Below are 60,199 nucleotides of genomic sequence, written 5' to 3'. Positions count from 1 at the left end.
TACAAAAAAAAGAAAAAAAAAACAGCAACAAAAAGCAAATTAACAACATGGAAAACAAAAGTACAAAAACATAGTGAACAACTCATTTATAGCAGCAAACCAGAGCAGGAATCCGTAGATAACATGATGAACAAACTTAAACTGATCAACAACATCAAAGGCATAGTAACAGAACCAATTAAAACTAACCATCTCTCAGACACATACTATTTTAAGAACGAATGCGTATCTTTGTTTGGCGTTTTGAAGATAAAACTTAATAAGAAGATGACTGTAAAAGAGTATAGAGGAAAGTTGGTATGTTTCACTTAGGGAGAAAATTTACACTCAAACGGTTGTTTTAGTCGCGGTAACATGGCAAACACTTAGCAGACGAAACAGGATTGATTTTCTTTCACGCTACTCTCAATCGATCAAAAGACCTCAGAACGCAACCGAGAACTTATGAAAACAGAAAATAGCAAGAAGCATAATAATAGGAGTGAGACGAAGCATCTAAAAGGAAGCGAAAGACGACCCACGGGGGCAACCACTATCAAATCCAGCAACACTCGAAAACTTTACAAAATGAACATTCAAGTACAACTTCTACGGATATATCATAGCGAAGGTGGAGAGGCGCGAACAATGATGTAAAGTCGTTTTAACTGTTAGAAATCGTTTCAACTTGGTACCCTTGAAGAACGGTAAAGAAAAGTTAAGGCTAAATGAATAGCGAAGGTAAGGTGAAATCGGTGGAAAAGACACAGGGTGAAGGGTGTTGAAGAGAGCAGCAAGCAAATAGTAGCGTAATAAGAAGTAGAGTAGAGCAACATTAGAAGCTATCTACAGTAGAATAGCAGAGTAAAACGGTGATTTCTGTACAATCACCAGTCACCAGTACTACTCAAACCGTAGTAATCATCACCACACTCATTGTTAGTGACTGGTGGAGGTTTCTTACGGCCACCGGAAATTTGGCTGGACGAATCGTGTCTGTTCTGCCTGTCATTCATTTCTACTGTTCAAGGCATGATGAAGCAATAAGGTGTACCGTACGACGTAGAACTTTAGGTTCCCTTCCCCGCCACAACTAGAAGAAGTGGAAACGGTAAGAATTAAAAAAAGCAAAAGAATAAATACAAGCGTATTTACGTTGCAAACTAAAAACCGACACTACAACTACCTCCACTAATCATTACTACCCTTCTCAGTGAAGTGAACGGCAGTGAACGGAAGAAATGATAGTTAGTAGCGGCAAAAACTACAGATTCTATTGACCTAATTATCTACACATGTGTATTAATATATTTCTCTACTGAAGTAAATATATTAATACATTAACATATTGACACAAAAAGGTAGGATTCAAGATATATAAGAAAACAGAGGATACAGCAAGCCATGCCAGCACAACTTCGATACACTCCGCCCGCTAGAGGATGCGAAACTGTTTATCTTTCTGGCGAAAATTGCAATTTTCGATTGCCCATGTATTGCTGGAAAAGCCGATTGAAACCTCCAAGGATGCAACCAGTCATCATTAAACAACAACAGGATTAGCATGTTAGCGGTCGTTGACATATAATTTCCTACATCCATTCTATTTGAAGAACGGCTTTTGAATCAAGTTGATTAATTTCACTGTCATTTATAAAATGTTGTTCTATTCGATGGCATTTTCAGGACTATTCTTTTGATGTTCCATTTCATTTCGAATGTAGGATACTGCGTTTGTCAAGTTTTCGTAATGCTTTTGACACGATCAATCGTAAGTTTGGCTTTTAGAAATATTAACGAATCGTTATGCATTTTTGCAGCTCTAAATTTTGTTTCAAAACGAATTCTGATTATACTTCTTGTAATTTGAACCTGTGTACGAACTATCATCAATGTAATAAAAATGATATTTCTTATGTTTTGATATTTCTTAGTCGTGAATTTCATTCAAAATGTCAACTATTTACAACACTGAGTAGAAGTAAGGTAGTTGGAAAAGCGAAAGAGGTGGTTAAACAAAAAAAAAAAAAAGAGATAAAGTTCAAACGATAAGAGTGTGGTTAGTATTGAAAATAGATATAAAAATGTATCATGAAATAATATAGGAATCTATAAATAGTATATCTCAAACAGACGTGTGCCTTTTTCTACAGACAAACTAAAAACGAAACCACTTGTAATGATAACAGTTACACAAACCAGAACAGGAGGGAAAGGGAAAACCAAAAGAGAAACAGAACAACAATCAAGAGAACACAGCAAACCAAACAAATAGCCAACTTTATGGAATACACAAGAACAAAGCTGTATGTCATCTGAATTAACTGGTAACATCAAAAAAGGATAATTTGTTAGTAAAAAGTGATAGCAATTTTGTGTCGATGTACTTTTGGTCCGTCTAGTTGCCATCTTAATTTTGTTTTGCTTTTATTTTGCAGCCCTGATAGGTTTAGCTCTGACATTGCATATTCTTTGTGTCCATCTATTTATGATGGCGAAGAGCGATGGAAGGTCGGGTTTCGGATGAGACTGGTACCAGTTGACGTTGTTTAGACTATTTCCATGTAGAAACGCTGATCAACGGTTGATAAAACATGAGAAAGGAAAAGGATTACATACAGCCGAAGAACGTTCCGTGCGAAACGTGTTAGTTTGTCCACGATTTATTGCCCATCAAACTTTGTTTCTACAGCCATTTTTGCTGGCAATGGGTCATTTGTACCGAACACCTAATATCCCGACAGTTCCCACCAACCAAGCTGTTTGTTTTCGACGGTCCTTCTCGGTTCTCGGTATATTTAAATTAGGTTCTGATACTAAAGGTCAGCAGGGCTTCGTTTATGCTTTCCCACGAACTAAACTATTAGCTAATTATTTTGCTACTTTTCGCTTCTACTTGTAGGCTGCGTCAGCTTAATTTCCTTAGTTATGATGCTCTGAAAAAATCTATTCCACTAACTGTTTGAAACAGATCACCGAAATCTGGCAGCTTAGAACAAATCTTACAACACATGAAACACACGAGCTTGACGTCGAGAGTAATCGGCAGCGAATAAAGGGAAAATAGAACAAAGTTAATAGGAAAGAAAGATGAGAGGTGAGAGGTGGATGGATGGGCTCTTAGACGGCGCAGAAAAAGTACGAGAGTCTTTAAGGGGTAAAGAAGTGCGGAAGAAAACATATATTTTTTAATTAAAATGTAATTTGAAAGAGCAAGGGAAAGATGGTAATAGAATAAAGCAGATAGAACGAGGAAGAGATAAAGAGATAAAGTAAGAGAAAAGAAAGGAGAATAGAAGAGAGAGAGAGAGAGAGAGAGAGAGAGAGAGAGAGAGAGAGAGAGAAACGGTGGGGGAGCAAAATAAGTAATTGTAACAGATTTGTGTTTGCTAGCTAAAACAAATGAAGTGTTACAAGAAATTTAACCTAAAGCAATCAATTTATGAGTTACGAATGCTAACCATGGACGTTAATTCAGTTCGCGTAAACAAGCTAGAACAAGCGTCTGAGGGAACGGGACTACGGCGCGATAGGGAAAAAGTCTATGTAAAAAGGATGACCCTGGCATAGTGTTCAGCAAAAATGACCGCACCGAACACATTTAAACATAAAAACAAACAAACAAAGAAAAAGCGAACACACAACAACTTTAAAGCAACCACTTCACATCAGTGGAAGCCGGTTTTTATTTGTGGTTGAAATCAGAAATGTGCAGAACATAGAGATCCAGTAGTAGAGAAATATCTAACAAAAATTTTATACTAGCTCGTAAGTAAGACAAAACACAACAAACATACAAAACAAATTATTTAAACCCGATTTCAATGGAGCCATAACAAAACCGCGCTGACAAACTAACTGTTAATTGGAATCTGGGAATGATAACGATTGCGCAAGATAGTATCAGATAAAATATACAGCCAACATGGAAACGAGAAACCGGGAGTGCTTGGCGGTACAGGGAAGATGAAGCCCTAAAATCATAGATTAAAGAATGTATTTTGAAGAAAAACTATAGGTTGCATTATGCAAATGTGACTGGTACAAACCTGCAGTGACAACATAGCGAAGAACCATAGAAACAATAGAGAACAGATTGAAAAATCAAAGAAGTCCGATTTCTAGTGATTTCGTATAAAAAAGTTCTCACTTACAGCAGGTAAATAAAAACAGTGAGCACGATGGAAATAGTCATCCAAAGTAAAGAATAAGTGCGAACAAGTAAAAAATTAAACAGGAGCTATGCGGGACGGAGTGAGTCAGAAGCAGTGAGAGAAAAAAGAGACGGCGCAGTAAACCAACCGATACAAAAATGAAAAACACAATTTTGAATGTTTTTGATACAATGTAATTTATATTTAAAGTTAATTTAATGTGAAAAGTATACCACGTATAAATATATATGTATATATATATATACACAAATATATATATATTTATATATCCGGTCCGGTATGAGAAATGGGAAAACTAAGCTAATGAGATAATAAAATGGAGCGAAATGTACAAATAACAGTGTTGTTTCAGTTGTGAGAGCCGGATGCGCGCTGATTTGAGAAAGAAGAATAGAATATTTCGATTGTTTCATACGCACCGCTCCATCGTTCCTATCAGTATGATGCAGTGGATCCGGGATCACAAAATTTTTTGCAGCATACCTCAGGATCCATTGGCATATTTATTTCCAGGTTATATTCCGCTTCAGTTTCTTACAATGCGTAGGTACTCGGGTCACCCAAGACGGATTAATTCCATTTTTACTCTTCTTCCCAGAGTAGCGATTCCATTTTCGAGTCTCACGCAGTGAGCCCTTCAGTAATCCGCTTACGAACAATGTTTTTGCGCTGTTTCAAGATCATAAAGCAAAGGGAATGCCATTGAGTGTTTAGTGGCATCGAGCCGCTATGGGAAATCATGCAAGCTGCCACCAAGAGCAAAATGTTGTGCAAAAGAATAAACCCTAAAAAGGAATGGCAAATGAATTTCTTAGATCCTTCAACGAGGCAACCAAAAGCACAGGAAGTAGTTGTCAATAAAACAAAAATTTGAAACGAAAAAGCATTAACGATATTTTTTAAAGATTTTATCAAGGTGTCTTCGAAAGCTTTTTGACAAAAAACACAGACACAAAAAAATGCGAAAATCGATAACATAGTTTCGATTCGAAATATTCAAGGAACTAAAAACGGAGTTTAATATAATTTGTTCACCATTTCAAATGGAACCCTCAGTAATTTCCGAAAAATATTAGCTTGAAATTTTCGACATTGTAAATGCGATACGAATTTAAAATAAAAATTTATATTGGTAGATGTGGACAAATAATTTAACTATAACTTATTTGATACTTTTAACTTATTTGATACTTTTTTTTCTAAATTTAACTGAACCTGCTGGTCGAACTTGTTCGGTGTTTGGTACAACGTATGTTTTGCAAACAACTTTGCTCTGAAATGAATGTAAATAAAACCAAAAGTGTGGTTAAAGTTATCGCAAATCCATCTTCATAGTGCGGTAAATGTAGCTTGCGCCCAATCAATTGAAGCCAACATTGAAAAACTAGTCAAATCAGAAGCGAAATCAGGTCTCAACTTACTCGGGATATTGAAAGTTTTTGTGTTATAAGCACGCGGTTTTTTCAGTTTTGCTAAAATGTTATCAAAAAAAATGTATGACCCGCGGGCCAAAATTAGTTTGACATCACTGCTGTACGTTATCGGATTGAATAGTACGCAAGCAGCCTGTCAACAATAAACGGAAGGATTTTTGCGTATGTCGAAAAATATCGTTTGAAGAAAAAGCCCTGCAATCTGAGCCACCCACGGAGAGAAACATCTTCCTCCAGTTCCATAATCACGCTCTTTGAAGGCGGGGCGCGTTGATCGTCTTTAGTCAAAACACCTGCAGCTTCGAGCTAGCGGCGCGCGACGGTGCTGCTAGGCAACGGCTCAGAGTGGCTGTTGTCCCAGGTAAGATGATTAGCGCCGGGCGAATACCCCTCCCGGTGCCGGGGCCATTTGAACGGCTGGCTGGGAAAGGTCCCCGCCACCGGAAGGGCGTTGCCAGGGCCGACCGAAGCGACAAAAGAGGCCAATAAAGATGCAATTGGAACAATACCATTATTATCGTACCGGTCGGCATTCGGAACACCCCCTCGGTGTAGCGGTATCGGCTGGCACCCCCCGGTGGGCTGGCTCGGCCGGGTGGGAAGGGCCACTTTATACTCCCACTTTTCGCCCCCTTTTCCGGTCGGGCTCGGATTTCGTCGAGGGACGGCGAACCGGCAACCCCCGGGGGCAGGCGTGTTGTGGTTAATGCAATTGCAATTAACGGTCCACAACAAGTGGCCAGCTTTACGCGCGTACACACACTTGTACCGATTTCCTTTTATCGTTCCCATTTCCCGACACGCTGGTTCTTTTTTCTTCCAACCCTCCCAGGAGATCCGCTTAATCCTAATGGCATCTCGAACGGCGCAGCGACTGTGAGTATGTACTCTATATCCAATATTAATTAGTGTGATAATCCCAAATGTTCCTTCTCCCGCACGAAAAAGCTTCAAAAAAGGATAATTTGTACATAGAATTGGACAACAATTTAAAGCAAGCATACGAAAGCAACAAGAATAAGAGAATAAAATACAAACATAGAGAATAAAAGAAATGACAACTTCATCTTAATGCTGTTACTTTAAAGTGTATTCATAACCTATGTAAGTGGAGGTCTCATCATCATGGTCATTGCAGGTGGCGTCTTGAGCTGCTTGTCGATCCAAGAGTTGTCAGTTGCAGTGTTCCGTCGGGTCGACGGCGCTATTGCGCACCCAGCCGAACACGTAGTAGCCACACATAGCGCCCAGCACGACCGCCAAGCAGAGGTAGTAGTTGTATGTCATCACGATCAGCATCAGGATGTAGGAGACGGTTACCTGCAGCAGGTGCAAGACAGTTTGCACGACGTGCGCCCGGCTGAGTAGGGCCTCCCTAGGCAAAGCAGGAAGAAAAACAGAAAATAGTATAGTAAAGAAAAGCAAAGCGTGTACCAGATCCCGAAAGCGTCATCGTCTGGTCGGTTGGCACCCTTTGGTTCATAACAACGAGCAACGCAAAAACCGCGATCGAAACGAAAGATGCTTTCCACTGACATTCCCTCCACTAGAAACATTTTCTTAGACGCCCCAAGGACAAGTGAAGGGACTAAAGAAACTTGCATACAAACGAATTTCCATCAGCACTATAACACTTTTCTCATTCGGAAACCGCATCGCATGGCAAATGAGAGGAATGAAAGCTAAACATCCCTCAACAAAGTTGGTTAAAAATCAAAGCATTTTATACTTCAAATAAACAACGACCACATTTTATACTCTTAGCAGTCGAAGAGAACATATCACCACTGAGCAATTTTTCATGCTAAAATTTTGGTTTTTGTTGAAGTGGTTAGATATTGTACGAGTTCAGTTCAGTTCAGTGCACATGGAGCTTAAACAATTTACTTTAAAAAATTACGTTGTATATTACACATGTACGTAATAAATAAAGAAAGTAGGCTAAACTACACAGGATGTGCAGCAGGTTTACCGAAAACGAGGGTTTGCTATACATATGCGAAATGAATCACGTAGCGCACCCCTCGGTTGATTTTGAATCCAAATTCATATAAACACAACCATAAAGTAAAACAGAACTTGTTAACACGTTCAGTTATTATCTATATAGATTAACGCTGTAGTAGAATGGATGTAGCAAAAACTTGTATTCTACAAACATTTCAGATTTTTCTAATCTTCCAGCTCCGAGAACCAAATTTACCATACCTATATTGCTTTCGAGCGGTAATTTTGACCGCTTTACTTAAGACGCTATAACTTTGTATGTTGGACGATTTTTTCTTATTCGTGAACGGCTACATTTTAGTATCTTTTGGAGTTTTTTTTTCTAATTTTGTTGGCTATCTTTTGGAGTTTTATCTAATTTTTTTGTTTCTTTTGGTTGTTCTAAAGCTTTTGGGTCAAAATGACCACTAAAAAGCATTATTACAGGATTACAAAGCAATGAACACTAGTGTTAGCAAATGCTTGGATCTTGTTTGAAAAATGTTTATCCATTTTAGAGATATTCGAAATGGAACATAGAAAAGTCGTCAACCACTTTTGGATTCTAGTATTAAAAAATTGGGGAGTTTGTCTTTATAGCCGCTTCATAGCAACAACTGTGGCGTGGAATTGCTTAAGTGTGTGCTCTCACTGAAAAGTCGTTTCGAAACGTTTTTTTTTTTTTTAGTTTTCCTTACACCAATTGGTAGCAAGGCCACAAAATGTCTCCATTGCAAAAGTCTTAGGGCTAACCACTTCAAAATGCGCGATGGTGGCCGCGTTGATAAGCAGGAACAAACGATCTTGAAACGAACGTGTACGTGGCATAAGGCAAGAGGAACCGTGGCAGCGCTAAAAAGGTCGATTCCGTCAAAAGGAAATTAATAATCGCTTTATTTGATAAATTATCGATTTTGGGCGTCCCAGTGGTACGCAAAATACGAGACTGTAGACATGCAAAAGGGAGTAGGTAAACCGTTTTGCACCCAACCGTTTCGGCACAGCTTGCAAAAGATGAAAGGTACTCCGGGAAGCGAGCCGAAGGGGGTGAACGGATTTTCACAATTTCACATTCAGCCGGGTGTGTGTGTGTGTGTGTGAGGATGGGGCAACGGTACACGTGCGCACTTTATTGTGCCGAGCGCCGAACGCTCCGGAATCCTGCTCCGGTCTTCCCATTCCGTTGCGTGATCCGTTAAAGGCTGTTCGCCCTTTTCCATTTAATTTCATGCCACGTGTCCCAAGACCGCTTCACGCAAGCCGCCCTTATGGTGAATAATGTCGGTAACGCTGTGTTCACCGTACGTCGTACTTTGATTCGGGCGATCAAAGCCTTGGGCAACGCCGACACCCGACACCTCCGCCGGACCTCAATATAAGCCTCGTTGCGGTGAACAATTTTGCCGCTTGCAATAATTCTGATTGCGAAAATATTACTAAAAAGTTGTCCAATCGATGTCATCAAACGAATAACTTCATTTCTCGTGTTGCATGATGGCAATAGAGTGAGTGTATCAACCATTTGGAACACACTGATACATTTAAAGCACATATTTATATTATAAATTGAGTTTCAACTACAACAGAATAGCTAACTGTAGCTTAAAATCGGCTCCACATAAAATTAAAACACATAGAATGGGTCTTTAACACGTTCCGTACCGCATCGCCCAAATATGGGTGACAGCAGCTCTAGTTCTAAAAAGTTTTTGACCCATCAATAATTGAAAATGCAACATAAAAATTATTGTAATATTTTATATAAATTTTTGGGAAGCTAAATTTTTGCTTGCTTCTTCGAAAACAATCGGTTTAACAAATATTATGAACAAATTGTTATTTGAAAAATTGTACTAAAAATTGTGCTAAAACGCTTGGTACGCAACGTGTTAATCCAATGCATTTCAGAAAACATCAAAGCCGAATTCTGCATGATAGAGACATTGCACAAAAGTTCACCTTTCCATCTTTTATGCATCTTATAGAAGCAGGAATGTAAATCCTTTCAAATTGATTCGTGTTCGTAGATAAATTCTTATTCCATGCCTTCAAGTTGGTTCCGATGATGTCCCATTTCTGCGCTTGATAACACCGATCGCCACACTATCAGACAATCAACCGGGCTATTGAATACCACTCACCTAAGAGTCCGCTTAGCCGGGTTGGGTGCGCCCGGTTTGACCACGCCGGTCGCATGAAGTAGCTCACGCCCGTACTTGAGACCCTCGTAGGCGAACGCCAGCAGGAAAAAGCCGATGGTGGCGCCGACGAATGCTGCAACCTCCGTCGTTGCCCAGCTGGGGAACAGGATGATCTCACAGCTGCCTCCGTGGAACTGGACGAAGAATGAATGTTAATCGGACCAGAGACGTTGTCACGCGACGATCAGCACGAGGCGCTTTCCTTACCGACATCTGCATCGGGCACAACATCTCCATATCGTCCGGTCCGCCATGATTGTGATCCATTTCGAGGCAGTGGCGTCCGACTGACTACGCATGCGCACTAGCGAACCAACTGGCCAGCTTTCGTCTGAAGCAGAAACAACCACAACGCTCGCGTGCAACAACCGTGTTACTGGTGCATGCCGTACTCGATGGGACGTTGTCTTATAAAGCTCAACTCTTTGCCGATCTTGATTGCTTGTGGCGGGGATCTCCTTCTCTCCCCTGTTTGATTCGGTTATCACCGTAACGCCAGAATGAATGGAGGTATTGATAAATGCGCCCGTGAGTGCGCCCTACAATACATCCGAATCAAAATCTTCATTTTATATTTGATGTTGTCGCTAGCTCTTACGGCTGCCTGCTTACCTGTTTCGCACCGTCTACCTTCACTCTGTCCCTCTCTCTCTCTCCTTTGTTTGCCAAGAGGCTCAAGACGCGGTGGTTGTGGACGATATCGTAGATAAGAAAATTGATGCGGCTATGAGCCAACTGATAAGACGCCTGTACCAGCCTGTGGGATTGTGACGGATAATACTTACTTTTTCCGTCCCTTACTTATCAGGGAACAGTCTGCTTACAGACCGTGATGGCTGATAGATTTCAGCGTCTTTCTCGACGCGGGGAGTATTGTCAAATGTACGAAATACACGGTGCCATATGTTTCTATGTTTCCGTAGCATTTTCCTCTTCAAGAGACGAGCAAGCGGAAGGCTTCGGGGAGGGGACAAATGGGTGAATCGCTGCTTGGGAACAACGACTGCCGACCATCGAGCATGCTCGACCCAGTGCGCTCGGAGTCCAATGTAAGACAATCGGGTACAAACGCCGTGCCACGATAAGGAAGGTTTTTCGAGCTGCGGATAAGGGCCGTGTGCAAAACGAACCCCCCCTTTCTAAACTGAGGTGTCAAATCTTGGCGGGCCGTGCGCAAAAAGGGTTTCTTATTTTACCGATAAAGGTACCGTACCAACGAGCAGCAATCGGGCGCAGTCTGCCACCATCCATTGGCTCCTACAGGCTACCAAAGGGAAATTCCAGAAGCGATTTATCATCAATCAAGTTATCTTCAAGCAACTGACCGGTTCCCACCGGACCCGTTATTACAGATTTTTTATCTTTAACAAAAGTGTTAAATTTGGACATAAAATGACAATAATTATGTTATTTGATTAGGAATTGTTTTACGAAAAGAAGATGTGGAATAGAGGCTGCATCTGTGAACATGGAAGTGATACTTGCCCAAGGATTAAGGGTTTTTTTTCAGGCTCAATTATTATAATAATTGTAATCAGACAGATTGGAATAGTTCCCGAGTATATCTTCAAGCATGTCCGAAAACTCCCCAAAGGTATGCAATTGTTCAACACTATTTTCTTTTAGAGCCTTTCCTCAGTACACACGACAGCTTTGTGCAACCAATTGCATACTTTTCGGGATATTCCGATAGTCCTGCCAAATGTCTGAAGATTCCAGCTCAAAATTGTCCGTCAGTTCCAGAAGCGGATCAATCCGTTCGGGGGCCCCAAGCGGTTGGATAAACGGGGCCCTCCAGACATTTCCTTTGCTCTAAATGTTTTCATACTTATGGCCAAAATTAATTAGACTTACTTTTTACAACAGTAAGCAATCCTTTATATATATTTTCAGAATATAATCTCCAATGATTTTTGATAGATTTTTCTTTCGTGCTGTTAATTATGACCTCCACATCCTAAACCAACCAGACCTATTGGAAACTAATCATTCTGATATTTTTCTGCGATAAATTCCATGTTTTTCTCTGTTAAGTAAATGCAAATTTAGGTTACTGTTCACTGATGGTTTTTATGTGTGCTAAATCGCAATGGGGGTTTCTAAATTTCTCTTAAATTATCAAATCTTTTTATCAATTTTAACAGCGATGATGAAAACAATTTAAAAGGGTAACAATGGAGACTTTTGCCGGTGGGCCGTAAATTGAGAGCATTTTAAGTCAAATGGACAGTATAAGATGAGAAAGAAGATTCATGAAAACATATAAGGGCAAGGTTTTAGGTGAAAATTAACTATGGTTAAGCATTATCAAAAAAACATCTGTACTAACTTTGGTCAAAGTACACTTTATGTACAAAGTATACATATATGTATACCACTGCGAGAATAAATAAAATCGGTAGTTACTTTTGCGATCTGGAGGTTTCATCACGGGGCCCCCTTAAGCTCGGGGCCCCCCGCGGCCGTTCAGTCCGCTCATAGGTAGATCCGCCTCTGAATATAAATACAATCAGTTTAAATGTAAAAAAAACTTATTAATCGATTATAGAAAGATTCTTTAACGGCAATCTGTGCCATAACCTGTAATATTTTTATCCAAATTTGACCCATAGTACACGTGGTTCGTATTCAGCTTATAGAAGAGTTTTATTTGATAAGATGAAATTCTTAACAAACTAAAGAAAAGATCTATATGTGTACATATAATATACCTCCATTCCTTGATTTTATTAAACTGTTTTATATTGGTGACCAAAACGATTTCGGAAAATAAAATCATTAGCAGTTAAGCCGCGAATGACTTTTCATAAATCCCCTCAACAGCTCTATCAATCGTTGGAATGTGGAACTCTCAGTCAATGTAAATTAAAAACAATTCGAAAAGTAAAGCGTCCGTCAAATATGGCTTACTAACAGGAAGCCCCGGCGAAGCTCGGAGAAAAGAATTATGGTTTCAACTCTTTACTTGAGAGTTTTATGTTTTAATTGAATAGTTACAATAACGGCATATTAAAATGGTTGATCGATCGAATTTCCCGAGTAGTATACACCTTGTTGTTGCTTGGTGGATTCATCTTGATATATGTGTACATGCTTGTTTTGATTGTGTTATTGAAACAGAGCTTCAACAGTAAAATTTAGACGATTTTACAAAAGAAATAGTGATCAAATAAATCTTCAACAACATCTGCAGTGCCTAAACTTAATGTGTGGGTAGTTTCAGAATCGACGGTTCAGTATTGTATTGGTCAAGCTTTTAGTGTACACAAAACTCCATACATAAAAAAGCTAAAATATTTAATAGATGATATGTAATTGATCTATCGTTGAAATCGCTTTTGCTACAGCATATTTTGCATAGTTAGTTGATACATACTTAAGAGTTGTAATAACACGATTGCATCTTAACTATTCGTAAAATTGATAAAAACAGAACAAATGCAAAATGTGTGGATGGCACGATGTGCCAATCGAGGGATAAGGTGTAATGTTTCCTTATCTTAATGGAATTTGTAAACCGCTTTTATCACGACCTGGCGGAAAATAGACTTGGTGATTAAAGTGTTCATGAATCGTGTAACGGACAAGCTTATAGCTTCAAAGGCAATAGTTAATAACCGCGATCATTGAATAATAATTGGCAAAATGTATCGCGATCTTTCGTTTTCCTTATCCTAATATAAACAAATGTGCTTTAAAAACTCCCGCGCGTCTCTCACTCTCTGGTTCAACATAAAAAAAGTACAGAGAGCACATTCCTTCTGGCTTCACTTCCATTGACATTGAGTACGAGATACCCTATCTATCTTCTGTTCTTAATAATAATTAACGGCACGTTTGGAAGACAAGCTGATGAGTGCGATTCTCAGAAAAAGAGGTCTCCGCTCGGCAGAATGTCATCTTTATAATGACTGTAGAGGATGCTCGAATACCAAAGGATTTGACTGGCAAAGTCAAGCCCCCCAAATATATGGCCGATGTACGGCGAGTCACGCGTTCTAGAAAGATAAGAAAAGCAATTAAAATAGCACAGCATCGTTTGAATCTTGATCGCATTGATCTACTACCGTTTTTTGAAGTCGTTGTCGACCAGAGTAATGGCCCAGCGCAGGCTCGAACGATCGCGTTTCGGCTCACACCCGATGTACGCCGTCATGCGGGAAAGGTCGATCTTTAGCAGCTCCTCGAAACCTTTATCCTTCTTCTCAATCTTCTTGAGCACTACCAAGCCACGTCCAATCAGCTGCAGCTGGAAGCTGCGCAGGGGCTTGGTCTTCCGGTCGGCAAACTTCAGCTCCATAGTGGGAGTCAATACCGGAGCCTTCTGGATTGTGCGGTACACGTCGTTGAGCGTTGTCGTTGGTTTCAGCGTCAGATAGTTATTCTTCCGGTCTACCTCATCCCAGTAAGTCCAGCTTCAAATTAGAAAATAGGGAATGGGTAAGCAAGGGCATACAGCTACCGATCCATGCGGCAGGGTTACTACCAGTAAACAGAACGATTACTTACCGGACGACGATCTCCAAAACCTTTTCGCTATAATGTATCGGCCGAATCAGAGCACCGTTTGCGATCACCTCATAGAGGGTGAGCTTGTACCAGGGGTACTTGGTTTTGTTAGCTAGCTCCTTGCATACATCTGAAGCTGTCTTTACCGGTGTAATGTCCACATTTACCTGCGGTTTCTCCTGTAAGAAAACGAGTATAATAAAAAAATATTTTTACTTGACTCTTTTTTTTAGAGAAAGAAAGAGTGGCGTGGGTAAATTAACAGAATTCAATTGATAAACTAGGATTACGAAGTGATTACATTACATAACTGTTGATGATTGGAATTAAGAACCGACAGCAATTTCTCAAAGCTTGTTCCTCAAATAAATGGTACATGACTAATCTTAATTAATCAAAGTAGGCCTTTTACCTATTTTCCCCGGGAGAAAATAGTTAGTAGATAAGTAAATATTACATAGTTCATAACAAACTTTTCATCATACAAAGTGTGCTCAATCATTTTGAAGTCACATTTTTCCAAATCAGATAAGCAGTGAAAGTGATATGTGCTAAATACCTCTGGGGCTCCACTGTTCACCACCGCTTGCACATCGTGTTCGGGCGGAATGTCGCAATCGATGGTGATCCACACCTTCAAGTCACCGGAATGTTTGACGGCGTCGGAGAGGTTCTCGGCCGCAGCGTGATACTTCTGCAGCACTGCCAGCATCAGCTGGTCCTTGCGCAGTTCGTCCTCGTTAACCGGAAAAAGCCGTCGGTAGAGTCGGATAAGATCAGCGACAACGTCGGCATCCTGCTGGTGGTAGCTGCCCGGCTCCTGCACCGTATTTTGGCTCGCATTAGCTAGCAGCGTCGAGCCCCAGATCATTGCCAGATTCGGCACGCCCATTCTGTTGTGCTTCTCAAGTGACGCGATAAACGCCAGGTGGCCGATCAGCTTCTTGAGCGTACAGTACTCAATGCGGGGCAGTCGCTCGAGAAGCTGCCGATACGAGTCCACTTTCAGCTGAAGGTCACCGCAGCTCAGCGAGCCGATGGCGACGAACGATGCGGCGTAGCTACCGAAGAATGAGCCCGGCAGCTCGCGCACGAACTTTTTGAGCGCCCCCGCTATTTCATACTCGTTGTACTCGTTTCGCGTCAGCTGCACATCGAATGCGTCCTCACCGAACAGTTGGAGAACGCGACTGACCGCCGACAGCGAACCCGACTTCCGGTAGATGCCCTCGGACATCGAGCCATGCGCATAAATAAAGTTGACGCACTTGTCGATCAGTACAGGCACGTCGCCACGTGTCAGCTGCTGGCTGTGCAGTGTCAGCCCGTTCTTGTGGGCCGCCTGCCGAATCACCTTGTGCCAGATTTGGGTTTCACGAGGCGAACCCATGATGAAGTAGAGCGTCGCGTACGGTGGACAATCTATGAACAGGCTCGGGCCGATCTCGACGTGCAGATTACCAATGGTGGCTGGCTCATTCTCGATCATGCCGATGCAACGCGCCTTGCGGAGATCCAACTCCTCCAGCCGGCCCTCTGCAAAACTATACAGATAGAGGCGTCGTTTCGCCAGTAGCAGCCAAGCGCCGGCCCAACCGGCTGATACCGACTTCTTCACGTAGCACCAACCGGCGCGTAGAAACTCGCGCAACAGGTCGCCCTCGCCGCCAAACACATCCGTTACGGACTGGAGCACTTTGGCCATCCAGAGATTCCGGTCCGAACGCTTGTGCGTGCCAAACATGTACGACTGGCGCGTCAGCTTCACGTTGCCGCTCGTGCCGCTAGTGATCAACAGGTCCGGATTAGTGCTGGACATGAGCGCCCCTGATGCTCCGGCCGCCCCACCGGACCCTCCCCCACCACCATCACCACCTCCGCCACCTTTAGGCACACCAAGCACTATCTCGAAGCAGTGCAAATCAAGCCGGCCGTCGCCTGCAAACTTATGCTGAAGAATGCACTGCAACGACATGATGAAGCGCAGCTGGATCGCCTCCTTTGGCAGCGTCTGCTGCGGGTCGAGGTACGTCTGGAAGATACGCTCACGTAGAACAACAGACCTGGGCGACAGCTCATTTAGCACGTCGCCAATTTTGCCCGACGGAAACTTCAGCACGTGGCCTTGGTGCGAAATGAGCCGCTCGGTCAACCGAGGCTTCGGCACCATCTCAAGCGCGGTCCGTACGCCCGCCGACCCGGACGGCTCAGAGCTGCCCCGGTTTAGGCTCGGTTTCCGCTTCAGCGCATTTAACAGCTTCGTGGCCACGCTAGTCGACTTGGCCGGAGCGAGTGTCGCTGCAAGCCCACGCTCGAACAGCGGATCGGTTCCGCCGATGGCCTCAAAGTACGTTGGTGGTACCGGCACGTCCTCTGTCGTATCAACGGACGTCGCACATGGTCTGGCTAGCTCCGGCGGTAGAGATGTTTTGGCTGCTTTCTCGCTCCTACCCGACACACTCGCTTGTTCATTCACAGGGTTCACGTTAAGCTGCTTGTCGAATCGCGTACTCACCGCTTCTCCGGAACTGCCCGCACATGCACCTCCATCGGCAACACCACCGTCCTCTTCCAGATACCAGCTGGTCTGTGGCGGCATTGGGCGGATCAAATTATCGGCCGCCTCGACAGTGCCCGCCGGCGGTCCGTCATCGAACGTAGCTAGGTGCGGTTCGATCACGCGCTCGTCTACCTCGACCAGATTCTCCACGCTGCCCGGTAGGTTCAGATTCTGGTGAACGATGATGCTGCCGGACGGCCGATCCGGTTGGCTCTTTTTGCGCTTCGGTTTGGCCGGCGCTGAGCGGACTCGTGCATTAGTTGGGTTCGGGGTCGTCGTGCTGTTTAGCAGCGAATCGGAGCGTTTTGGCGGCTTTGGAATGGCCCGGGGTGTATCTCCAGCATCTGTTACCATCGTTGTCTGCCTCGCGGGGCGTATCGGGATTCTCTGCCGGCTGTACGATTCTGCACCTAACAAACTCTCTATAAGTGCCAAATTTCCACCCGCCCCTGATGCTCCGGCATTTTTGGAGCCATCCCCGAAGGCATTGTTCTCGATAATTGCCTCTAGGGTGACCGTGCCCCGACCGAGTGGGTCAAACTCATCGATAATGTCGGTAATTGACACCTCATCGTAGTCATGCCGTAAGGCACCCATCGCCGCTGGAAGCGGCTTCAGCACACAAAGTGATTCCATCTGTGACAACTGATCGTAGATCGAGGAAGTAGCCTCATGCCGTTCATTGGCGTATACTGGCTCGGGTGAGCTTTGGTATGACAGTCCGTCTTCGTCCTCATCCTCATCGTGGACTGGTATCGGTTGCTCCCCGTCTGTAGGCTTTGCTCCGGCAATGTCGTAGAAGTTCCACGAATTCGACCGATTCTGAACCTCATCCGCACCGTACGTTGCAGGCAGACGGGACGGATGCACTTTCGGTGACGAGTGATAGGTCGCTCGGGTGGACGACGGGTGGGACTGACTTTCGCGATCGTGTGAGTCATGTCGCTCGCGAAGCTGCACCCCGGCACGTAGCAGCTCCGGTAGGTTGTTGTCTTCATCTGAACCGGCACCATCAGCCAAGTCTTGCGTGCTACTGTTACTGCTGCTCGTGCTGGAGATTGACGGCCTAGCAATAATATTGAGCTTGCCATATAGGTGTGTTACACTATCGCTCGCCGGAACTGGGCGCTCGACGTAAAACGTCGACTCATACAGGTTCGATTCGCTCTTGTTTTTGCTCGAGCGAACTAACGCACCGGAACCGGATGGCTGGTTTGCGCTGGACACGCCGGGTGACCCGAGTCGACGGGCGTGCTTCGGCAACACTCGGCCATATAGGCTTTGGCTGGCGGGTGCGTTGCGCTGGAAACGCCCTATGGTGCCAACACCGGACGATGCCATACTGCTGCTGCTTGCACGCGCACTTGACGAAGCGGTCGACGGTGCCGTTGAGGGTGTGTCGGGCACGAGTCGCAAGTTTGATAGTTTATTGCCACGCCGCGGTGTGTCATAGGTCAGCTGTGAACCGTCCCCAATCGCATCCAGCCCACTACCGACGCTACCCGGTGATGGCGCATTATTCAATGGTACCGGACTACCGAATTTGATGTTTTGCATCAGATCGGGCGATGGTAGCGTCTGTGGTCGCTTCAACTCCGGCGACGCTTCAGTGGTGCTTCCTGCTCCCTTGGGACTACCTCGGCTCTTCGTACCCCAACTCACCAGACTACTGCCGGTAGTGCGTACATTCTGGGCCGCCTTTTTTGTCTTGTGCGCCACTCGCTCACCGATCGCTTCCGTTAGCAGGCGCGTGGTGGTACCGATTGTTTTGAACAGATCCGCCGGCGAGCTAGTTTTGTATTTGTTTTCACCACGACATGCTCCTGGTTCTCCACCGTCCTTCCCCGCGTTGTCAAAACTATCCGCCTCAATAGTGTCCATTTCCTCACCAGTCACGATAGTATCCGCCGAATCGGTGTGAAGGTTATTATTTACCTTCCCTGGCAGTGGAGGTACGGCTGGGGCATCCTTCGCCGCCGTCGATGTTGGTGAGCCTGGTACGTGCCGATTGGTTTTAGCCAATTGTTTCTCTGGCGTTGCAGTAGGTGCCGGCCGTACAATGACAACATTTTGGTATGGTTCAGCGTTCGTCAAAGGCCTGTCAGTATCCACCAGTAATACCCTGGAACGCAACCTAGGTGCCGGAATGGGCCGATTCGACCCACCGGACGCTGACTGAGCCGATGTTGGTGTGACATTTTTATCGACATACTTTGGAAAGCTAACTGGCTCGTATGGACTTTCTGTGCTCGCCTCAACCACGCTCGGTGTCAGTGGCGTTATTTGCTGCCTCGGTCTCGGCGCTGGGACTGGGTTATCGGATTTCATGTTATCATCTTGTATCCCACCGTGCTGCATCATGCTTCGTTTACCACAGCAGCACCTTCAGCCTAAAATGGGAAGCGATATTTAGATCGGTCGATTGCGTTGCATAACATATTGTAGCGCTGCAAGTGAGATGAACAATTTTAGCCTAAAACTTAAGCTCGCGCTTTCCGAAGATGTTTGGAGTTTCCGTGCGTTTATCGTAAACTTTACGCCTTCTACTTTCTTTTTCAACATTTTAAGCGAATCACGAAGCGCATCAAGAAATACTTTCAAAATAGGACACCTCTTATTTGTAACACATACGCATAGTTTTCTAAACAATTTTTACGGCTACATATTGAAGACGGCGGAAAAAACGGGATTTATTTTTCGACTTTTTTTCACACAACCACACTGTTGATAAAACTGAACCTGTTAAATGGTGCTTTGCGGTATACTGTGCGATGTGTTATCAATCGAAATGTGTATCGCTCATTCTCACTCTACATGACGTTTTTGCTTGGTACCCTAGCACTTTCCTTTATCGTAGACCTTTTTTTTTCGTTTCTCCGCGAGTGAAATTACGCTCAATATACATTCTTGGAACGCGGCAAAAGCACACGCATATGGTAGCACAGCTACGCAGCCATTGCTTTAAAAGGGGGGTGCCTTAAGCTGAGGCGTTTGAGACGTCATTGCTTTGTGTTAGGCCCGAGAAAAATAAAAAGCCGTTGGTGATTCATCACCTACTCAGACATTTGTGCTTCCATTTAGCATTACGTATATCACGGGAGAGATGAAGCAAAAACAAGTGGTGCGATAGTCGCTGCCGTTTCACTGACAAATTTCACGAATGTCTATTCTTGGTCCAATAATTAATTCGATAATATTCACCTCGATTTTCTGTGAGCAAAGCTTACGTAAAACGATGCTAGATTTGTAATAACTTGTTTGCCTTATCCTTTCAGCCAACGAAGCCGAATTTGCAAATTAAGTTCGAATGCAGCTAGAAAGACCGGTTCGAGGGCTTGAGCCGAAAACATTACTATTTAAAAAATATTCAAAGCGCCAACTGGTTTGGTACATCGATTCCTCACACTGATTCGAATATGGCCTCGATCGCAAGATGTTCAAAATCGCGCGTACTATCGACCAGAACTTATCATGTTCGCCACTAAGTGATAAGACAATGATTTTTACGTTTGTCGGTTATACCACAGAACACTTGGTGTTTAATAACCATTCGGCAGCAATAGCTGCTGATAGGTAACTAGGAAAAAAAATCATATATATGCGATCTTATTACCAATTTTAGGAAAAACCAGAACAGTTTTAGGCAAACCCGTTTTGAATGGTGGCTGCTCGTAGTGAATGCATAATGAATCATTCTATATTTGATCACACGCTTCGCGAACCATCCACCTGAGCGTGTATATCAACAAATCCGAGTTTTTTTTCTTATCTGCATAAACAGAAGTAGTTTATATAAGCGGTATACCTCGCAGGACACTCTTCTAACAAACCTTTTTATTGATATCTATCTGATAAAGGCCAGGTTTACGCCGTTCTGTGCCAAGTCGCAGGTGGCTCTATTGATTGTATTTTTTTCTCGATTTACGTCGCAGGCTGGTTACATTTGTTTTTTTTTTTAAGTTTGATCGGTTGTCGTGCACGGAACTTGACAGCCGTGCACTCTGTTTGATAGGAGTGTTTGACTTAAGTGCTGGAAGCGATAAACGAACGTTGCCCGTATTCGTTCTTTATCCAATTCTGCCCAAAGACCTGCTGTGTGCAGTTTGAAGGAAGATACAAAACTGTATAAGTTTCACCATGGAATGTGCCGACGCAGTGTTTACCCCACAGTGTTTAACGTCGGCCATTCAAAGTGGGAACGATCAAGGCGCACAATCAAGGTGGGAGGGAATGGACGCGTCTGACTCATTCGTCAGTTCTTGTTAACTCTGTGGTCTCAGTATTTCAGCTTATAATTACTCACTAGCACGTTGATGATATAGGTTTGTGTCATTCTTCACCGTTAGATTTGTTTCTGTAACTTTATTATCTTTTTTATTGATTGTTTGTGTTCAATATTGGCATATTGCTTGAGCACTTCCAATAACTACACTTTGAAAACCATATGACCCAATGCGATAGGTTATACTTGCTCTTCCTTCAACTGACCAACTTGTAACCGCTCACTGTCAACAAATCAAGTTAATTACACTATCGTTGACTATTGCTACCATACACTGCGCTAAGATCGGACGCGATCCGCGATCTGGACACGAAAATCAGCTAACTAACAAACATGTTTCACACACCGTAGGAAATCCAAAGCGCGGACATAAATGCAGTCGAGTTGCAAAAACCCAAAACCTGTTTTTCACCTGCAATGCGACACGCCCTCGTACTATCGTACTGAACATGCACTGAACGGTTGAATCTGAATGTAATGACCGACTCATTCACGACTGTAGCGATCACAAAGTTTGGTTGAACATAGGGGTGGGCGGATCGAAATGCACCATACGGGGAACGGAACGATCAAAAGAATAATTGAGATTATTATGATTGGAAGGACCGACACGACACAACCTGTCAATTTCCTCGTCGCTGTCCCATACAAAGGGTAAACAACACTTTGAAAAATCGAAAAAATGGCTGGCCGTCACGGCGATCCAAAACGACGCGACCTACGTGTCGAGACGATGCGCGGAAACGAAATGACGCGGCTACCCATTTTTAAACTTTTTTCCAAAGTGTTGTTTACCTTTTGTATGGCACCACGACGAGAAAACTGACAGTTTGTGTCGTTTCAGTCCTTCCAGTCATAAAAGCCTCAAATAGTATTAAATTATTCACCACGGTTCGGCGTTGTTTGCGCGAAGCACTGTCAATCCATCTCTTTCACTCCAATTCAATAATCTGATCAAGGTTACTATAACGGAGCAATACTTGCTTCAAGCAAGGTGGGTCCTAAGGGAGGTGAGCTCGAAGGCCTGGTCGTGGCAGCCATATTGAAGTTGATTTTTGACAATCGCTCTGAGTTTTGTTTACCAACAAAAGGACAACCATGTGTTAGCAAGCTGATAGTTCCAGTTTATACTAGTGATGTGCACTCTGAGTGAGAATGAGTGAGTGATTCGAATCTTAATATTGAATGAACGATCTAAATCCTAACAGATAGTTTTTGTGACTCCATTTGATTTTAATCCTTAACTGGGATTCGAATCCCAAAAGAATGAACGAGTTGGTAAAAGAGTCGCTAGTCGCCATAGAGATTTGAATCCCAAATTGTCATTCGAATCCCATGTTGTGATTGTGTGGTTTCGAATCCCTATAGCGCACCGATGGTTGACAACGAGGTTGTCGCTTGTGAGGATACTTCATATATTCTTGAAGATGATGACGACTATTCCGACGATATGCTTAATGATAATGTACCGACCGAAGAGCCTGAAGCTATTACATTCCTCGAGGGCCTGCAGCGTTGGGCGCTGGCATCAAAAATTGCATTGGTGCATGTAAGCGATTTATTGTTGCAAGTTCGCAACACAACGGATTATTACGTGCCCAAAGATTCCAGGACATTTTTGAAAACGCCCACACGTGTTGGATGCCAAATAGCGACTGTTGCAAGTGGTCAGCTTTAGTACCAGGGGATTGAAACCGCGCTGCAAAACTATTTCTGGTAAGTGTAAACTATTTGTTTATTCGCTTCCTCAATGAAGTAATTTATACCAATTATTCCATGTCATTTATTTATGGACATAACACTACTGGGCTATTCTTGGGGGTTTTGAGTTGGGTGTCGGAGAATGATTGGGCTTTTAACATAACACTACTCAAATATGGCACCCTTGCCAAAGCGACACAAAGTCAAGGTGCACCTTCTATATGAATACACCTTGGCAAAAATTTACTCGATTTTCAATGAAGCGGCTAGTGGTGGGAAAATCAAATCCCGCAGGGGTTCGAATCTTTCAATTGAAATACATTCTGAGATTCGGATCTTCGAGTCCAAATCCCAATCCGTCATATCCCGCTTGCTTGCCTAACTTGCCGATTTTTCATTTCATTTGTTGAAATTCGACAATCAATCAATTTGTTGTTGAATTCGACAATCAATTGTTGAACCGAATCAAATCGAGTCCCAAACCAATCACAGTTTGACAGCGGACCAATGAGGTTAGCGGTGCACGGTTGTCCTGAAATAAGTTAGCGTGAAGTAGGGTTAACCGGATGGACGCAGAAAACTGTGACTCAAAACCGTAGGGCAAAACTCTCTACCAAAACCCACAAACCGACACCCACGAACGAAAACCCACAAACCCAAGACCAAGTGTGATAAAATCCAGCCGTCACACAAATCGTAGTGTTTGAGCCAATCAAGCTGACCACGAGGTTTAGTGATCTGACAAACGGAAGAAAACACCCCTCTCGTAGATGGCTGGTGAACATATGACTATTATAGTCGGTCCTAAAGGTCGAACCCCTTCATAGGAGTTCGGACAGAGCCAGTATGCCTCTGATTACCTGTAAAGGAACGAATTGTTCGACTTAGCATAGGAGGATATACTCCGGCTCACATGTTAAAAGAAGAAGAAAAAGAAAACAAATAAAATCTGATTCGAATCACAATAGAATTAAATATTTAGACTCCGTCAAAGGGGATTCGAATCTTTAGAATCCGTATAGGGATCGAATCTTCGTATCTTCCGAATCTCGGTTCTGCCAACACTAGTAGCGACGTTTGTTGGGTATGTTGAATTCATTTGAGGTTTCCATGCTTGTGCTGTATTAATTTTGGATTTGAGCTCGAATTGCTCTACAATTTTATCAAGAGAGGCCGATGCATTTTGCCCCAAACTGAGGACCGTTCGTTTTTTGTCATTTATTTAAAATTTTGAGGATATTGAAACAGTTTCTCTTCGGTATTCGTTTAATGTCATTATTACGTAGCATATGAAGGCCTGAATGATTTAAAAATATAATATCAAAACATGCCATACCTTACCTTATATTAACAAAATATTAGATCATTTGGAGTCAATTTGGTATTTCCTCGTTTTCGTTATGAGATGGTTATACCGCACAGTGAAATCTACAAAGGCTGTTTTAGATACGTTGATGAACATATTCTATTACTTAAATTGTTTTTAAATGGCTTAATTCAGCTAAAACCAGGCCGGTGCATCTTCCCGCTCTTTTTCCTACCAGTCGTTTTGTCGGTTTGCTGAGATGCTGCTTCTGTTGCGTTGTTTTGCATGAGCCTTTTTAAGTACATTTTTTCCTCTTTTACTCTTCGCCTCCAACGCCATTGGTACTTCCGCCCCGTGAGAAGATACCAACGATCTGGATGTCGAATAGTTGTAAAAGAATTTAAATATATAGTTACGTTGGGCACACATGCCATACGACACCGCCAAATGCCACGTGCATCACCGGCAAGCACCACGCGCTACACCAGTTCCCACGAGCAAGCAGAAGACGCCGACTCAGCAGTTCGCGCACACTCACAGCTAGGGGCAGTTAGGCAAAGCCAAGTTAGGAATAATCAGTTTTTAAGTTAGAACTCAAGAGAAGAGGACATGCCTCATTAGCAATAAAGAAAATTGTTTTTTTTAAACTTAATTTTTCGCCCTCGACTCATAATTATATACTGAAACTAAAACAACAATTGATTTGATTTTGAACCGGCTTATCGATCTTGTCTTATGTTCAATGACGAGCCATTTCTCTCAACGCACGGCGCCACCAATTCAGACAAATCTGGTAAATTACTATGTACAGACACGGGAACCTACGTTTATATAATCTGGGTTTAATCAGAGAAGACATCGATTATACAGAAGAGTGGAACAGACGACCGACCTCACCACCTCGACGGCGTGGGTTCGAATCCCAATCGAGACCGGACCCTCCCCTGTACGAGAGGACAGACTATCCACGTACAACAGGGAAAAAAGTCTCGTAAGCCCTTAACGGGCAGGCATGACCAACAAGGTCGTTACGCCAAGAAGAAGAAGTATACCCAGCACATGCTTCCTAAAACACGATTGTTTCTGAAACAGCTAGGAACCGTCTCATCTGCAGTTAGAATGTAAAGGAGCACATAAATAATATTGTTTTATCCACTCTGGAGTTTACGTCTCGAGATTGCAGCCATCCGACAGTATGCCTGATCGTTTAGCGAGTTCTGTGATTTGACTTCATCGCGTATTGCACGACGCGATTGTGCACTATGAATTGCAATGCATATTGTACATCGACAGTTAGGGTGACTCCAAACGTCTACGATGAATAGAGCGCGATTTTACGGGCAGCATTGCGTTCGTAGAAGCGATGAGAAATTGGCAAAACCGTTCGCAAAACATGGCCCACATTCCTACGATGTTGGGTTTTGCGTAAAGGCGAGTTTAACTGGCTGACTGCGAAACCGGAAAGCTCTGCGGGAACATAGGTGTTGAGGGGGAAACATAGGCAATTGAGCGTGGAAAGTGACTCAAATGTGATACTTTTCATACATTTCCTACCCTACTAGACCCATGAGAAATGCCTACCATGCACCGCAATGACTACCGAACAAACGGCATATCTGAAGTAATTCAACAGTTAATTGTTGTGCCAGTTCTCAAGTGTTCTGCAGTAATTGATACAACACTTTGGCAGCTCCCATATCAGATTCGTATCAGAGAGACATTGTGAAAGTGCAGATTGACCTAGTTGGATTAATTTATGAGTGTAAGATGAAACAAATGGTAATAATATTTGAAACTGCGTCGCAACCGTTGGAACCGATCGCGTCCATGACCAACAAGATCGAACTCTTTCCTGTGAGAGCTAACTTTCTACGATCGCAATGCGAAAGGTATAATAAACCTTAAGCTTCCACACGGAGAAGAGGATTTTTGGGTTAATCACATCAAACTAAATTAAGGTGTCCCTGCTGCTTTGCCCTCCTGGGGGTCACGCCTCAGTGCTGCCTCCTTCTGTTTTGATCTTGTATTAACCGTTCTTTGTTGTTACCTCTGGCAGCATTTCTTGTTAAGTGGTTCCGGTTCTGAAATGCTTACATCGATATGTTGACGATGTGTAAAATGCAATCCAATCCTTTGTGACAATTCGCGTGCGATTCACAGACTTTCTTTACCGCTTCTGTCGGTGGTTGATTTTTTTAATGTTGTAATGCGTATAAGATTTGATTTACGATTACGCAACTGGCATGCCGCGTCTACGCTGGTCAATTTCCAAAATCTTACCATCCTCATCGCCATGTTTTAGCAATGCAGTGTTGGCACACACAGACACACGCGCGACCACATGTCCTCGGAGCAACAGCGCCTCGAGGCACTAACTGCTCCACAAGTGTGAGGTTGTTTTATTTTTCTGTCATTTCCTGGCAGTACAAGCTCGTTTAATCAAGCCAATCCGGCCGAAAACCTGATCCAATCCCGGAAGTACGACCCGGAGCAGATGAGCAGACTCGGTTGGATGTTCGTTCGACACCGTATGGCTGTTGCATAAGGCCGGCGGTGCCGGCTTGAGCTCGTCCGATTTCACTACTTTTCCTCCGAATGCAATCATTAGCGTCTTGCATGAGCAATATTTGTTCGAAAAAAACTAAAAATTACAAAACGAAACTTATGAAGCCTCACGAAGGGTGGCAATAATATCGATGAACGCATCCGAGGTTGACCCAAATCGCCAACACGTGTGGCGCCGGGGTTTCATTTCATCGATTTATTTACTTCTCATGTAGTCTAAATACGAAAACCTTAAACATCGCTCGCAAAACGCCCTCCGGCGGAAGATGAGCCCGAGGTCGGCCCTGAGATTCGGTTGTTATGCAAAGATTGAAGGTTCCGCAATAATGATCCATCAGGAGCGATAAGTTAACAGTTAGTCAAAAGGCTTTGTGCTCATACTAAAATTAAAATAATTAGGACAATACGTTAACTACTGTCCAACAGGAATGAAAGAGCATGATGTTTGTAATGAACACATAGAGCACCTGCAGAACAAGTAATACCTACATAGGTAAACCACGTCATAGTTGTTTATCAGAGCCAGAATACAAAACATGGCGAAGAGTTTTGTCAATATGTTGAGTGAAATAATAAATAGTTTGAGGAACCATCCATGAATGGTTTATTTAGTATTACAATCTTTAATTCCGTTGCCTAAGTCTGGCATAATTGGTCCAAATCGGTAGTTTTTCTTGATAACTTTACGTTGCTTGGAGCTTAGCGGGCTCGGTGGTTAGAACAAGTGGAGCAGAACCTGCGGGACATCGGTTGCGGCCGGGAAAAGAAGGAGAAGAAGATTCTCTAATTGCTCCTAAAAGAATCTTCCCGATGAAAGAGTTGTTCCTCATCTGGAACCTGTATCACCAATTGCATGCGTTTAGGTATGTCGTCTCAAAACACGCTCTCTCTGCATCTCCTATTCACGCACAAGGATTACGAATAGGATCTCGACCGCGACGCGATCAGCGACAAAATTGAAATTGAAAACCTAACATTTTTGCAACAAAAATTCAAACAATACAATCTTGGACACCATTCCGAAACTAATTATGGATCACAATAATCAAATTATATAGAAGCTGAAGCTGAATATTTAGAAGCTAAATACTGAGAGTGGGATTGTAACTATAAATTATGTCTGTAAGTTGATGATTTATTTCGGTGATGCAGCTATTGATTTTGCAATAATATAAAAAGTGAAAATAATAATAACAATAACAACAGTAATAATAATAATAACAACGATAACAATAAAAATAATTAAAAAATAAAAATGCATGACCAACAAAGGTGTTACGCCAAAAAGAAGAAGAAGAAGAAGAAGAAGAAGAAGAAGAAGAATAAAAAGAAGAAGAAGAAGAAGAAGCAGAAGAAGAAAAAGAAGAAGAAGAAGAAGTAGAAGAACTAAGGGTGGTGTGAATCAAGTGTAATTTTGGTTCAAACGACTCAAAGGATTGATCTTTAATGTTTCCTGGCATTCGGTACCGCTCTGCGAAGCCGATTTTACCATCGATATTCAACTGATATTGAATATATTTGATATCGCCGTCGATATTCAACTTTCCCAAGCAGATTCAGCACGGCGGCTTTCGTGTACTCTTCGAATAACAGTTTGAGCACAGCATTTGAAACAATGTAAAAGTGCCAATGGTCCAGGTCAGCGATTGAAAAGTGAGAACAAAGCACATCATAACGGACCATGAACACAGTCATACTTTGCTGATGTTGTGGAGCGGTAGCGCAATCCAGCAGCTCGGTTTTGTGAATTTACAAATTTATATTTATTTCAGATTTGCGATTTTCAAAGAGGTACTTTCGGTGGTCCCTTTCATTCTTTCACCCCGGAGGAAGTACCCTTTATTTCAACTCTGAGTGGGTAGTCTGTTATTTCCCTTTTTGATCATACAAACATCCACAGAGGTAACCAACAGGCTATATTGCGTTGCATATCCTGGTCGTCGCCGTTCGTTGAAATAAGTTTTCACTTGGCGCAAGTGGTAGAGAGCGCTTCGCAAATACAATATCTCTTCGACCCTGGATGACAGGTGGTTAGGTTGATGAACGACACGTAACCAAAAGCAGGTGTGGTGCTATACTTTCGATGCTGACCTCCTCCTGGCTCGTTTGGTGAAGATCGAGGCCGAGTGAAAACTCTGTTAGAAAACCTGCCCAATCGTCATCCTAGATCCTCTGCCTGTACCCCTTCCGCTTGCCCTGACGTTGCCGGCCCCCCGATAGCCCATGGCCGTGGGAGTGGGAAGATGCGTCTTCGTGTCTTCTATCGTACGTGGGAAGCTGTCCGATAGTAATCTGCTTTCAAATATGGGCTTCTCAATGGCTCGATGATCGGTGTGTGTATCAAAGACCGGACGTAGTGTACACATAACACACGACCGGAAAGCAACCAAGGGGAAACCCCAGCCTCAACTAGCCGAAAACGAAGCAAGAAGAGCAAAACAGAGGAGGATAAAATAAAATTAGAAGAGCTGCGAGGCAAGCGGCCCAGCCCAAGATCAGCTTTTCAGATGGCAAGTTTAAGCTGACACTTATTTTGTTGTTGCCGTGGTTGTTTTAGGGTACTATCCTAACCTTTTCCGCCCTATAGAAGCACGGCTTGATCCCGAGAGGCTTCCTATTAAATAGTTTCACCGTGCTGTCGGGGTGGGGGATGCACACTTACGCCATGCATTTAACTCGAAAATGTAGGAAAGCTGGCGGATCGGGGGAATGGGTCTGCCGCGGGGTAGTTCGGGTGAAATGCGTAAGATAAAATTCCAATCGGTGCCACCATCGCCCGCCATCGGCATTCCCGTCGGTGTCTTGGGAGTGCGGTGAGATCATCTTCGAAATGATCTTCCGTTTTTTCTTTTCAATGCAGCTTCTACAATCACACACACACACGCACGTATACAGGTGCATGTTGAACGATTAGTGAAAGTTTGATGTTATGCTGCCAATCTCCCATCCTTACCTTACATCCCCCCCCCTCTATTTTTCCCGGCCCTTTTAAATCGGTTTGATTCGATGAGTCTTCAATTCGACGCGATACTTTGCGATGCGCTTCCAGCCTTCTCACAGTTTAAGAACCTATTATAGGGACTCAAATGTAAGACGGCAATGGATGATCAACAAAAGAACTCTTTAACTTAAATGTTGTGAGCCGCAAGGTCGTAAGATAGCGTAAATATTACACTCGGGCAAAAAAAAAATGTGAGAGATAGGGAGGGTGGGAAGAAGGGAGGGAGAAGAGAGATCTGTTTTGGCGATGTGGCTGACTTTAAACACATATTACCTACATAAAAAGTACATATCTCTATTGTTTTTTTTTATGTTACCTTTAAAATATTGAGCTCATACGAACGTCACTAGGGAAAATGAAAAAAGATTGAAATACAACTTAAGTGAATCATTTTATCAAACTACTCGCATAACTTTATTTTGGAGACGGTCGTATACAAATTAATTTCGAGAATTATATCTTCTACATAGAATGGAATTTCATCATTAACATTATCCAAAACAAAGGAGCTCCACATGTTAGCTCCCGCTTCGGGCGGGGGCTTTAGCTAAATCAAAAAGGTCAATTATTTATCCGACAGCCGCGTCACGGTTCAAGATTGGGGAACACGCCACAACACACGGAAGGATCGATCCGCAGTAGGATTTTCCGATCAGTTCCCAACGAGCAAGCTGACGCGGTTGAGAACGTATCCAACTGGGCGCATGAATGTGGTAGCCGTGTTTCACCCCATGATCAGTAATCAACCGAAATCAACCGATCCAACGAATGCTGCTCATGAATGAAAAATAGCTGCCAGTGTTTTTAAATTAGGGGAGGGACGCTTCGACAACTCAAACAGAGTTAAGAAGTTGTTCGCCACACGATAGGGAAAGCGCTTAGGTGCTGGAAATATAATATATCTTTTCCAAAAACCGTTACATTCCAAAGGGGCACAAGCCGATTTTAACTTACAGCCTAATCAGCTGATCACCGAACACGATTGCACTGGAAGCAGCCGCAGGCCGGCTTTACCAGACGGCAAGAAACAGCACCAAGCCTGCCTGCAGAAGAAGAAAATTGTTAACTCAAATCGAACCGAAGGCCTACGATAAACGAAACAGAAGATCTCGCGTGATTCTTGGTCCGTTTGTTAAAAAAAAAACCGGTTGTCCAGAAGAACTTTCAAACTGTATTTGGATGATGCCTCCTTTGCGTGCGATGAGTGAAAAGAAACGAAAAAAGTGAAAGTAGAGAATCTTTAAGAGCTAACAATCTTCAACAGCTTCAAAAGATAGTGTGATATGCACAGGAAAATAGATTGCATGAGTCCGTAGTTTAACATAGCTGAGCCTTTCTACTGAACGAAAAGAACGTCACTGATGAAAATGGTTGATATTTGTTGTAATACTTAATATTTGTTTGTTTTTCTATGTTTTGAAAAGGAGTTTAAGTAGTTAGTTAACCTATTAGTATTGTACTAACTCCATAGTCTTTCCATTCTCCTTATACAAGTACTCGTACAAAATGCCAATTTATAAGCCACAACATTGTGTGGACAAATGTAATGCCATTATTTTCCATCGCTGTAAAAAACCACGATGCGTATGTGCGTGACGGCTGTGTCTGAAAACTTCCATGTATGAAATACTGACTATCTACGTAAAAAACAATCGTTAGCTAAACAAGAAGAATAATAATAAGAATCACTATTACCATGTTTTTCATCTTGATTTCGACTAGAGGCAAATAAGGAATGACTTTAAGACAAAAACTGCCAGATTACAGGCGTTGCCAGCCAACTTTGCCTTAAAAGCAGGTGATTTTGCCTCTAAAGCATCTAGTTTTTAAATAACTCATCAACTATCTCTCCAAAGCATCTAGAATAGAAATAGCTCATCGACTGTTGTCTCTAACTCATCTGACTTTGTCACATCCTGGTAGGTCGCAAGCCGAAAATCAAGGAAAGGACAATGTAATTGTGGTTATGCTACATTGTAAAATTCCAAGAAACATAAACATATAATTATTGTATGATTGAAAGTGATTCTTACGTATTTTTCAATGATTTTCCCTGTATGAGAGGACTGACTATCCACGTACAAGTAGGGTTAATGTCCCGTAAGCCCTTACGAGCAGGCATTACCAACAAGGTCGTTACGCCAAGAAGAAGAAGAAGAAGAAGAAGAAGAAGAAGAAGAAGAAGAAGAAGAAGAAGAAGAAAAAGTTTTAAAATGTAGCCTAACTAGTGTTGTGCTTAATTAATCTTTTGGCGAGATTAATTCATATGAATCTTTTACCTAAGATTCATTCCGATGGATTCATGAACCTTTGCGGACTCGAATCTTCAAAGCTTAATGAATCTTTCCAAACCTTAATGAATCGTCATGAATCTTTAATGGATCTCCCCGATTGTTTCATAGGCGTGGACAATGCGACAAAAAAAGGGTCCCTCAACCCATTTTTGGTTGGTGACTCTTCATCAGCTGGTGAGTCTTCAGGATTCATGAATCTCTCGACGAAAGACCACAATTATTTTGTTTATTCCCTGTTTTCTGGGTGGAGGCAAACCTAGATGGGTTAGAGACAAAGTCAGATGAGTTAGAGGCAAAGTCAGAAGAGTTAGAGACAGAATTCGATGAACTATTGCAATACCAGATGCTTTAGAGTTGGTGGCAAACCCTATTATGAAATCTGCTTTCGAGACAACATTTAATGGCAATAGTTCTAGCTTGCAATGCCAACAGCGATCAGTCGACCCACATCTGTTGCCCATCAACAAGATATAAATGTAAGTCCAATCCAATCAAATATACAATAATAGTAAAAATGATTGTAGGGCCAACTGTCGACCGTTCTTAGAGAGGAACATCATCTCATCTATTTGGATTGGTTCATTTATGTGAAAACAAAGTTGTGAGCGTTTGCATAACCCCGAATACATTAAACGTCAGACATAGATGTGCCGAAGAGACATGTTGTTTTTTTTTTTTCTACGAAAGAAAACATCGATGATTACGAATGAACGTTCATTGAATGGGATGTCGCTCCCACGAATGTGTTGATCTATCATGTTGGACAACCAATCGAACCCGCAGTGGGATCGCGAACTTGCAATGATGTTCGATTTTTCATACCCAAACACACGCAGTGACACACACACGTCCCTGCCTACGGTCACAATAATGTCGACACTTTCGAAAACACCCGCGGTCGTGGAATGTCGTGCGCTCAGCCTGTTGAGTCCCTCGTCAAAACGAAAGTGAAATCGAGAAATCTGTCCGTTTTCCCTTTTGAGCTCCTCGCCAGTGGATTTCACCTCCCCCCCGTTCCTCTATTTCCCACAGCTGGCAGGGTTAAAAAGTCAACGCTAGTGCGCATCTGCCCATTCCGAAGCGCGCGCTGGAAGTGAGAAAAGAGTGAAAATACATTACGTCGCACTCCCGGTGTCAAATGAATGTCCTCGCGAATCTCTGGCGGGAGCCATACCGAATTGTCAGCGTTACTTCATTAACTATCGCCGACCCACCACACGCACACACGATGGACACGTAGGCCTATCGATTTGCCCAACAAACATCTTCGTCGAGTTGCTGATCAGGCGCTGACTGGATCGCGACCCAATTACGCCAGCGTACGCCATTTTGGAGGCCCCGCAACTAATGACTATTCAAACACTTGGCGCCTCGTGCAATTCGGGGTTTTTTTTTCATGCATTTCGGATGGTTTTCCTCGTGCCTCCTGCGCAATTTGAGGTTCATTTAAGGCCAACGTTTAGCCAACGGTCTGTCGATGATGTTGCCACGACTTTGCGATTATGGTTAAAGGTCTGTTTTGTTTTCACCCACAGTAGGCAGCTGGTTCAGTGAGCCCTGGCTAAGAAATTTCCGTTGCTTAACTTGTTTGCTAAACTTGTTGTGTATTAGAAATACTTGTTTTTCTTTTTGTTTTGATTTGCGCAAAATGGTGAAATTTTTCCGAGTTCTACATTTTTCTATCCCATTTGCCGGGAGAAACGATTCCATACGGTCCATATGACATAGAATTTAGTATAGTGTAACCTTTTTCCGGTCAATTCGCCGTGAAAACTCGTGAAAAGATAGCTAATGGTTTGGCATTTTTTCAAGCCCGAAAGATTTTAATCGTCAACATTTGCATGGTAGTATTTGTTTTTATCGCTTCCATGCGTGGACAAGACAATTCCAGGCACAAGTGGTTTAACGAGCACTGGAGCACTTACTCGACAGCGTACTCTTGGATCCCAGCCGAGGCCGAAGCTTTCCTTATACGAGAGGAAAACATCTAGTATGCTCTTTATAGGTAGCCAGGACCAAATACAGTGGTTAGTTAAAGAAGAAGAAGTAAGTTTATGATTGTTTTAATGTCCCGTATTAAGATCTGTCAATAAATGACTATTGAAAAGTGCACGTGAGACACGCTTTTTAATAGCTCGACCCGAGGATTGACTACTAAATTTTCTAAAGGTTTGACGGTCATAATCATGACAAACCTTGCCGTGTTCAGAGGCAAAACCTGTCAAGAAATGACTCTGATTGTATGGGAGAGGATATTAGCACAAGCGTACGCTTACGTATGGCTTGGAGATACTACGATAGTACGCGCGCCTTTTTCTAGGATCGGTACGAGCCAACAGAACTTCCGTAGGGATGGGAAGGGATGAATATTTTACAACGGCATGAGGCAAGGATATCCCGACAAGACATGAATATATTGGCAGAAATACCATCAGGACCAGAGGAGCATCCTCCCTTCCACACTGTGGTGCCTTTGTCCGGTTTTCTCGTACTCTCTTTCTTTCCCCATTCGCGGACTAGCGTCCAAACCCCACTTAATACGCTTATCTAATGAGCTGAGTAAACGCCAAAAATTTTTAAAGTTCACAATAAATGCGTGAAAACCAAAACATACTACGTTTGTTTAAATAGAAATATATAATATATTTATAAAAAATATTTTTCATATGTTTTGCTCGGGTTGATTCTCAAATGGTTCTAATGTGAAGGCACATCTCATTACAAATCAAATACTCATGTTTGTTGGTTATTTATTTTATTTTATTCAGTAAGGAACTCTTTATTGGCTTCACGCAAACTGAATTAAGCATACTTTACTAAAGCTTAATTACGTGAAAGGATTTTGTAAAATTAAGTTAAAGTTTTGTATTACATATATCAGAGGTCTACAGTAACAACAATTTATAAATAAATATATGGTGTAAATTTATTGTAACAAAACAATTTTTTATATGGAATCGGAAGGCCATTTATCTAAATTTTTAAACTTAGACCACCTTTATGCTGGATTTGAAGATGCTCAAAAACATATCATAAGCACATTTATTTCAATTTCTATATTTTCAAAACAAACCCTGGAGAACTAGCTCTAATTAAATAATTTTGAAAAGGTTGCGTCCAACTCCAACTGTGTGAGCCATTTTGCCCCCCACTTTCAAATTGCGTGTGGAAAAGAGTGCTCGTTTAAATACCTGTGGAAACCTTCGTTTTAATGCCAATCTGAGATTTTTCATTTTATTTTTAAATGTTTTAATAATAGAAGACAGGGTAAAGAATGCATCTGTAAAAGTGTGGGTCATTTTTATTGAATTGAAAGCGAGAAACAAAAATGTGGCGAGTTTAACTGGTAAGATTCATTTTTATATGGCGCTGAGAGCTCTTTTGGGGGTAGCTTCAGAAACACAGATCGTTAGGTTGGAAAGCGTCCAAACCAGGTGAATAATAGGAGATGCTAAATATTCTGCAGTGTGCAGTAGAATAACAAAATGTGTCGGCTTGGGTTTGAGACTAGCGTGCGCAAAGTGGACCTTCTTGAAATCATTAGACTGATTAGAAGAAAATAACATAACAATAATAATAACACATTAGCATAACATATGTCTACTATCCATAATAACGCCAGAGGTTTTCTCTTGTAATAACATTTAACATTTTAATAAGAATAAATAATTCAGATTCGATATATTTTGTTTTACACCGAGCTAGCGGAATGATGACGATATGCATTAAACAATCTAATACACCAAGAGATAATCAACAAATATACTAAATAGAAACCGTTTGCGGATTTGAAAAATGTTCAGCCGGCAGCATGCTAATTGACAGAACAAACTACGGCAGTTATGTAAGTATGATTCAAAAGTAATGTGCTCTAGTGTTGGGAAAGAACGAAATAACACACATAAAAGAAACCAAAAGTTCTAACAACATGAACCGGCTAGTCGTTTTTCCTCATTCGCCCGTGACTCGGCACACCGTTTAATTCCACTTTCAGCGAAGTGCCACACCCTGGCACAGATGGCTTCGTTTTTTTTTTTATTTTTTCATTTTCGTCGGATGCTTTTGGTTTTCTCGTTTCGTTAAATTCAAAAAGATGAGCCACTTGAGTCGGTGGAGTGGCATGCCGTGGGGGTACATTCGGCCGTCCGTCCATGAAAATGCAACCTTCTCCCCCACGAACGACTCGTAACAACCGGTCCGTCCTTCCGCCTTCCCTTGCAGCGGATGAACAGACGAGGAAAAAAACACAACAACGGGGGATCGATGCTGCGCGAGCGCCGTGAGACTCGAACCGATCGTGCAAGAGCTTCGATTCCCTCGCGGGGGAAAAAGAAGGGGAGGGAAAGGGGCCGGTGTTCCAGAGAGCAACAAAATCTCGCACCAGCCCGGTCGACCGGTTCAGTCTGACGGCGACTTTCGTGGCGAAAAGAAGAGAAGCATGGTAAAAGCGCGGCACGCCGCTATCGTGAAGACAACAGTGAAACAATAAAAAAAAAAAAAAACAGTGTTTCTTGAGACGCCTTTAAGGCGCGTAACTCTACGTGCGTGTGAATGGTGCTTTTCATTCTGCCTTTCGTTGCACCGTTTTATCTGCTTGATGACAGTGCGCGAGCCCCGATGGGAGTGCCCTGGAATGTATGGCGTGTAGACAAATCTTAGACGAGAAACGAAAAAACGCACAAGAAAACAAATCAAACGCGTGAACTATATTTTCCTTGAGAAAGAAGACAATTACTCCCCGGCCTGTCTGCAGCAAGAAAAATTCGACGCCTCATCTCGCCATCATCAAACGATATCAAGCATCTCTCAACCAAACTTCGTGTGTGTGTGTGTGTGTATGTGTGTGTGTCTTTTTCTTCTTGACCGTGTGTGCGCGTATGTTGGTGCATATGTTGAACGTTAAGGTGCACACGCAATAAAAGGAATAACAACGTCAAAGGAAAACATACAAATTCCGTCATGAAAGCGGTAAGTTCCACCCGAAAATGAATCCAAACAAACGACTTCGTGTCTGATAAGCGACGAACCTCTCCGTAGAGCGCCGATAGAATGCCCGGAAGATCGTGAAGAAGCAATCGTGTTAGAAAGTTTTGTTTCAAAATTCTTCGCCCACAAACACCTGAGGCACTCCTCCCCCTTCCCCCTCCAACAACCCCTTTTTAACCGTTTCTATACCGTGCCTCAATAGTCTAACTCACCCTCGTTATTACCTTTTCTATATCATGGCTTGGTAGTCTAACTTACGTAACACATATTACAATGCAGCATCATTAAAAAAGCAGCAGAAATAATTATTAGGCGAACATAACGAACTACTTCGTATACCCGTCGACAAACGACCAAGCCGATGACTACCTTCCTCTTTTGGAATAATTCGAATCAATTTCCTAGCTGGGTGGTTTCTGAAAGCCACAAAAAAAGTAGGAAGACATTTACGCGCGGAAGCACAATTTACTTGCTATGCACATCATCCTCCGATTCCCATTTCGGAGGGAATGGGTGTACCGCAAACTGCGCAATTCAGCGAGGCTATTGGCACTGCTCGCGGATAAATCATCACGGCTTTCTCCGTGCTGCAGTTGACATTTCGGAATGGGACCCCAAATGCGAGAGATCACAGAACCAGCCAGCTCGTGGATGCTCGGTTTTCTCGGTATTGATTTCACCACGCGCTCGTTTTTGTTGGTGGGAAAATCATAAGCGGTGCTGAAGAAATGGGACCGTGGGATATTTATTCCCTCCCTCTGTTAGGCAAAACAAAAAGCCGACTGAAGCTTAGGTGCATTCCAAGCGTAAAATACTAACGGGTGTGGTGAGCCTCCCTCGACCGAGGTCTGCAATATTTGACGGGTGGATAAAAGACTGACGCCGCTGGCGAAACGCTAGCACTCCGGCGAGCTTCAAAGAAAACAAAAATATGTTGAACCCCGTAGCCAGCACGCATGAGTGTGGGGTGGGTTTTAGTTTTCCATCGCCCATGGGGTTTTCCTGTGGATTAGCGTCCAATTCGAAAACCTAAAGGGAGAATAGTCAGATCGAATTTCTTAAGCCCAACGCGCAGGAGTTTTTTGAGAAATGTCATTACTGACAGATTCCAAAAGGTCAGTGATAATCGACTCTGCAACATCATACTTACTTGATAAACTTGATATGGTAATGTAGAATAGCTATCCAAGCATCTAATAAAATTAATATTTTTGAGTTTATTCTATGTTTTCACTGATAAATTATCAATTTCCGAACACACTTTTTATCGCTAGTTTGGCCCACTTTGTTTATATGTTGGCCCTCCTGTGTACCAGTTTGTGCCCACATAAAAAAATGTTTATGTTGTGTGTTGTATGGTTTAAATATTTTTCAAAATAATTTAGCACCTGCTATATACCTTTATCTTGTTAAATAAGTTAGATAAAATGTTTAATTTGATGTTTCAATATCCACCATTATGCAGAATGATCGGATTTCCGTTTAGAAACATTCTGACAATCTGCTGTCAGTGTTAGAATGCATACAAATTTCGTTACAGTTGAAACCAGATTTCCTTGCATCTATTTTGGCCCACTTTTACTTTGAAATTAATATTATTATTTTGAACTCAAAAAATTCAAGTAACATTTTGATAATTCCTAAAGACACGCAAGCTCTAAGAAAAACATTACTTAATATTTTTTTACTCAGAGGATGCTTATAGTTCAAGGTGGGCGAACTATCTGCTTACAGCATGATTTGTTGAAAAATCAACAGCTTCGTACGTTTTAACGATTTTCTCGAAAATATTGATACAATCGCTCCCAAATTAAGTTTTTAACAAGAATAAATCGATATTAACACTATCAAAAAAGGTTAGGGAGCTTTTTTATTAGAAATTAGAGCAAAAGTTGACCTCCTTTCTAGTGGGTCCTATTACATCTATGTATAGGGCTCATTTTCGACTAAGTAATGCACCTGACGCATTTCTACTAAATTACTTGAAAACTCAATGAACTCACGTGTAATATAAAATAAATTCTAAAGTGTAGTCTTATTCTAACTAATAAACCTCATTTCAGTTCCTTATTTTTTAAAATATACTCAACCGTTGAATAAAGCCTCAAAGTGGTGCCATTCTGAGTTGTGAAACTGATAGCAATGTCGTTCCAATCCGGAAAAAGCTAAAATTTTTGGGAAATTAAACAAAAATTGACAAAACGTAGGGTGGTGCTATTCTTATTCCCCTCAGTGTATTAGATCAGGATATAAGCAATCGTTTTTTCACGATAGATCTATTTTATTAATCAATGCGAAATCGACTATCGGGTTCATTTCGGCCTGTATGGGTATTTTTGTTGTAACATGAACTGATCAAAGGATCAGCTTCCATTTGTATAGGTTTTTGGTATTTAGAACTAGAATTTTTTCGTAATTTGGAAGAATGCTAACTACTGTTTTTTTAAAGTAACATCAAACGTAGTATTTTTAAGTTCAGATCAACTTTGAAAGATGGTTTGTTTACACTGTCACCATTATTTCATGTTTTTCAAACATATTTACCTAAGTTTGCATAGTGGGTTGCACATACATCCTTGAAATTAATATTATGAAAATGAGAGGGATTGCATATACGCGTTGGTTAGACGTGAACGAAAGGACGGGATGAAGACGCTCTAGTCAAACAGGTGGCTCGAGCTATTGAAGGAAGAAGTATTTAAACATGTTGGATGGTTCAGCCATGGATTGTGCCGTGGAAACTTAATATTTTGTTGAGGGGCGCTTGTTTTCCAAAACTAGCTGCGGCCACCACCTACGTGTGTTTCCTCCACCAACTATGTTCGTTTTCGTATCAACACGACACGAGCGAGGACATGTTCGTCCGCCGTCAACAAGGTGTTAATATGCAAAAGAAACTGAAACAAAAGGAAACCGAAAGATAGGATGAGTTAAAAACGTATTTGGGAATATAAAACATAGACAAGGTTATGCGGAAGTTTTGATCAAGGTGAGCCACCTTAAACACCCTGCTCAAAGCTTTGGTAAAACATGTTTTTTTCTTTAAATGCGCTTCAACACTGGCAAGGTCTCATCATTTTAACATTCAATAATATATCAATAACCTTTTCACAACGTAGGAAAACGGTAAAGCGACGGCTGCTATCATGTTGTTGGCTATGGTTAGAATTCAAGAAAAACACGCCAGACTTTTCGCGGCACCCGCGAATAATTATTCAATTAGAGCTATTCATCAAATTGATAATTTCAGAGAAATATCAGCCCAAGGTAAATTGATATGTCAAGAAGTTTAGTTAATGTGGTTCCATCTACAAATAAAGTTTTCGAATCAAAAATGTAATGAATTAACATCCCAAGTAACGTTTTAAAATGTATCATGTTTATAACGATGCTGTTAATGCTACGTCGTTAAATCCTATCTTATGATTCTTAAAAGCTGTGATAAAAACTACCATTTAATCATGAAAAGTAAAAGAAGCCCACACTGTAGAACCGTTCTTTGAAACCATCCTTTGAAATCTTTTTTCGAGTGAATATAGACCTTTTCTAGATAGAATAGTCTTAGGGTGAGAACTTAATCCAGCCTAGAAATGTCAAACATGCGGCGCGCAAGAACATTGGATGTGTTGCACTGTCTGCTACGCTGAGTATTCGCTGTTAGGCATATTAAATCACCATATTATACCTTTTCATATTCAATTTCTAAATTCAATCATATAAAATTACCCTTCGCGTTTATTTATATACAAATGAGCAATTGGAAAAGCACTCCCAAAAAATTGAAACCCATTTTCTCACCCCAGGAACTTTTTTGGGGGAATTTAAAATCTTCTCACCAATAGCGAACACCTTGATCGCGATTGTTTCTGGTCTACGTAGATATGTTCTTGTTTTTTTTTTCCTCCTTGTTTTCATTCCATCGCCGATACGCTTTGTTTCAGCCTTAAAAGTACCTTGAGCTTTCCTTCATGGACCGAACCACCGAAAGGTCATACGCACAGCCATCACAAGCGCCAACGTAAGCACCCACTTTGAAGCAGCCTACGCTGGGTGAGGCCATGGGCGAGACCATAACGAAATGGAAATGAACATTGGAAGACTCTACGAGACTGTTGGATCGATAATCACTTGTGTAGCGATTTGTTTTGCTGTAAATGTTTTCGTCAGTTCGCATGAGCTAGGCGAGTTTTTTGGCACCTCTTTCATTTCTCCTGTGGGCGGAGAAGTTGGACGAGTTTCTGACATCTGAGGCTTACTTAGTTGCGCGTAATCATATTCATCCTCGGGTACACGAGATGAAAGGCAACCAATTCTAACAACCTGCCGTATTGCCTACATTGCAGAATATCATCAGTGTTTGTATCTTCCTCTTTCACTGATAAATCAACAGGTAAGAAGTAAAGCAGCAGAAAGTCAACCAGATCAAGTACGAAACAATTCAGTTGAGCAAGTTTGGAGAAAAATTTCTCTATTAAAACACTGATTTCTTCTTGCTTTCTTTGATGATACTCGAATAACTACAATGATAAACTCTTGCAATGATAAGTTTGCTTGTGATACCTAGCAAACTTGCATCTTTTGAGGTGTTTTTGAAAGTAATATGTAATATTTACTTATAGTACTCCCACATGTCGGGAGCAGCATACTTTCCCCGTTATGTTTTATTAATTTTTGTTTGCAGCCATACAAACTACCTAAAATGCCCAAATATTCCTATTACTAGTACGCGGATGATCTAGCAATAGCCGCCAGTAGCAAACAAGCAAAGCTACTACTACATTTACTTACAGTTCGTTGCTGAATTCTGAATCTTCAAATTGGTATATGCTTGTGTACTTTAAAGTTTTTGGTGCATTGGATACTGCTTTCAAAATGTATGAGTGATGCTTCTCATTCTTCCATTTCAATGTAGTATCATTTGTCTGATCGAATATTCCACCCAATTCACTTGATAATAAATGTTAAGTAAAAAAAAAGGTTTGAAATATAAAAAAAAAAACTATGACATTTGGTCGATATCTTGGAAGAAGGGCCGCATAAATAGTTCAAAACAAATTTCCAAGCACAGTAGGTTCAAGTATTCTCAGAATTTGGTAGCAGGATTACTACGGATATGTAATATCCATAGGTAATCTGTAATGTGTTTACACCTTTTACCACCTTTATCCATCCACCCTATTCTTGCGATCGCCGTAGGTTTTACGATAACCCGAGCGCCGTTGAGTGAATCCATCCAAAGCATTAAGCTGATGGCCGACCCTTTTAACCCTACGAGGGCACGCTTAGAGCGATGGCCGCACCTTTTAAGCCGGTTACCGCAGCTTTAAGCGTCAGTCAGTTTCTGACCCTTTTGTGAGCACGTTTGTCCAGAGAGATGTATGTAGCGGTGAAGGTAGTATGGGAAGTGGCAGGCGATAATCGTTAATGGGAAAATATCCAAGCGAAAGTGTAGTCCACGCAGGAGCGGATGATGTCAATCGGTAAAAAGCATTCAAGATGATTGTCCCCGGTAGTCTTGGCTAACGTTTCGGGACACCCTACAGCGGGATCCGTGTGCACAAAAATGTTCCTTGCTCCCTTAAACCTCCGGCTCCATTCATGGACGTCTTCAGACATGGGAGAAAGTTTGCTTTCCTGGGTAAACGTCGTCGTCGACGACGACGGTGTCTTTGCTGAAGACGACACCGCGTTACGTAGTGCATTGTGTATGTAACGGGTTTCTCTACCAACGCTTCACTGTTACCCTGGCCCACGGAGATTAACCTTGCGGTGGTCGAGAGGTCGCCTGAGATCCGGGTCCCACCCGGGCCCTACAACCGCGATAACAATTTATCCACGGAGTTCGCTTGACCGGTAATTGCAGATGCTGGCGCGACTTGTTGCGCTGTTGCTAGGGAAGCAGTTGTTTCGTGCACCAAACCTTCAACTCAATTTTTCTTACTGCTTTCTAAACTACACCCTCGTCCGTCTACATTGACCCCTGCACACGACCCAATCGCCAGCCAGGTCTACTGTGGCATACCTATCGGCTATGGTATGTAACTTGTTCTTACTGTTTCTTGCATCGAATTCGACCGTTTTTAAGGTCGGCTCCCTCCTCCGAATTCCAAATATTACAAACGGTTATGTTACGATGGGCAGGCTGAAAATGTCAAACGGCGAAAAGAACCATGGTACACGTTAAGGTGGGAACGACCGTCTGGGAGGCTTGCATCCAAAAAGGTAACTCGATCCCAACGTGTGGAAGATGGCCAGCAGCAGGTTCGTTTCTCTCCCCATATTGGATGATCATTGAACGAAAACCTCTACATTGGACCCAGGTGTCCCCTGGGAAAGCATTTTGCACTGCCGTGGAATGTCTGCTTTTAGCGAGCACCTCACGGATGGTACTGCGTTTTCTGCTGTTTCTACTTCTTCCTGCCTCGAGGCCCCGAGGGATCACCAGACCATTTGCCAAGAGTATCTTCTTCCGGGCGTAACGACCGTGCTGGTCTTGTCTACCCGTTAAAGGCATACTAGACTTTTTCCCCGGACCACTCGAGATAAACATTTTACAGGAATACAACATCGAATTGAACTATGCACAAAATCTTGAGATGCTAGATACCCATATCATCTCAATCCAACAATATAGATCTTTTATTTTCAGCATTACCTATAGCCTGTTCATAAATTTTGATAGTTTTGCCCATTGACTTAACCCCAAAATTAACACAAGGATGTAGTTAAGTATTCATATACCGTTCCACAAAATTAATTGTTCAAACATTATTGGATGGAAAGCAGCTATGGAAAGGTACACCAATATCCTTAAGTATTCCACCAGCTTCACCATTTCGCGCTTTTCGTGCAATGTTTGGAGAAAGTAGCTGCCCGCGCCAAATGCGGAGATCGATGGCAAATAAACATTTGTTTAGCTCTCGGCTTGTTCCGTCAACGACCCGTGAATTCACGTCATAAATCATTCCCCCCCCCCCCCATTCCAGATGTTCTCCACATCCCATCCGGTTAGCTAGCGTACGCTTGGAACTGGGAAAGATTGCAGAAACCAAACATTTTCTCTAATGGTTCCATGCCATTTTGGCACCACCTGGGTTTTCTAGACTCAAATCCTGCCACGCCAGGCTCAACTAAAATGTGTGTATGTTTTCCTCACTAAAGTTTATTACAGATGTAAAGTCACAGCTGTCGAACGTAGTTTCTCTTCTTCTGGCAGGCTAGTTAATACAAGCAACAGATCAAATTCGTGTTTTGCACCGAAAACAAACTAGAGGCTGAAGAATAGGTCAAATCTCAGTTCCTCAGCACACATAACCAGACGCACTTACGCGCCTAAGCGATTCGATGTGTTGATGTTTTTTCGCTGTGTGGCATGCTTTCTTTTCGTTTTAATTGTTGCGTTGGCGCATCAACCTGAACCCATCCTCCCCTGCTCTTTACCATTCGGAGGGAGGCAAAATCGTTTCGAAGATGCGTCTTTAAAAATATTTATGTGTGTATCTTCTCCTCGTCAGCGCGATTGCCAGCGCGGGTTCCGGTTGGCACATAACAGCGCAAGCAGATGTTCACGTCCACGGCGAGGGCTTTCCCCGATGCGTCGGGGCCTACCTCACCGAACGTAAACAGCTCGTAAAAAATTAGCGACTCGGCAGGGTACCGTACGTACGTTGCCAGCTGACGTAAGCGGTGCACAATAAATCAAAATCAATCATTGAACCGCAGCCTGGGCATGCGCATTCTTGGGGCATTGGATGCGGAGGGGCGGGGACGCGCAAAACTTTCCCACCAGAGGTGATCGCGTGCGGCATGCGCACAGTGATCGCGGCGCCAAGCCAGGCTGGGTCGCAACACTCTCGCTCAGCCTGAGCTGTGAATTATGGTAATAACAGTCATAACCGACCCGAACACCACACCCAAACCCAGTGGGAAGATGGCGACTGCGATGATGATGATGATGATGGGGATAATGAGAATGTGAAGACGATGGAGGTGGCGAACCGCCGACCCCAACCTGCGTTCGGGGCGCCGCAGATCTGACCCTTGGCTCGTAACAGCGAACTCCACCATTAATGATGGCGTCCTGCAGCGTTTCGCCGCAACATATAAAGCCACTGAAACGTCGGCGAGCCAGCGGACCGTTCAAATTGTTGCCTCTTGGCATTGGCAAACACTGCCCAACGCTGTGACCGTTTGTCATTCCCGCTTAGTTTCGGACCTATCTCACGAGCTACCGTATACAATAGTGCCATTTGGCTACGGCGAGGAGAAGGATGATGCGAAAATAACCGGCACACTCAATGTAGGAAAGGGGTACCATTATCAACCACAATCCCAGTGTGGCGCTGTCACTGCAGTACGCTGGTCGCCAGACTTATCCTGCAGTGACTTATACATTCCGCAGTGAACTATCACTCGCACGACTAGAGCGCTTGTGTTTGGGAAGTTCGGAAAGTCGGGACGGTGCAAATTACTGTGGCGTATGACGTGAGTTGTGGTACACAATACCTCCAATCGACACGTTCAGCGTATAGTTCATGTTTTTACCGCCATTGCGTCGGCTTCTACGGCGCGTGGTGATGAATGACGCGACGATTATCTCATCGCGCTCATAATTATCTAACGGTTGAGATGATGGGTTTTGATGCTGCCTCTGCAGCTACTACTGATCATGATACCGTCCACCAAACAGTGCAGCACTAATAAATCGGCCGCTATTGGCCGCTCAACGCGTGATACGAGGGTTGCCTTTTAAGTTTCGGGATTTGGAAAAACTGGTGATGCAATCTGTTAATTGAAAATTTTATCTTAAAGCTTGACGTTTTTGAGGTTATACGTACTCAGAACGTTTTGACATACGAACGTTATTTGTGTTGTTAAAAAAAGTTTAAAGTTTCAATGTCCGCCAAATTGTAGAATTGGGTCGTGGGCATTTTCGTGCGAATTTTTTTTTGCAACTTTCGACGTGAATTGACACAGCAGTAGTGCATAAATGAACTTAATTCAACTTTTAGTGATGAAACTCCATCAATGATCAGTATTTATCGATGGTTTGGAGAATTAAATCGTGGTCGGAGTTCACTCCAAGATGTATTTCGTGAAGGTCGTCCAAAATCAGTTGTCGTTCCGAAAACAATTGATGCTGTGCGTGAACGGATATTGCAAGATCGTCATATGACTTTTTGTGAGAAAGAGACAACCTTAGGTATTACTGGGACTAGCATATACTTAATATTGCATGAACATTTAACTGTCAAAAAAATTTGCTCGTGTTGGATTCCACACAATTTGTCAATCTCTCAAATAAAGACTCGTGTCGATTGGTCGTAAGAAATGCTCGAAAAATACGATTGCGGTGCTTCAAAATTCGTCTTTAATATCGTGACAGGTGATGAGTCGTGGATTTACGCGAATGAACCCGTAACTTAACTGCAATCGACTGTATGGGTGTTTCAAGATGCGCCGAATCCAACCAAAGTTGTTCACGCACGAAGCTCTTCCAAGCAAATGGTCGCATGTTTTTTCGGAAAAACTGGATATATCGCAACCAAACCTCTAGACAAAGGCAGAACAGTCTATTCTGAGTGGTACACAACAATTTGTTTGCCAGTTGTCTTCTAAGAAATCAGGAAATTCAACCGCTGTCGACGGATCACCCGTCACCACGACAAGGCGAGCTCTCACACATCGGCTCAAACAACTGCATTTTTGAGTACTCAAAACATCGATTTGATGAGTCATCCGCCATATAGTCCTGGATCTAGTACCAAATGACTTCTTTTAATTCCCGTACGTAAAAAATAAATTGAGATTTCAACGTTTTTCAATACCTGAAGAAGCGAAGATCTCTTAAAAAAGACTCGCGTCGTTTGAAATTTTAAACATTTTTTTAACAACACAAATAGCGTTCGTATGTCAAAACGTTCTGAGAACGGATAACCTCAAAAATGTCAAACTTTACGATAAAATTGTTAATTAACAGATTGCATCACCAGTTTTTCCAAATCCCGAAACTTAAAAGGCAACCCTCGTATTAAAGCATAGAGTCAGTTAGTCTGGAGGTTTAACCTCCAGACGAATGGTGATACCGATCATGAGTGAGCTTGTGAGTTCCCCCAAAAAGGAGAAAACATTATTTTTATCGCGGGACCTCATTGTCAGCAATGTATGCTACCTAACTCAATTTATGGGACTGCGGAGGTGGTTCATATACCATGTACCATACACGATTCACCTTTTTCAATTTAAGACTGATAGGGAAAAGAAGCAGTTGGATTAAAATAACAATTGAAGAAATCATTTAACACGTTGACTGCCAAGGTTTCTCAAAGTGGGTGACAGGCAATTTGAAACTTGCCGCGAAACTCATATAGTAGAACTCTGATATAGTAAGTAGTAGACTGTAGCAGTTGTAAACAATTATACTAAGGGAAATTTAGCATGATTATTATTGTTTTAAAAACCAGTGTAAGCATTTATTTTATAAACAATTGAATCCAAAATTCTTGTACCAAAAAACAGGTTCTAAACCCGCTTGGTAGTCAACGTCAATAACAATCAAGAGAACGATAACGGGGGTTTGTGGTATCGAACGAATCGGATCCAGCTGTGAGCACGAGAGACAGAGATACCTCTAATCTTTCAAACTCAGGTTACGGTAACTGGATTTTACCAGCTCTGGCAGGATGCACAACGTGAACTACACTTCAATCGGAACTGGCTTCATTTGTTCCCAGAATATCAATTAACGAGGGTAACGAAATTAAGACACTAAGAAGCAAAACCCCAGCGGTTATATGACTTGTTTAAGTCACCAATGGATCACTCTCATTCAGTTTCGATCATTACCGCATAGAAAAGCTTGCACTGAAAGGCCCCAAAGTTCATTTAATCGAAGCAGGAAACTGTTGTGGCTCATCTCCAATCGAACCACTCCCCCTCTGTAGAGAAAATTCCTCTTTTGCCAAATCCAAATATCGAGCCTCAACCGTCGACGCAGTGCGACCTTAACTTCCAACAGTAGGCACAGCCATCCGGAGGAATGGCATAAAAGCCACACAACCAAACCTGTCTGTGGAAACATTCGGTTCAGCCAGTTTTCTCAAACCTAACTAGTGCGTTTTTCGTTGAATCAGGAAATCGTGGCGCAAACAATTGAAATTAATTAAAATGAGCGCTCCGCAGCTGACAGACACGCTGGGTCTTCCGTACGATCAGAGAGCGTGATCTGCACCGTGTTACATCGTACACGGACAGGCCGGGTAACGTCTCCAATGTACGTAGTCGATGATCTAACGTTCATAAAACAAGATGGTTCGTTCAGGAGCCAGCTGACGGTGTTGCCAATCATGTAGAAACAAGTTGCTAAATTTGAATACAATCAATTCAGGCTTCTGCACTACTATCGCCTGCTTCTGGACCTTCGCAATACCTGAGATGTGGTAACGATGGTCGACCGTTGTCTTTGCTCACTGTCATTGTTATCAATTTGTTTATGGAACTCGACTGGAATTGTTACGGGTAATACGATCCATTTGAAAATGTTTCCCTATGCCATCTGTAATTTCAGCCACAAGAACTAAGACTCGCTCCGTTGTTTGCGTGAAAAGGGAATGTAGTTTTTAGTAGAATTGAAAAAAAAAATAAAAACAGCAGTTTGTTCAATGCACTCATGGTCTGTTAGGATGATGGAGGACAATTATGGGCAGTTGAGTAAACTCGACGTTAATAAATTGCGTTTCAGAACTCAGAAATTATTTTGTTTGCTAGAACTTCATAGATGTGCATGTAGTAGAGATCCCATTTTGATTTTACGTCTTCTATCGTCGAATTAGTACACACTCAAATGTAAGACGAAATGTAAATATTCATCAGATAGCGCCACCCAAAGGGACATTGGTCCTTTTTTCTAAATAATCCATTAACTCCGATATTGTTTTGTTTCTTCTTCCTTGATATAGGCAGGATATTTGGTATGCCTGGCAATATTGCTGGTAGCCAACTGCGCGATTGCGGCGAAGGAAGGTGGTGCTATCGAGCGGAAGCTCAACATCGATCCAGCCCTAAGGAAGGCGTTGCTACGCGCCCTTCGTCACTTGAAAGAGCGACAGGAGGAGGAGAAGCAAGAGCATCTATTAAGCGACTCCAACACAACCGAGGAGAACTTCGCCACTACCATCCTGGACGAGATTCTAGAGGAGAGTTCGGTGGCGGACGACCAAGAGAACGCACGCGTTCGTGCTGCAGATACGCCCGCCATCGAATTCCACACGTATGTCACGAACAGCCCACGGGAAGAGACCGACACCCTCGAGGGTGAGGTTGAGCAACGGGAATCGGACCCGGTCACGGTGGGATCAGCAGGGACGAACGAAATCATCAAGACGATCATCATCGCGAAGCCTAAATCAACTCTAAGCACACCGAAACTAGAATCCGAGAATGAGATCGTTCCACAGGTGCTACTAGATGGTAACACCGTTGCTTTACCGTCAGCAGATTCCAGTACCACCACGTCTCCTGTTCCTTCAGCTACCATAACGAACACAGTACCTCCAGTGTCGACGACAGCTGCTCCAACTCACAACGAAGACGGTGAAAACATTGAGCAGGTAAAGTCGGAGGATGTTAAGATATTCCAGGCACCGCTTGTAGCGGCTTTCACAGTCCAACAGGATCAGCTAGGTGTTTCACGCAATGTCATCCCACTGCTGCAAACTCCTCCAAAGCAGCAGACTGCCCAACCGTCTTCTGGTTCCAGCTCTAACGGCTCCGCAGCATCAGCCAGCTCCGAACCTATGCCTACACTACTCCCTCCGCAAGTCTCGGGTATGCCGGTGCCAGAAGTCACGCGAGCACTCGAAGAGAAGACACGCCAGCTCGAGCAGCAACTAATCGCCCTCCAAAACCAGCAGCGTGCACAGGAACAGCTGCTACGAGCTAAGCTACAGCAAGAGCAGGCCATTATACAGCAGCAACAAATACAGCTACAGCAGCAGAAGCAGCGGCTCGATGAGGAGACTCGCCTGCGCATCCATCGATTCGAGCAAGAGCAACGCCTTTTCCGTCAACAGCAGCAACAACAGCAATTGTTCCAGCCACTTCAACTACAACAGCAGCTACCGTCGCAGCAGCAACTCCTCCCATTCAAACCGTCCCAGGCTTCACAGCAGATAGCACCTCAACCCACCTTCATTCAGGAGCTTCCCCGGCCCGGCCCAGCCGTGCAGTTCATCCCGAGCGTCAGCCTGCCGGGTGGCAAGCCGATCCCGATCTCGGTTGAGCAACAGCTACCCTTCAAGGAAGCCGTCGACTTCCAGGCCTCACAACAAGCACCGCAACAGTCCCAACCAAGCACTACCGTCGAGCAGGTGAAAGCCATCAGCCAGCCGACGCCACCATTGCCACCGCAACCGCCACAACTCGCCCGCGACCAGGCCCTTCCGCTAAAGCCCTTCCAGCCATTTAACCTTTTCCCGGTCCTTCCTCCACTGCAGCTCGGTCCTAGCCCTTTCGATCAGCAGCAACTACCGCCGCTACAGCAGCGCAACCGGATCTTCCGCCAAGAGCCAGCGACCGGCAATTTCGGCCTTAACCAGCAGCCATTCCGGCCATCACAACCATTCGCCAGTGATAGCCAAAATCTGCAGAACCTACTGTTCCAGTCCGGCATCACATCCCGCTCCGCCGAAGATTTCAACATCATCACGAAGGTGCTCGCCCTTAATCACGGCATCCCGCAAGCCTCCTCTCAGCGCATGTTCGCCAAGCTGAGCCCCGAACAGCAACGGCAGCTGCTCTTCCGGAAGTGAAGGGTTTGCGCGGGAATCACTATTGTGTGCGACAGACCAGCAGTGAGGATGCAGTATAGATACAGAAAGTATGTGAGATAACATTCGGTGTGCCTTGGTAGGACTTTGAAAGCCGAAAATCTTTTCGTATTTCATTTGTGTAAGCGTGTTAGCTAACCTCATCTCTGCCATATTTATTACTGTCACGTGCTCGAGAGACGCAGTCCTGTCATGTCGGCCAGCCAATATTCTTTCGTACTCTAAAGCAGCCCGTAGACGTCACATATTAATCTGTGCAGATCTTTGACGGCTACAGATTTCCTCGTTCTCTCGTCTGTCAAACATCCCTCCAGATATCCCGAATATCTCGAGGGATGTTGGAAAGAGCTAAGGAAAAGCTGTAGACGTCAAACATCTGTACAGATTAATATATAACGTCTACGGCTTGCTTAACATCCCTCCAGGCACTTACTCGGTCAGGGATTCGCTTTCTTGCGTCATCTCGGAAAAAAATGAAAACAAACACACAAAATCATCCACATGCCCTTCTTCGTCCTAATTAGTTTGACGTCCGCCAGTTGTTGGGACCCTTTGAACAAGTGGTATTCGACATACGTGTCTTGTCGTTTGGTGTTAGGCGACGATGACAGTAAGCATCTAATTAAGGTAATGATTAAACTAAGCGAAAAAACTAGGCGTTCTAGGTAAGCGGTACAGATCGGACTGACGATGCCTACAATTTGCTAAAGAGATCATTAAGTAGTTTAAAATATTTTATTCGCTCTACAGTCGGTTCCATCGACTGGTAATTCTCTCAAATAAAATGTACGTTTAAAAAACTAAACCTGTCCTTTTAATGGTATTATTCTGTCTATTGGCATTATTCTATTATAGCTGAATCGAGAATTCTTCAGTTTTTTCCAACAGTTGTCGCCGTTTTCCTCAAACATTGAAGGTAGTAGAACTTATTAACTTATTACTATTATTATTAAGTAGAAACTATAATTATTATTATTGTTACAAACGCGTAACGTTTGTAACGCTCTGTACTGAAAATACTTCAAATAATCCTCGGACTATCGGTGGGGGTGGGGTGTGGTGGAGGTGGTAGGTAGGGTGGTGTAACATGTGCCTTTCCTTTCATTTAAGATCTGGTTCGATTACAAGTGTCCATAAAGCAAAAATGTGCATTCGAATCCCAAGTAGAGATTCGAATCTCAAGAGTAAGTACAAGAGTTGCTAGTCGCCATAGGGAGTCCAATCTCATTCACTCTTTTGGGATTCGAATCCCTGTTACGGATTCAAATCTCCTCGAAGATTAATATATCATTCTACACGATTTAAATCACAAAAGAGTGACTTGAAGATTCGAATCATCCCGATGATTGTTCACTTTGATTTAAATCTTTAAAAAGAGTTGTTATTCTCATCACTAGCAAATTGGCCTTAACACGTTGACTGACAAGCTTTTTTTATAACACGTTTTAGTACAATCAGTTTTGTTATAAAATTTGTTTATAATTTGGTTTATAGACATTTGGCTCAGACTTTTTTGTTAAACCAATAGCAAAAAGACTACTTATTTCGCGACCAAAACGAATTTTCATAAGAAATTCGTGGGTCCATATATGCACCAGGCTCCCCTAAAATGTGTATTGTTTTTTACAGAAATAACTGATTTACCTGGTACTAGGAGCTCCTCCTGGTCCGACTAGGAAGCTCGTTGACCGTGATTCAGAATCTTCGAATTGGTTGTTTCTGGAGAAAAGAAGGAAGTGGGGGTACATCGAAGGATTTCTAAAATAAACATTTTAGCTTTTGGAACTACGAAACCTATTCAGCCACAGCTATTCCATCCCCGAGCCATTTTATTTACGGTCGTAGCAACAGTTCCATAACGGTTCCTTGTTCATAAATCGCGTGACTTTACGGCACGGGAGTGCACGGACCTTCTAGCAGATGACACTGGTGTGCCCGACGAAAACGCCTTGATGTAGGCAAGGGACTGTGGTTGCACACAGCTCGCCAACGATATCAATTCGATTTCACCGTTTCGCAGGGGGTATCTGTTTTTTTGTTTTGATTTCAAGGCCACCGTGATTGGTCCTACACGATAAAACCCAATTCCAGGCGTACCAAACAACCCCACGCGTCCGCTCGAGGGCAGTGGTGGTAGTAGTGCTCCTCGTCCATGTTTATCCAATTTGGTTCGACAGCTGAGTGTATCGTACGATACACGCGACACCACGGTTTAAGCAACATGTATATATACTGGCAAACGCTGTCTATCGAACCCTTCGATCGAACCATCAATTTCAACCATGCAGTTCATGAAGTGAACTCGCGGTCGACGCAAGTCGAATGTCAACATCCCGCCCGTGAAATTCCGAAACTAGAGTGAGTTTTTGATCGCTATCTCCAAAAAAACGCTCCACCACGCTGACGCCCGAAGGAACCAGAGACCTGCTAGATGCTCTGGCACGGTTTTCCTACTTCGACCGCTGGTCCGACGACCAGCGGCGCGATTTTTGCCACCGGGCACGGATACGCCAGTTCGAGCCCGACCAGACCATTTTTGTTGAAGGTAAAGCACCGGTAAACTACGCCCATTTCGTACTTAGTGGCGAGTGTGGTCTGCTTCAGTGTCTGAATCTGCATAAGCATTGCGATCCGCGGACCGGAGTGACGCGCTACAAGTTAGCCCGGTCGCAGCCTACCGAGGATGAGATCGCACGGTTTCATCGACGTCGACAGGAACGTCTAGGGAGTTCGACCGATACACCGTCGACCAAACCAACGACAAACCAACTAAGGTAGGTAAGAAGTGGTACAGGACAAACCTGTTTTTTTTTATCATAAAACGTAAATAGGCAATAAGACAATTTTCCCCCCAATAGCTTGTATTTAATTGTAAATATAAGTTACACTAGTGATAATTTTTGCAATAAAAGTAACCTAAATAATCTGAATAAAACAATATTCATACCGCTCAGTGTTTCGCTGTTACATTGCGGTAACATTTGATTCAAGCAGGGTAAACAGTATAATAAAACCCTACCCATTGGTTTCTTACAACGAACGAATGAAACAAACCTTGCCAAGCCGCACCATTCAGGAGTTAAATAATTTCACAAACTTTCGAGCCTTACACGATGAGTATGGGAATGTATCCGGCTAAAAATGAAATGAAAAATGGGTGAAATTGTATCCAATTTAGGGTCAACGTTAAAAAAAAACCAGAAATTGAAAAATATGGAATAAAATGCCCATGAACCAATGAACAAAAAAACGATTTGTTAATTTTAGAAGCTGTTTTGAGCAGTAACATAAATGTTTATGAAACAATCTAAGATCTCAAGGAAGCCGCGACAGTGTAAAATCGTAAAAAGAAACAGCTATTGTAGCTAAAATGCGGTATTTTACTGTTTTTATGGCTTTTTCTTTAAGTGCAGCAAAATTGAGTAGACTGGGGAACAACCTAATTTTTTTGGGAAAATTCAACTCTACAAATCACCGCATTTTGATTTTTGTCCATCAATAATGTTCCTCGGCAATCGGACACAGCTCAAAAAGTGCAAAATAGGGTAATGAGGCTAGTGTTGTGTTGCTGATGTCGGTAGAGCAGCAGATAGTGTACCAGACTATGATACTTACCATATATTCAAACTCCTGAGGGGTCCTTGGAGAAAGAGTAGTTATGGGTTCTGACGTTCACCGGTACAACACTCGAAGGGCTCATGATCCCAGAACGTCGAACTTTTCTACAGTATTTGCCAGGAATTCACTATTTTGTAAAGGAATACAATGGTATAACAACAAAAAGATTGTACTAAAAAAGCGTGCTAAAAACACTTGGCTGTCAACGTGTTAAGGATAAGGTTTGTTTAATCTGCCAACCCTAGAAAGTGGTAACTCCCCTCCATATGTTCGACAAGGGAGATACTGGCTACACGAATAGGAGAGAGCATTTTTTAGCCGTGCCCTCCGGAGAGTTGTTCCACGATTTCTGTCTTTTGGAAGTTGTGCTTACCACTGTACGCAAGGAAAAGAAAGGTGACTGGTTTTTTCCGTGAAGGGTCACTATATAGTTTTTGGTCTAAAACCGAACAAAACTTTATATTATCCTAACATTTTTATGATTTTATTGATTAAATGATGGGCAGTTTGCAAGCAACTATGCAAGCATTCTTGTTCTATCATGTGTGTTTTTTGTGAATGTGATCAGCAATGATTTGGCAATAATAAGCAAAAATATGGTTCAATTGCATCGATTAGTGTCAAATAAATTAATTAAAGTAAACATACACATGAGAATGTGTTTTCGAAGCAGGTGCACTCGAAATAAAAGCCACGCAACGAAAGTAGAAAAAAAAGTGCAACAAAAACACTTTGCGCAAAGCCATAGTTTGTTCCTTCTTCGACGTGCGTGAAGCACAATTCTTATTCAAGTTCTTACAATTGGGTTCATTACTGTACAATATTCTTCACCTTTTCAGCATACGCACATCAAGCCCCTGGGAGTCCCATTTCGTGGACATTGCCACGTATAGCAGCGGTGCGGTGTTTGGGGTCGGCGAGCATATGGTAGACCGGGCGGTGTTTGCTCGAAGCCGCGTCCAGTGCCTGCTGATACCGCGCTACTGGCTGCTGGAGAAGCCGCAAAACCGGGGCAACATCTGGAACCGCGTCCGGATCTTTCTCGAGCAGCGTCAGCCGCCGCGCGAGCGTCTTTTTCGCTGGTTTCTCAGTGAGCTGATGTGGCACCGCTACCGACGGCAGCTGGTGGGCGATTTTGTAGCCGTGCACGCTCCGCGACACCTCCCGAGACTGTTGGACGTACCGCTAGTGTGTCGAATCGAGGAGTGTGACGTCAATGTGACCAGCTAGATATTGCTCCGGGTGCCGGATCGCCACCTGCTTAGAATCCGACCCGCCAACACGCCGTTTTAAAAAAGCTTTACACCTTCTGTTTCTGTTCTCTAAGATTGTTAATACCACTAATAAAAGATTAAGAACTACAAGCTACGTGAACAACAGCGGAGCGGATGGTAACGTGATGTGTCATCAGTTGGACGGCGACTGTTGTTGGGCTGCGTACGGCTTTGGTTCGTTCAGTTCCTGCAAATCAAGCAGCACTGGGTGATAGTTGATAATGGCCTCAAATTGATCTGTGAAAGGAAAAACATCCTGAAAACCATCCAACGCCTCGAGCAAGAAATGCAAAACATACCAAAGGAAACTAGACCTCGGTTTGTACTATCTGCTTTCACAAAAAGCTGGTCGCACTGTGATGGTGTTACAGTTGAAAGATATTTCATGGCTCGGTACAGCCCTTCGCGGGTTACTAAACCACCGTGTGCACCACTGTACAGCTGGAAAATCCCATCAAAGCATTATACACAAACTGTACCGAACACATTGTTCAATCGCTATGTCGAACCTTAAATAGCAGCTTCAGAAGCTCGAGCTTCGGTTTCCCCAACGTGGACAGGAACAACGCAAGCAGCAAGTACTCTCGGAAGTCAATCAATCCACAAGTATCCTTGTCCTGTAAATTATGGAGAGACATTAATCCAAACCAAACGAGTCACAGGATCTTATGCAATTATCGCTTCACTTCGTTTTGTTCGACAATAAGTAGCTTAATTTAATTTCAAGTCAAGCTGACAGAATTTAACAAACATACTTTGTTGAATATTTTAAACAAAATTCTGGTCGAGTGGTCTTCCCTCGCAACGCCCAACCTTCTCGCGAATTCATCCAGTGTAACATGGGCATGTTCATCCGTAAATGGTGCATACTGCTCGACCAAACGCTCCTCAACAGTTCCATCGGTTAATCTAGCAATACGAAACCAACCAAAATGATCAAATGACGTTTACTCTTACCGGACCAGGCGAACAAGCGAAGGCTTGGTTTTGTAGCTTACCCTAACCATTTGCGCATTTTTGCGATGTCATGGCTCCATGCATAGTACGGCATGCCAATCGCAATCATGTAGTTCATTAGCTTGCAGTCGTTGAGTCCGTGTTCGGTTCCGGGAATGCCGATTGCAGACGCAATGTAGTTGCGCACATTCAGTGCATACAGCTTGGCATCGCTCCGCTCCTGATCGTTCGGATAGTATACCGGCAGGAAGTGTATCTCGAAACTGGTGTGCAGGGTCGTCAGTGTGCGCCAGAGCAGGGTTGGTCTGTGGTTCGATCAAAATGCAACTTGTATCTCGTAACATCGAATGGGGGTGATTCGAGAACTTACACGCCAGGTCCCTCCCACGTCCAAGAAACCGTGTTGACGGCATTCGGGTACCGGATTGCAACTGGTTGCACGGGCAGTCCAGGGCCGAATGCACCTGGTTTAAATTGAACTATCGCCTTTCCGTTGCTACAGGTACCTTCAGGGAACACCAAAATCTGCGGCCAGTCCTCCTTTGAGATAACGCGCTCGACTATCAGGTGGCGTGTCATATGGCGCGAATTTGCATCCTCTCGGCAAACGTAGATTGGCTGGGTTATGTCAATTATTTCTGCCGGTGGAAGTACGGTCAGTGTATGGTAGCGTGGAACCATTACACCCCATGCGTTGCTACTTACTGCCAATAAGGGGTAAATCAGCTGCTTTGCTCTTGGCCACTACTGTTGACGGGCCACAGAATGCAACGACTATAGAGTCGAAAAGACTATAGTGTGGTCCCACGACTACGAACGGTGCCTCACGGGGTGTAGCACATTCTCCATACACCTTGATGTAGTGAAATGATCCAAAAAAGTACAATAGTCGCATAGCCAACGCCGTTAATTCACGCATTTCTCTAAAAAAAAGATATGATACATATACATTATTATTACACTCGGATATTGCCACATATTCGGCTGATAAGATGAAGTATACTCAGTTCATTCCATTACGATACATGGTAAGCGTAACTGTTTTTTTTTACACGATACCGCGTCATTCCTTCGACCTGCCTTTCTGCTACCTATAGTAAATTTTTCATTACAATAACAAATAGACCTTCTTTATAGAAAAATAGATAAGCTTCCCAAAGGATATTTGAGGTACCTTTACCATTGGTAATAATTTCACATATCCGGTAGGCACAACAGGTCACAGAAAAAAACACGACAATGTCGCTCCATCGTGTAAACAAACAATGAACGGTCATTTTTCGTATTGCTTTTCAAAAGAGGCAAAAACCAAGTGCACGGCAGTGCATTTGATCCCGTGAGTAATCAATGAGTCAAATTGAATTTTTTGAACTATGATTTTATGTATCTAACAGAAGCATGTAGATGCTATTAGATTTCAAAATGAAGGAGAACATCTTCCTCTAATTTTGCCTTTTTTGTATCATAAGTATGTATTAATTCTTGTAAGCAAATATGAACCGCGATATGAACATTTCTAGCGAAACCAAACGATGTCATATCAAACCATGTTTGATACGCAATGCGTCCATTGATTTGAATTTTGAAAACCAGTTTGTGAATCGTTTATGAGCTGACGAACTTTGTTCTTGTAGCCTGCGCCGGTGGCCGTGTGCGTTTCCGGTTCTACACGTGGTAGCATGTCTAGCGGTTCAGCTTACTAAAAATATCGCACTTGTTGTCGCCAAACCTAGCTGCCTGTACTGCGCAGTTTGTTTGCTCCCAAATCTCTTGCACGACACATGTTTGAAAACATCCACGGTCGCCTCTGCGTTGGCGACCACAATGCGCCCAGACGACGTTAAACACGCCGAACTGTGTGCAAAGCAAGTTCCTACGGTTCCGTCTTGTGTACCACCTCCGCGAATGATCGAAGATCTCGTTTCCGAGGTGAGGTGAACCGTAAAAGCCGCACACTACACCACGCACGCCTACGGTGAGAGGAGCCGGTTTGTTGATATTCTTTTTTACTTTTCTTTTCAACCAAAACAGACAAACCCGCAGTTTGATCACGCCATTCCTCGCGTTGTTTGTTTCTTTGTTTTGGGAATGGTTTCCTCTCGCTTGTGCCTTTTGGCTTGCACGCGATAAGTGCGTCTGGCGACACTCTTTTAGCTGGTTTCTTCCTCAACTTCCTTTTCTAAGCAGATAACGCGCGAATGCGTGCGAGCAAAGGTCTGCCATAGCTCGGCTGATCCGTGCTAGAATCGGATGACCACGATTCATCCAACCAACGTCGCTTATCTTGCCACTGTTCAGCGCTCGCCAAGTGTTCACGTTTGGTTGGTTATCGTTTTCGAGCGCGCAAAACATGTGCGCGACATGTTGATCATGTCAAAGGCAAACCACACGTCAGAAACACTCCAGTAACGAACATGTGCCCAAAGATGCATCCTATTTCCTATGTTTGGTTTGCCTGGTTTTTCAACGCGTCCACTGTTTGCTATCCAGCTACGGCACCTACCGTCGCCAGCCAGAAATCGGTATCGAGCGGCGCTCTTTTTCCGTTAGCCCGTACAGGCCGATCGAGGCAAACATCCATGCCACTACCAGACATAGACTCATCAAGATCGCACGTATCGGCAGGAGAAATATCGTCATCAAATAGGTCTGCAAAATATAAAAAGACACATAATCATCTAACGAAAGGATTGCTAATTCACGTTAAATGCTTGGTATGCCAAGGAGATGGCCCTTGTTACCTTCAGCTTCGTCCAAGTATCATCCAACTCCAGCTTCAGTACGAAGGGATTGACGTACTCAAACTCGCTAATCCGCGTATCAGGATTGCTGATCTGCGTTAATCGTTGAAAGTTCATTCTGATTTGATTGATGTCACACGGATGGTAGACGGTCTGTTTGATGGCGGGATTTTGTGCACTAACTTAAATAGCAGATCGTAATGTCGAGTTCGGATAGCCGAGAACACTTTGCCACGCACAACGAACGCGATAACGCCTCTAGTAAAACTCTTTGTAAAATATCACTAGATAGTCACACACGATATATCATTATTCTACTTTCGTTGTTTTGTGGGCCGCAGGGTCAGGTTCATGACATACGTGAAACGTATGACCGTCGATCACACCTTGCACATGCCCGCCGCTTAAACTCTTTCCCCACAAATCATTCACGCACACCAGCCGAAGTGTCGGGTTCGACCGCAAGATAGCGACTGACGCGTGTGTTGTGTGCGGAGTGTTGTGGTAACTCGCCAGTGTCGTTACATCCTAGCCCCCCCACCTCAAACCTTCGATGCTGAGGAAAGACTAAAAAATAAATTGTAGAAACCGATAGTCTTAAAAAGGGACACTCACAGCCGCACGGAATGTCTCATAGTGTTTGATGAAAACGTTATAAAAATAGAAGTTCCCGAAGAACGTACTAACGTTTGCGCAAAGCAAGACCTGCTGAACGCAAGGAGATGGATGAAAAGAGAAGAAAGCATGATCGCCCGACGTAAACGGGGCACTGTTGGACCCCAGCTACCAACACTCAATCTCAAAC

At 43.1% G+C, this 60,199-nt stretch overlaps 5 protein-coding genes across 5 annotated transcripts; 2 read left to right on the top strand and 3 right to left on the bottom strand.

The window, feature by feature from the left end:
- Positions 1-6,760: 6,760 nt before the first annotated feature.
- On the bottom strand, positions 6,761-10,041 carry LOC131291288 (high affinity copper uptake protein 1). The gene is made up of 3 exons (XM_058320481.1): positions 9,982-10,041; positions 9,715-9,908; positions 6,761-6,962 (listed from the first exon to the last, which is right to left on the bottom strand). Exons 1-3 carry the CDS (start codon positions 10,039-10,041, stop codon positions 6,761-6,763), a joined length of 456 nt encoding a protein of 151 aa, XP_058176464.1.
- A 3,208-nt stretch (positions 10,042-13,249) lies between these two features.
- Positions 13,250-19,204, bottom strand: LOC131290618 (uncharacterized). Its single transcript, XM_058319781.1, has 4 exons — positions 14,843-19,204; positions 14,284-14,462; positions 13,842-14,189; positions 13,250-13,772 (listed from the first exon to the last, which is right to left on the bottom strand). Exons 1-4 carry the CDS (start codon positions 19,202-19,204, stop codon positions 13,640-13,642), a joined length of 5,022 nt encoding a protein of 1,673 aa, XP_058175764.1. The 3' UTR covers positions 13,250-13,639.
- A 3,296-nt stretch (positions 19,205-22,500) lies between these two features.
- Positions 22,501-50,786, top strand: LOC131290616 (involucrin-like). The gene is made up of 2 exons (XM_058319779.1): positions 22,501-22,674; positions 48,936-50,786. The coding sequence occupies exons 1-2, from the start codon at positions 22,501-22,503 to the stop codon at positions 50,784-50,786; spliced, it is 2,025 nt and encodes a 674-aa protein (XP_058175762.1).
- A 1,162-nt stretch (positions 50,787-51,948) lies between these two features.
- Positions 51,949-55,652, top strand: LOC131290614 (uncharacterized). The gene is made up of 3 exons (XM_058319775.1): positions 51,949-51,988; positions 53,218-53,578; positions 55,262-55,652. The coding sequence occupies exons 1-3, from the start codon at positions 51,949-51,951 to the stop codon at positions 55,650-55,652; spliced, it is 792 nt and encodes a 263-aa protein (XP_058175758.1).
- Positions 55,653-55,829: 177 nt separating this feature from the next.
- LOC131291352 (lysophosphatidylcholine acyltransferase-like) lies at positions 55,830-59,511 on the bottom strand. Its single transcript, XM_058320553.1, has 9 exons — positions 59,395-59,511; positions 59,157-59,302; positions 57,359-57,576; positions 57,024-57,291; positions 56,695-56,958; positions 56,452-56,605; positions 56,206-56,313; positions 55,996-56,137; positions 55,830-55,933 (listed from the first exon to the last, which is right to left on the bottom strand). The coding sequence occupies exons 1-9, from the start codon at positions 59,509-59,511 to the stop codon at positions 55,830-55,832; spliced, it is 1,521 nt and encodes a 506-aa protein (XP_058176536.1).
- Between the last annotated feature and the right edge of the window lie 688 nt (positions 59,512-60,199).

This window comes from Anopheles ziemanni, chromosome X, assembly GCF_943734765.1.
Source record: "Anopheles ziemanni chromosome X, idAnoZiCoDA_A2_x.2, whole genome shotgun sequence".
Taxonomy (NCBI): domain Eukaryota; kingdom Metazoa; phylum Arthropoda; class Insecta; order Diptera; family Culicidae; genus Anopheles; species Anopheles ziemanni.
Note: the sequence above shows the minus strand (reverse complement) of the source record. Positions and strands in the feature narration are given on the sequence as shown.

What these genes read in the sequence shown, in the direction of transcription:
- LOC131290614 (XM_058319775.1), top strand. Translation starts at nt 51,949, where the DNA reads ATGTGCATTCGAATCCCAAGTAGAGATTCGAATCTCAAGA. An exon ending in TAGAGATTCGAATCTCAAGA is followed by an intron (nt 51,989 to 53,217) that starts GTAAGTACAAGA and finishes TGACGCCCGAAG; the next exon opens with GAACCAGAGACCTGCTAGAT. An exon ending in CCAACGACAAACCAACTAAG is followed by an intron (nt 53,579 to 55,261) that starts GTAGGTAAGAAG and finishes TCACCTTTTCAG; the next exon opens with CATACGCACATCAAGCCCCT.
- LOC131291352 (XM_058320553.1), bottom strand. Translation starts at nt 59,511, where the DNA reads ATGAACTTTCAACGATTAACGCAGATCAGCAATCCTGATACGCGGATT. An exon ending in CCGATTTCTGGCTGGCGACG is followed by an intron (nt 57,577 to 59,156) that starts GTAGGTGCCGTA and finishes TCTTTTTTTTAG; the next exon opens with AGAAATGCGTGAATTAACGG. An exon ending in AAAATGCGCAAATGGTTAGG is followed by an intron (nt 56,606 to 56,694) that starts GTAAGCTACAAA and finishes TCGTATTGCTAG; the next exon opens with ATTAACCGATGGAACTGTTG.
- LOC131290618 (XM_058319781.1), bottom strand. Translation starts at nt 19,204, where the DNA reads ATGATGCAGCACGGTGGGATACAAGATGATAACATGAAATCCGATAAC. An exon ending in TGAACAGTGGAGCCCCAGAG is followed by an intron (nt 14,463 to 14,842) that starts GTATTTAGCACA and finishes GTTTTCTTACAG; the next exon opens with GAGAAACCGCAGGTAAATGT. An exon ending in GACAACGACTTCAAAAAACG is followed by an intron (nt 13,773 to 13,841) that starts GTAGTAGATCAA and finishes TTATCTTTCTAG; the next exon opens with AACGCGTGACTCGCCGTACA.
- LOC131291288 (XM_058320481.1), bottom strand. Translation starts at nt 10,041, where the DNA reads ATGGATCACAATCATGGCGGACCGGACGATATGGAGATGTTGTGCCCG. An exon ending in TGTGCCCGATGCAGATGTCG is followed by an intron (nt 9,909 to 9,981) that starts GTAAGGAAAGCG and finishes TTCTTCGTCCAG; the next exon opens with TTCCACGGAGGCAGCTGTGA. An exon ending in CCGGCTAAGCGGACTCTTAG is followed by an intron (nt 6,963 to 9,714) that starts GTGAGTGGTATT and finishes TGCTTTGCCTAG; the next exon opens with GGAGGCCCTACTCAGCCGGG.
- LOC131290616 (XM_058319779.1), top strand. Translation starts at nt 22,501, where the DNA reads ATGGTTGACAACGAGGTTGTCGCTTGTGAGGATACTTCATATATTCTT. An exon ending in CAAAAATTGCATTGGTGCAT is followed by an intron (nt 22,675 to 48,935) that starts GTAAGCGATTTA and finishes TCCTTGATATAG; the next exon opens with GCAGGATATTTGGTATGCCT.